The sequence below is a fragment of the Sarcophilus harrisii genome, chromosome 2, assembly GCF_902635505.1.
Source record: "Sarcophilus harrisii chromosome 2, mSarHar1.11, whole genome shotgun sequence".
Taxonomy (NCBI): Eukaryota; Metazoa; Chordata; class Mammalia; order Dasyuromorphia; family Dasyuridae; genus Sarcophilus; species Sarcophilus harrisii.
Window position 1 is genome coordinate 369,987,408 of NC_045427.1, and position 68,068 is coordinate 370,055,475.

Consider the following 68,068-nt stretch of genomic DNA (forward strand, 5'->3'; position numbering starts at 1 on the left):
GCTATTACATTTCTGAGTGTTTCAATTTGTTTGTTTTTTTCTTCTAGAGAAGACCAATGAATTCTCTCTATTTGTACTTCAGCATTAAGTTCTCATAGATCTAGGTCTTTGTCTTCTAAGAGTTCTTGAAAAATAGTGTTCAAGTTTTGATTTGCTCATTAATTTTAGGGAATCTGATTTATTAAATCTTCAACTTGTTTCCCAGTCAATCATTTTTGGCAGTAGATAACCTTTTTCTTCTCATCTTCCATAATTAGTATCTTTTTATAACATAATAGAAACTTTTGGGTTTTTTTATTTTTAAAGTGTTTTTCAAATATTTCTTGTCTCAAAAAGTCATTAGATTCTGTTTGTTCTACTCAAATTTTCAACCAATTTGCTAATTAGATATTTTTCATTTTTAAAAGTATTTATTCTTTTTTCCCATTCTTTCTTCCAGGCATATTATTTCCCTTATAATTTCAGTTTTTATCTCTTTATTCAACTCTTAAACTCATTTATTTGAATGTTGTTCTATCTCCCCTTCTAAAAACTTCCATAGTATGCTAACTATTTTTTCTGAAGTTCTGAAAAAGATGAAGGCATTTATTTCCATTTCTTTGGGGGGGGGGGTTCTTTATTGTCACTTTCTCTAGGTTCCATGTCAGATATGTCTTTTCTTTTAGAAGAACAGACAAATTCTACTACTTTTACACTGACATTTTACCCTCAAACTGTCAGGCATAATTCTTAGTAGATATCAAGAAATAATAGAGCTTGGAGGCTTTGAATCCAGAGGTCACATAGAACCAAAGGATAAAAGATGATGCCTACAAATATTTTAGTCTCTCAGTTATGCTAAACCAAGCATAAAGATATCAGGGTTGAATGGTTGACTATGTTTAAAGATTTGTTAGCTCAAAGATCAAAGCTGAATTAGATCACATTCAAAGCATTTAACATCTATATATGAGTAATATTCATATATACTTTTAGAAAAAATAGGAGACCAAAAAAGATTCAGAAAATAACTTAACAAATCTATATAATTAATAAAGTGTAGGGCTCAACTTTCTTGGATAGTTCATAAGATTAACACTTTCCTCCAGAAAAGGAAGAATAAGATTAACAAATATTCTAAACATGATACTCCACTAAGCAATAGTAAAGGATAATAACAAGTATGCGTTATTGGATTTGTCTATTGTAATCACAAGTGATAATTTCCAAATATGATTCAATGAAATTAAGTGACATGCATTAGGAGTTAGTTTTGGTAAGGCAAGATCATTTCTCCTTTGGAAACTAAAAGAAGATAATAAATACAAAAATCAATCCCTGATGATCAGTGGTATTTAAACATGACTTCGGGTTCTCTAAGGCTTTGAATATGATTCCAGTGAAGAACTATGTATCTATCACCTGAGCATCAACCTACAAAACTCTTGACATCCTAAATTGACTTTTAGTTGATTAGTTCTGTGGGTATGGTTAGTCATGAGAGGAATAGTAGAGTGGACTTGAGGCAATTATATATTAATCTCTTTCCATTATTTCAATAATATAAGAGACTGAGCCATTTTATTTCATATTCTAATTCACATTTTATTTAATCTGTGTCTATGACTTATTTCTTCCTATAAAATCAAAACTCCATGAGAATAACAAATAAGATATCTTCTTTTTTAACTCCAGCAGAACAATGACTTTATGTCATTGTACTCTTTATAAAACTTGAATGGGCATAATAAGATATTCTAAATTTTTTGGTAGAATGACTTAAGGCAGTTTGGAATAACACTGTATAGTATTTACATTGGAGTAATATAAATAAGCTTTGGTGTATACATTTTCAGAATATACTATGGTTCAACACCACGTTATAAATACTTCACAGAACATCAGTTTTTAAAGTGAATTCCTTCCCAGTTTCATCTTTGGGTTGCTAAAGTTCAGACAGAAGGTCACTTCTGAGTGATTGCATCTATATGGATCAGTTGCTGGGCTCTCATCCATAGATATTGACCTTTGCTTTCTTTAAAACACATTTTCTCCTCTTCAGTTTCTACTAGCCACTGAGGTACAGGGAGTGTCTTCCCCTTTTTGCTCAGAGACACGTTGGTGACAAAAATACTTATGCTGCAGTATGTCTCTTGGGAATGCAATATGACAGGATCAACAACCACCAAGACTTCAATCTCCATGGACTTATTGCTTATGAAGGACATAAATCCAGAAATGATGATCCATAAATGATGATACCTTATTGACAAATATCATACCTTGTTGACCTCTATAGTTTTACAGGTTATTGCCCATAGAACAGACTTCTCTAATACTTTAACTTTAAGCCTTTTAAATATCTGCCATATTCCAATATGGTAGACATCATCACTATATAAATCATAGTCCTATCAAGGCATAGTAAACAAGTTTCATGATGTAGTCAAAACATTTCTACATCTGGCAGCTAATCTTCTGGTAATTAGTCTCTTTGATCATAGCTAAACTGATCTTCCACTACCATATCTATATTATATCAATCACTGGGGCTTAACTTGGAGCTTTGTCATCTTGGAAAAACAGGTCAGAATTTGTGCTGCACTGCCATATCTTTCAAAAACTCAGATTCATTTTGACCTAAGCATGAGGCACAGGTATATTGCTTATTCTGTTTAAAGAAGGAATGCCAAAATTGAATAAGCCTACTAATATGACAACACAACTGCATGTACTCTAAGGGTATTCTATACTAGTCTTGACTAGGTATTCAATTGGGACAAATAATTCTTTTTTAACCACTTCAATTTCCTCCTTTTTCAGACTCAGGAAACAAGGAAACCCCAGATTATACAACAGGCAACAAAACTGAAAGTAAGTCTGTTTTATATAACCTTATAAATTTTCCTTTGGAAGCTCTTCTTGTTATTCACTTCCATTTCTCTGGGTTTTGGAAGCCATCATGGTCTTTTTTTCCTTTCTATATCTAATTTTTACTTTCACATAAGTTTGTTCACCAAACTAAACCATCCAAACAAAACAAGAAAAAACAGATTTCCAACTTAAGAAATGCTAGCAAATTAACCAATTGATGGGCATCCCTTCAATTTCCAATTTTCAATAAAAAGGGATGCTTATAAATATTTTATGCAGGTGGGTTTTTTCCTTTTTCTTTGATTTCCTTGGGCTATAGATTAATAATTATATTACTGGGTCAAAGGCCAGGGCACTCTTATTTTATTTAGATCCCCTAGTTTATTTTCTTTCATTATTATTATGTGTAATGATTAGATTTTCTATATTTGCCTACTAACATACATTTAGTTGGTATAATCAATCAATATTAATATTACTACATATTTTACATATTAATTAAGGCTGATAGGTTATTTCTTATATTAGGCCCTAGAACATCAAACTACAGAACTTTCAAATTACAAGTTATAAGTTTACTTGTTTGTTATGAAGTTCACTTGCCTAACTATAGGAAGCTAACTAGAGGACCTCCATTTTTTTGTGTGTAAATGACCAAGCACAGCAGAGAGATGACTCAATGATATGGAAAGTCCCCTAGTTAGTTTTGATTGTCTCATTACCCTTCTCATCCTCTTGTTGTGGAAACAGGCCTATGGCCACTATTTATAACTGTATTGCCCAACAAAGGGCCAGTAAATGATCATTAGTTCTGCCCATATTTGAAAATCTTCTACCAGTCACTGAGTGTAAACATGAACTGAAAATTCTCCTGAAAAGTCAAGGTACATTTCTGTCACCAATGGGACTCACTATTTTACTTTGCCTCTTTTATAACATCTGAATATCAACACCAAAGACAAGGGGTAGCTGAGATCTTGAGGAATATCTAATATTCCATTCATTAAAGTGGGCCATGTCCCTTTAATAAATAATCACTGGCCTGGATGTCCCAATTTATTATATTGTGGATCAGACATTTTGGGGCCCCACAAAGGACAGTTTAATTGCTCTCAGGGCATAGTTCCAAATTATTTTTCATAATTTTTGGACTCATTCATAGCTTCACCAATAATCTATTAGGAATTCACACATCCCCTCCAATATTTCTCATTTCCCTTTTTAAGTCATCTTATCCAATTTAATAAATAGTAGTTTAGAGTTATTTTAATTTACATTTCTTAGTGATTTTGAATATTTATCATATCAATATTGATAACTAAGATTTCTTTCTGTGAAAAATGCCTATTCATGTCCCTTTATCAATTGGGGAATGACTCTTATTATTGTAAAAACAACTCAGTTACCTATAACAACCTAGAACAAATTAAGAAGAGAAAACATAAGAATAAGCGAATTCCCTGAAGCTATGTTAATTACACTACATTAATTTACACTAATAAAATAAAAGAAATAAATAAATTGTCCTGGAGTGTTAGAACAAGAGGAGAAAGTAAAAAAAAAAAAAAAAAAAAAAAAAGGAAAGAAAAGAAAAGAAAATATCTACTGATCACCAACTAAAAAAGATCCTATGGGGAAAACCTACTATGTTATAAGCAAGTTCTAAAAACACCAGGCCAAGGAGAACATATTACTAGCAAGAAAAAGAATCAGATACAAGGAAGCCACAATTAAAATAATTCAAGACCTAGCAGAAGCTACATTAAAAGAGTGCAGATCTTAGCACATTATATCTCAAAGAGCAAAAAAATTAGGGTTGCAACCCAAAGTATCATACCCAGCAAAGTTAAGCTTGATCCTGAATGGAAGAAAAAAACATTCAATGAATTGTCAGACTTTCAATATTTTGCTGCAAAAAGACCTGAATTTAATAGAAAATTTGAAACATAAGATCCAAGAGAAATATAAGGTAAACATCAAAGACTAATTATAAGGGAAGCATCAAGAACAAACTCTTTATTTTTATATGTTATTTGTATGTCTAAGATTGTTTGTTATTAGTAATGAGCAGTTTGAAAGAAAGACAAGATAGAGTACAACGTGATTCTAAAAAGCAAAACCATGTAGGAAAATTGTCTTATACAAATGAAGTACAAGAGGAAGAACTGACATAGAGGAAACAGATTGTGGAGGAGGGCTGGTAGTTCTGAAACTCTATGCTATTACTCTACCTATCAGGAATAGAGTAGAGGGAACAATACATATCCATAATACACACATGCATGCATATATAGGTATACATGTGTGTGTGCACACATGTATGTGTATGTGTGTGTAAAAGCCTTCTAAATTCAGAAAGAAATAAGAGGATAAGGACATAGGGAAAGAAGAAAAGGTAAGGAAGAGATTTTTAGAGAAAATCCTACCCACATCAGATTTGAGTTAAAGAGAGAACAGCACATACATTTAGAAGGAAATAAAAATCTAAATTTATAAATAAACGAGTGAGAGAATAGAATAAGGGAGAATGTAGAATATAGAGTAATGGAAATGGGACAGAGAGAGAACAACATATATATTTGGAGGGCCATAATTTTTTTTCTAAATTCAGCTAGAAACAAGGGAGTAAGGAGAAAGGAATGCAAAAAGGATAAGGAAGGAATCCTTGAAGAATGGCAAAGGTTAAGTAATAGGAGGGCAAAGTAACAGGTAAACGTAAAGTGTAGTATTAAAAGGGATAGAAAATAAGAGATACATGAAAACATAAAATAAGGTCAGGAGAAGGATTTATTATGTAAAAAAAAAAAACAAGGGTGATAATCATGATCTCAAAATTAAGGCTAAAAGAGAAAAACAGGGAAACTACATATATTACACCAACAGTTAATCAATATTGTTAAGGCTATTTAAAATAAACAGACAGTATAAGGTTGTAATATTACTATGGTGCAGGAAATGATGAGTTGGTGGAGTTAGAAAAATATGGACAGACTTGGACATATGAAGGAAGATTTTATGTACCTTCAGAGAAACAGAGGACAAACAAACATAGTATGGTCTTACATAGATGGATATGAATGCATATATATATATATATATATATATATATATATATATATGTGTGTGTGTGTGTGTCTGTGTGTGTGTGTGTGTGTAAGGTTCTGGTTAGCTTTCTGGAACCAGCCTTCCTTTTAGCAGAGTAATCACCACAAGAATAGTCAGGGATAAAGTCCAAAATCTTTATTCTCTCCTTCACAGTCTGTCTCCTTCACCTGGGGCTCAATCTAGCTTTCTGGAAGGGCCTTCAGACAGGCCTTGGTCTCAGCAGAGAAATGCAGGAGGATAAGACAGTCATCAGGATGGTGGAAGATGGAATGTCTCTCTCCCTGTCCTTGTTAGCTCTTATATACTCTATTATTAAGTACATCATCATAGGTGTCAATTTTGTAGAACTATATTAAGTACTAAGTACATGTAAACTAGAGAATCATTAGTTAACACCTTGTTGTAGGATTAAATCAATCATACTGAACTAGAGAACTCACATACTAAACTAGATAACCATTGTTTTATCAGTTCCACTGAGTTAACATCTTGTTGTAGGATTAAATCAATCATACAGAGTTCCTGCCCTTTACATATGTGTGTGTATGTGTATCATTATAGATATATGTACAATTATAAATATCTTTGTACATTTATGTGCAGATATGTATGTTTGTATGTGCATGTATATATATATATATATATATATATGTGTGTGTGTGTGTGTGTGTATGTGTGTGTGCATATATGTATATGCATGTGTGTGTATCTGTGCTTAACTGTAACCTTCTTGGGGGGAAAGGAAGAGGGAAGAAATAAAGTAAAAAATGTACAGCAAATAACAAAAGAAAACCTACAAGGAAGCAAAAAAAAAAAAAAAAGATGGGCCCTTCTAAACACAATAATATATATATATAATCAAAATGCACATGTATTTATTGCTTTATATTTTGATTCTCCTCTTGTGTTGTACTGTACACATGCCAATTGTTTTTTTTCCTATTTTGTGTTAAGTTTAAAATAAAGTTTTTCTTCAACTATTGAAATAAGCATATGATTTTCGGAAAAAAGGAGGATATTGTTGTAGTAAAAGTGGTCAGTTTTGCTTATAGTTTTCCTAATAATGAACCAGTCCTGAATTCCTATTATACATCTGACTTGATCATAGTGTGTGTGACCTTTGTGATATATTGCTATAATCTAATTGTGTTTTCTTTAAAAAAAAATTTTGCACCAATATTCATTAGGAAAATTGGTCTATAGTTTTCTTTCTCTGTTTTGATTCTCCTTGTTTAGGTATAAAGACCATATTTATGTGTTAAAGGAATTTGAGAGAACTTTATGTTTTTCAAAAAGTTTATATAGTTTTAAATTTATTTGTTCTTTAAATGTCTAGCAGAATTTGATCATAAATTCATCTTGTTTTTTTTCTTATGGAGTTCATTTATGTCTTGTTCAATTTCTTTTTCTATCATATACCTCTTAAAATATTATGTTTCGTCTTCTATTAATCTGAGCAGTTCATATTTTTATAAATATTCATCCATGTCATTAAGATTATAAGTTTTTTCAAATATTTAGGCAAAATAGCTCCTAGTAATTTTTTTTCCATTTTCATTAGTTGTGAATTCACTTTTTTTCATTTTTATACTGCTAATATGGTTTTCTTCCTTTTAACTCAAACTAACCAAGTGTTTATCTATTTTTCCTAAAAAAGAAAAAAAATAGTCCCCAGTTGTCTTTATTGGTTCAATAATTTTCTTAAAACTTTCTATCTTGTTCATCTCTTCTTTGATTTTCAGGATTTCTATTTTGCTGTTTAATTGGATGGATTTAATTTGTTGATTTTTTTTTATTTCATTTGGTTGAATGTCCAATTCACTATCTACTTTTAAAAAAAGTAATGTGTGTGTTTAGAGATATAAACTTTGGGGGGGAAACTAGATAGTACAGTGGAGAGAGCACTGGCCCAGAAGTCAAGAGGATCTGAGTTCAAATCCAGCCTCAGACATTTAATACTTTCTAACTGTGTGACTCTGGGCAAAGTCATTTAACCTCAATTGCCTCAGGGAAAAAAAAAAAAGATATAAATTTCCCCCTAATAATGCTTTGACTGAATTCCAAAATTTTTGGTGTGCTTTCTCCTTGCTGTCATTATCTTTAATGAAATTATTTATTGTTTATATGATTTATTCTTTGACCTATGTATTCTTTGGGTTCAAATTATTCAATTTCCAAATTAATTTTAGGCTATATGTCAAGACTTTTTATTTAATTTTCATTGCACCATAGTCAGAAAATAATTCATTTAATATTTCTGCTTTTCTGCATTTTTTGTGAGTATCATATGCCATAATGTGAAGGTGTGATGCACAGTTACAAAACAAGTATACTTTTTCTAATTCAATGCACTATGTTCATGAGGTCTATCATGTAATATTTATAAAATTCTATTCAGCTCCTTAATTTATTTCTTGATATTTTGATTAGTTTTATTTGAGAGGGATAAATTGAGTTTTCCCAATAGTTTTATTGTATTTTCCTTTTGTAATTTGACATTTCCTCTAAGAATTGATGCCATTTATTTCAAAAAAAATTTAATAATATGCTATTTGGTGCATATATGTTATAAGTTCAGCATTATATTAATCTTTTGTCTATGGTATTTTTGAACAAAATATAGTTTCACAGTTTATTTCTTTCGATTAAGTCTATTTTTGTTTTTGCTTTTTCTGAGGTCATAAGTGCAGCCCCTGTGTTTTGTTTTGTTTTGTTTTGTTCTTAACTTCAGATGAAGTAACAGATTCTTCTCTAGTATATCTTTGCATTTCAAGAGTGTTTCTTGTAAACTACTTATTGTTAGATTTTTGTTTCTAATCCATTTTCTATCTTTTGTTTTATAGATCAATTCATCCCATTCATATTGTTATGATTTTCTATTATGTATTTCCCTCTATCATACTAATTCTGTTTTTTTTTTCAACTTTTACTTTTCCCCTTTAAGAATCTACTTAAATTCTGATCTCTGCTTTACTTCCTTTCATCTTTAACATACTCTTCCTCTTAAATCCTTCCTTTTCTCTAAATCTCTTTCCCTTCTACTTCCTTGTTAGTTAAGATGAATTTCTATATCCCAGTATTTCTGTATGTTTATTTTTTCATCCTTGAGCTAGATCAGATTAGAATGACAGACAAGTGTTATTTGCTCCCCTTCTGCCTCCTCTATTGTATATACCTTTCTTTGCATGCCCTTTGCATGTGAGATAATATTCTTCATTCTTCCATTCCCCATTTCTCAGTGAATATCTATTCTTCACTCTTCTGTCCTTCTTTTGAAATCATTCAAGCATAATAGAATCACATCTAAATAGATATCTGTTAGACTTTTTCTAAGATCTCTACTAATGATAAAGTTCTGAGGGAATAGATGTATCATTTTTCCATATAAAAATATAAACAGTTTAACTTTATTAAATCCCTTATGATTTCATACTCATGTTTACCTTTTCATGCTTCTCTTGGTTCCTGTGTTTAAATGTCAAATTTTCTATTCAGCTCTGGTCTTTTGATCAGGCGCACTTGAAAGATTTATCTTTTGTTAAATATCCAATTTTTCCCTGTAGAATTATATACAATTGTCACAGTATTTACATATGTAAATCATTCTTGTCTATATCCTAGATCCATTATTTTCTGGACTATGATATTTCAAGCCCTTTATTTTTTATAATGATGGCTCGTAAACTTTATGTGATCTGAATGTGACCTGATGGTACTTGAATTCTTTCCTTTTGGCTGCTTACAGTATTTTCTTCATGAATCGGAATCTCTAAATTTTGGCTACAATAATCCTAAAAGTTTTCATTTGTGAGTTTCTTTGAAAATTTGAATGGTGGTAGAATCTTTCAGTTTCTACTTTGCTATCTGATTCTATCTGATCTAGACAGTTTTTCTTTGTAACTGTTTGAAATGTGTTATCAAGGAAGGCCCTTTTTGCTGTTCATAGCTTTCATATAATCTAATGATAATCTCTTCTGAATCTCTTTTCTAGTCCATTTGTTTTTCCTATGAGAAATTTCATTTTTTCTTTTCTAGTTTTTTTTTAATATTTTGTCTTTAACTTATTTTAGTTGCTACTAAGAAAAAAAAGTATGCAGAAACCTGGCATACTATTGTTGAAAAGTAATCCACCTTGTTGCTCTCTTCAACAATGAGATGATTCCAAACAGTTCCAATTGTTCAGTAATGAAGAGAATCAGTTACACCCAGAGAGAAAACTATGGGAAATGAATGTGGACCACAAAATAGCATTTCCACTCTTTCTGTTATTGTTTGCTTGCATTTTTGTTTTCTTCTCAGGTTTTTTTTTCTTTATTTCTAGATCCGATTTTTCTTGTGTAGCAAGATAACTGTATAAATATGTTTACATATATTGGATTTAATATATGCTTTAACATATTTAACATGTATTGGACTACCTGCCATCTAGGGGAAGAGATGGGGGGAAGGAGGGGAAAAGTTGGAACAGAAGGTTTTGCAAGGGTCAATGTGGAAAAATTACCCATGCATATGTTTTATAAATAAAAAACTATAATAAAAAAAAGAAAAATAATCCACCTGTGGTGCACCATTTTCTTTTTCTTTTTTTTTTATTTTATTTAATAGTCTTTTATTTACAGGTTATATGCATGGGTAACTTTGCAGCATTAACAATTGTCAAACCTCTTGTTCCAATTTTTCACCTCTTATCCCCCACCCCCTCCCTCAGATGGCAGGATGACCAGTAAATGTTAAATATATTAAAATATAAATTAGATACACAATAAGTATACATGATCAAACTATTATTTTGCTGTACAAAAAAAATCAGACTCTGAAATATTGTACAATTAGCTTGTGAAGGAAATCAAAAATGCAGGTGGGCATAAATATAGGGATTGGGAGTTCAATGTAATGGTTTTTAGTCATCACCCAGAGTTCTTTCTCTGGGCGTAGCTGGTTCAGTTCATTACTGCTCCATTGGAAATGATTTGGTTGATCTCGTTGCTGAGGATGGCCAGGTCCATCAGAAATGGTCATCATATAGTATTGTTGTTGAAGTATATAATGATCTCCTGGTCCTGCTCATTTCACTCAGCATCAGTTCGTGTAAGTCTCTCCAGACCTTTCTGAAATCATCTTGTTGGTCATTTCTTACAGAACAATAATATTCCATAATATTCATATACCACAATTTATTCAGCCATTCTCCAACTGATGGGCATCCATTCAGTTTCCAGTTTCTAGCCACTACAAAGAGGGCTGCCACAAACATTCTTGCACATACAGGTCCCTTTCCCTTCTTTATGATCTCTTTGGGATATAAGCCCAGTAGTAACACTGCTGGATCAAAGGGTATGCACAGTTTGATAACTTTTTGAGCATAGTTCCAAACTACTCTCCAGAATGGTTGGATTCGTTCACAACTCCACCAACAATGCATCAATGTCCCAGTTTTCCCACATCCCCTCCAACAATCATCATTATTTTTTCCTATCATCTTAGCCAATCTGACAGGTGTGTAATGGTATCTTAGAGTTGTCTTAATTTGCATTTCTCTGATTAATAATGACTTGGAGCATCTTTTCATATGACTAGAAATAGTTTCAATTTCTTCATCTGAGAATTGTCTGTTCATATCCTTTGACCATTTTCAATTGGAGAATGGCTTGATTTCTTATAAATTAGAGTTAATTATCTATATATTTTGGAAATGAGGCCTTTATCAGAACCTTTGACTGTAAAAATATTTTCCCAGTTTATTGGTTCCCTTCTAATCTTGTCTGCATTAGTTTTGTTTGGTACACCATTTTCAATGGGGGGGGAGAGAGAGGGTATTTACTTTCACAGTCATTTTGCATATTCATACAATGACCTTTTGAGGGAAACAAAGCAAAGATTACAAACCATTATATTAAAGATTAGTGAGTTGCATACCATAAAAGTTGAGCAACCTACTGCAAGTCACATAAGAAATAAATGTAGAACAGAGATTGAAATCTCAAATAACCCAGATCTCCTAAATGCCTCTCTATCTGAAGGTAGATAGCATGTATTACCAAAAATCTTTTGGAATTATAGGTAGCCATTGAATTGATCAGTTACCAAGTCTTTTAGCATTATCTTTAAAATATTGTTGTTATTATATAAATTGTTCTCCTGGTGCTGCTCCCTTCACTTTGCATCAATTCATAAGGTCATCTCAGATTTTTCTTAAATTAACCTCTGCATTGCTCTTTACAATACCGTAATATCTAATTGCATTCATATACCATAACTTGATCAGTGGCTGTTGCTTTTTACTATTTTCTGAGTGCCAAGACATAGACTAATTTAGACTGATGTTATTTATCTTGAAGTTGATTCATTTATTTTTTATCTTGATTTATTTGGAATGGATGCATTGTTTCAATAAAGATATGTGGGTTATCTAAAATAAAATACACCTAGACCTTTCAAAAGAAAAACAAATAAAAGCTATCTGGACCAAATTATCATTGTTGTACACAGAACTGTAGCTGAATTAATTTCATAGGCCATATCCCTTCTATTCATTCCCGCCTCTCATCTTCATCACACACACACAAAAATAAACAATCTTTTATTGGGTTTTTTTGTTTTTATTGTTTTTATTTTGTGTGAGATAGGGGGCTTTCTTCCCTTCAGTTAACTAGACTGTGTACGTGGTTTTTTTTTTTTTTTAATATACAAATTTTGGGGTGGAGTGATGGGACTGACTCACCTTGTCATTAAGGGAGTGGTGTTGATTTTGGCCTCCCACCTAGTACCTAATAGTGAACCTGCTATTAAGAATGAATTCCCTTCAGCCTTGCCAGTTCTTCTCAGGATTTGTATGACTTTTCCCTTTACTGAGTACTGGGTTCTTTGTTTTCATTATTGCTATCATCAACATATTGTTATTTTTATTTTGAATGTTTCTGTCATCACCCTGAATCAGTCATCTTCAGAAACCTCTCATTCTGGACCTTACCAGTTTTTTTTTCACTAAGTACTCATTCTAGGTCTTTTGGCAACTGTCTGAGGGCATCCTTGATAAATCTTCCTTTCCAGTGAAAAAAGAAGGTAAGCAAGAGCTCAGAGGCTTGCAATATTTTGGCTTTGTATGTAATTAGGCCCTGGGAGCTTTTCCCCTGACCTTTTTCTTGTTGGTTGTGTTGGGATCCAAGGAAATATTTGCATGAGGTCTGGGGAGTAGCTCTCTCCACTTTTCAAGGGTTCTACAATTTGCCTTCACGTTTTAACAGAATTATTTTCAATCTCACTGGCAAATCATGGTGTCTAGGAAATAAAAAGAAATAAACTTTACCAAGCTTCTGTTATGGAATATTATTTAATAGTGGGAAAATGTGGTTGGTTTTCCGCTTAGGAAAAGCTCAGATATTGTAGAGAAATGCATTTAAAAGAATATGTATTTATATTATCTATGTATACATGTATATACACATCACTAGGTATGTATATACATATATATATATATATGTATATACACATATATACGTAAAGAGAAAGTGGGAGAAGATGAGGATAGAGGAAAATAGGGTAGCAGGAGAGAAAAAGAGAGACAGAGAAACAAAGAAATATGTAGTATACTCCAATTTCTATTCACTGTCCTTCTAAAGCCTCTTAGAGCAATAGATGTGAAAAGTCCCATTTTTTCATCAATTTAATCTCACTGTCTATAACTTTTTCTCAAATCTTTTTTGTTAGTTTTTTTTTTTTTGAAAGACAATTGAAGTTAAGTGATTTGCCATGGGTCATGCAGCTAGTAAGTCTGAAGCTGGATTTGAACTCAGGTTCTCCAGAAGGTGCTCTATTCACTGCATCACTTAGCTGCCATCTTATCTCAAATTGTTAAAGTGGTTTAAAGTTCTTTGAAATGTAATCCACATGAAGGTGGATTTCCATATTCACCTCACTGATTCAAACATAAGATTTTGACTCCAGCTTTCAATTTCAGTGGTCCCACATGTACTAGCATTTTATAGGAACTTTGAATACTGATTTTGACAACTTGGGAAATATTTTTAAAAAATGCTAATTTTTTTCACTAGAGAAATTATATTCAGGACCAGGCCAGATGAATTATGAACAAGATATACGCAACAATGGCCTAATCTAATCAGGAATGAGATGTCCCAAGAATGTATTTGGTCATTATTCTGTCTTCATCACATTTTGATTCTTAAAGATCAATGTGGTCTACTTGACTTTTACTGAAAAATATGTTATTTTTCCAAGACATTGTAGAGATATTATCCTTTCTTCATTGACTTTCTTTAGAGCTTGGCAAGAAAAGTGACTATGGCAGCCAAAAGAGTCATTCTGTTCAGTTTTCCAAAATATCCAGGACATTGAATTCAGTGTTGGCAAGAGAATCTAGGAAGGATATGGAAAGCTATGATTCCACCTGGGCAGTATGAAAAAGTATTCTTCCATCACCAAATCTTTAGGTGATTGAAGAAAAATAAGTATAGAATAAGAGCAGAAGAGCTGATTTATAGACTGTGGGAAGCAATGGCATGTTGAGTGAAAGTGGACTGCTATATAAATTACATTTTGGTTCCTTTCTGCCTGTTGAAGCAGGGGCAAAAAGACATAAGTTCATCGTATATTATTGACTAGGAATCAAAGCCAGATAATGTTTAAGCTATTGCTTCCTTATGTATCAACTTTTTTCATTCCTGTGCTATTCCAATTGTTTGATAAAATTGATAGACTATTAACCCCAGGTGGCACAGTTAATGATGAAAGTAGGGTATAGTTGGGAGATGGGGAAGTATTTTTTCCCTTAAAGAAATAGAAGAAAAATTTCCTTTAACAGAAACTGGAATGGAAAGGAAGGAAAATCTTGCAGAAGAAAGTAAACACAACTTTTAAATATCATATTAATTTTATATAAGACAAAAATCATAAAGATAATTTAAGACAGTTTAATAAATATTGCATAAGAACAGGGCAAATCAAAAAATCTGAGTATAATTAAAGGAATCATAGAAAATGAAACAATATTATCATTAAACATGTGTGTGTCAAATGGCATGACATCTAAATTCATAAAAAACATGTTAACTGAACTACCAAAAGATATAGACACACTGATAGTAGAGAGATTTTAAGGTTTTTCTTTCAAATGTAGAAAATCTAAAAGAAGTATAAGCAAATGGTAAAATAAAGAACTGAAAAAACTATTATTTAGAGCTGTAAGACTTAAGAAATGAAGTATTGAAGAATATACATATTTTTTAGTATTTATGGCACTTTTACTAAAATGGATTATGTACTAGGGCAAAGAAAAATTATAAATAAAATTTTTAAAGCAATGTAACAAACTTCCCTGGGAGGACTTCATCAAACTAGAAGGTCTAAAGGGACTGAAAAAACATTGAAATGTAAAGGGAAAAGTTTTAAGAAATAAAATAAACATTTATAAAAGATCTGAGGATTGATTAGCTCATTTGCATATCTGACCAAAAAGAACAATTAAATTGCCTCTATAAGATATCCATAGACATCTGAAAAGTATAAATGACTGATTTGTAACTGATCACCACAAATAAAAAAAAAGTCTTTCTAAGAAAATAGGCCTCAAACCAGGAAGAACTGGCAAACCAGAAAGACTGAACCTCTTATGCCTCCTGCACAGAGGTTCTGGGGGAATCAAAAAGGAGAGGCAATCCAAGGCTAACTGCTATTTCCATAACTAAAAGTGAAAAGTAACACTATAGTTGAAAAGAGAACTAGAACATTTCAGTCAAGAAAAGTAGTATTTCTAGCTGAGCCAATGGTTAAAACTGATGAAAGACTGTAGCATCAAAGTCAACTCCAGAAGTTGAACAGATCAACCCATCTGACACAAATACTATGCTCTGAGAAGAGCCTACTGCTTAAAAGGCCTATCTGGTCTAGTCCTGCTTAATAAAAGAACAATCTTACTGGTCTAATCCAACAGCAGCTCAGAGCAGAGTAGTCTACTTACATCTTTAAAGGGAAACACTTTCCTTCTAGCCCCTCAGGCTCTTAAAACTAGTTGTTATCCTCTAATCCTCACTATTTTTTATCATACCATTTCCAATTTGTTGCCAAGATTTGTTGATTTCACCTTTGCAATATCTCTCAAATATATCCCCTAGACTTCCCTGACACTTCCAACACACTAGTATGTAGCCTTATCATTTCATATTTAGAATATTACAATAACCTGCTGGTGGGTCTTCCTCTCTCAAGTCTTTATTATAATCTATTCTTTCAATTGCCAGTGATTTTCCTAAAGCACAGGTCTAACTATGCCATCTCCCCTTCTCAATGAACCCCGGTGGTTCTGTATCACCTCCAAAATCAAATACAAAATCCTCTTTAATATTCGAAGCCTTTGATAACCTACTTCTTTCTACTTTTCCAGTCTTCTACTTATTTTCTATCACCAATTCTTTAATTTAGTGACACCCATCTCCTTGCTTTTCCATGTACAAGATACTCCATCTCTCAATTTGGGGAATTTTTCTCTGTTCCCCAAACCTGGGATACTTTCCCTCCTCATTTTATCAACTTATACTTGAACTTCTGCAGTAGCCTATTGGTTGGTCTTTCCATTTTGATTTTTTTCTCACTTAACTTATTGACTTCCCTAGTTTTCTTTAAGTCCCAACAAAAATCTTATTTTCTACAGGGAGTCATTCCTAACCTCATTTTATTCTAGTGTCTTCCTTCTATTAATTATGTCCTTTTTATGACCTGTTTTTCACTTGTTGTCTCCTGTTAGATTATGAACTCCTTAAGGGCAATTACTGTCTTTTGTCTCTTTTTGATTCACCAAAGCATAGCATAATGCCTAGAACATAGTAGGCACTTAATGTTTATTGATTGACTAGCTCAATATATCTGAAGACTCAGCCTGCCAAGGTAAATTGGGGAAATGAGCTTAGAGATAGAGGAAGGAGGACATTACAGGAAAAATATTAAGCATATAATTTACTGAAAATAAAGTAAACAAATTATGATCAGAACAGTGGACTCAAACAAAAGACAGAACTAAATAGAAACTTGTCCATAGAAACAACTAATAATCACATGAAAGGCACTGATAATAATGAGATATCCCAAAATTTCTGAAATGCAGCTATAGCATCCATAAAGCATAAATTAACAAAAGATGAAAAGTAGATTGATGAATTAAATATGCAAGTTAATTTAAAACTTTAAAAGTATCAGTTAATACCAAGTAAGCACAAATGAAGAAATCTTCAAAATTAGTGAAGACATAACTGAACTCAAAACCCTAAATACTATGGAACTGATAAAAGCTAAATACCAGGTTTTAAAAAGACTAAAAAGATCAATGAACCTTTAACTACAAAAAAATTGTTGAAGTTGAAGGAAAACAAATTAACAAAATAAAAAAGGAATAAAGTAAAATTACAGCAAAGAAGAAATAAGAATTAGCATGACATACATTACTATTTCATGACAACTAAACTGAGAATTCAAAAGAAATGGAAGGTTATATATAAAAACATAAAATTTTCAAATATTCAAATTCAACAAATAATACTTAAATAATTCATTATTAGAAAAGCAACTTTAAATAGCTAAAAATAATAGCCAAAGGAAAAACCCTCAATACAAATGGATTTACATGGATTTAAAAACATTTTTAAATAACAATCTTGATATACAAATTACTTTTAAAAATTGAGAAACTGAACTTTTTTGGAGAAAAATCAATACCAAGTGAAAAAAGAATAAATCAAATAAAGAGAACCACAGGCTAGTATTAATAAATATTTTCCTAATCTGATGGACATGAGGTAGAACATTAGAATTGATTTAATTTTCATTTCTGTAATTATTAGATTCTTGCATTTTAAAAAATGCCCATTACTAGCTTGGGTTTCTTCTGTTAAAAACTGCCTGTTCATATTATTTTTAACCATTTATTTATTTATTTTGTGGACTTAGGATTCTTTGCTTATATATCTAATTCATAAAATTTATAAAAAAAAAAAAAAACCTTGCTACAAAAATTGTTTTTCTCAGTTAATTGTTTTTCTTCCATAAAAAAGATATGTTTTTTACCATATTAAAATTTTTAAGGACATACTATTGCCATGTTTTAGGTGGATAATTAAGGAGTTCTGTATTATAGTAATATAAATAGGAGTCAGTTAATAGAACTTAATAGCTATTTGGATATTAAATCATTCTCCCATTCTTTCTTCCTTTTCTCAATCAGTCAATAAGCACCTATTAGTTTCTAGACATTGTGTTAGGCACTGGGCATACAAATAAAAAGAACATAGCAACTCCTACCCTCAAAGATCATACATTTTAATGGGGAGACAAACATACATACATATATACACACATACATGTTTTTATATAGATACATATTTGTGTACATATGTAACAAATACAAAATGAATAGATATTAATTTAAGTATAAATTAACAAAATTTCTTATAAATTTTATATAAAATGTTTATATGTAAATTATGTATCTTAATAAATATAAATACATAAAAAATAGTTAAATAAAAGCTACTGGTGGGGCGCTAGAAGTTGAGGAGTCTTTGAAATGGTATTTGAGTTACCTCTTAAAGGAAGAAAGAGACTCTGAAGAACAGATGAAAAAGGAATGCATTCCAGACAAATGGATCAGCCTTTGTCAAGACATATGAACTGAGATATAGTGTGTGAGGAAAAGAGAGGAGTAGATCACAAACTGAAAGAGGAAGTTATGTACAATAAGTCTGGAAAAATGTATAGAAGCCAGGGTATAGAGGAACATTTTTTAAAATAGTTTTTATTTTGTTTTATTTTATTTAGCTAGCCTACTAAATATTTCCCAAATTAAATGTAAAAAAAATCATTTTTAAGCTTTTGAATTCCAAATTGTCTCCCACTTTTCCTCCTCTCTCCCCTTATGAGAAGGCTAGCACTTTGATTTCAACTACACATATGAGGATATGCAAAACAAATTTCCATATTGATGAGGTTCCAAAAGAAAACACAAGCAAAATAAAATAATAAAAACAAAAATATTTTTTAAAATATGTTTCAATCTGCCTTCATAATCCATTAGTTCTCTTTTTGGAGGTGCATAGCATTTTCCATTATGTGTCCTTTGGAAATGTCTTGGATTATTATCTTAATCATAGTAGCTAAATCTTTCACAGCTGATTATCTTTGCAATATCAGTACTTCTGTGTGCAATGTTCTCTTGGTTCTGCTCATTTCACTTTACATGAGTTCATATGAATCTTTTCAGGTTTTTTGAAACTATCCTGCTCATCATTCTAAATAATATTCCATCAAAATCATATACCACAATGTACTTATACTTTCCCAATTGATAGGCATCTTCTTGATTTCCAATTCTTTCCTACTACAAAAAAGCTGTTATAAATATTTTTGTACAAATAGGTCCTTTTCTTTTTTCTTTGATTTTGGGATACAAACCTAGTAATGGTATTTATTGTTGGTTCAAAATATATGCAGAGTTTTGTAGTCCTTTGAGCACAGTTCCAAACTTTTTTCCAAAATGATTAGATTAGCACAATTTCACCATCAGTGCATTAGTGTCACAATTTTTCCATATCCTCTCCAGCACTTATTCTCCTTTTGTATAATGTTAGCCAATATTATAGATGTGAGGTAATAAATCAGATTTGATTTAATTTGCATTTCTTTAATCAGTGGTAATCTAAAGCACTTTTTCATATAAGTGTTGATAGTCTGATTTCTTTTTCTGAAAACTTTCCATATCCTTTCATGATTTATCAACTGGGAAATGACTCTTTATAAATTTGGCTTAGTTCCCTATATATTTGAGAAATAAGACCTTTATCAGAGGAATTCATTGAAAAAAATCCCACTTTCCTATTTTCCTTATAATTTCAGCTGCTTTCATTTTGTTTATGCAAAAGCTTTTTCATTTCCTTTGATCAAAATTATCTGTTTTACTATCTGTACTCTCATCTCTTGTTTGTTCATAAACTTTTTCCCTTATCCATAGATTTCACAGGTATATTTTTCCATACTCCCCTAAGTTACTTTTGCTATCACCCTTTATGTTTAAACATTTATCCATTTAAACTTTTTAGACAGTACAAGATATTGAAGTATGCCTGGTTTCTGTCAAACTGCTTTCTAGTTTTCCCAGCAATTTCTACCAAATTTAAATTCTTAACCTGAAATGCTTGTATCTTTGATTTTTATCAAACACTAGATTACTAGAGTAATATACTACAATGTATTATTTAATTTACTTCACTGATCTACCACTATATTTCTTAATTAATCCTAGATTGTTTTTGATGATCATTCTCTATTAAAGCTTGAAATCCTTCCTTAGAATTTTTTTCATTAATTCCCTTGATACTTTTAACAAAGGCCTATGTGAAAGGCTTTAAGAGATTAACAAAAGAGTTCCTATTTTGTCCTTTCATTTTATTTTTCAATTTTACATTTTATCCTTCACGCAAAAAGAAGTCAATAAAGTTTATTGAATAAGAAAATAATCTGGTTGGGACAATGAAGAGTATGGAATGTTGCTGTTGGCTGAGCCTTTGACACCTCTGATCTAGTCTGACTCCCTCATTTTAATTACAAGAAAACTGAGGACCAGAGAAATTAGGTGATTTGCCCAAAGTCATATAAGTAATATTGAAATGAAGAGGATTTCAGCCTAGTTTTTCTTAATATAAATCCAGTACTCTCCTCACTGCACTTTCCTTCTCCCAATTATACACAAATAACCATGTTGTTGTTTCTCCTTTCTTGAAGAGGACCATGATATCAGGGAGATGATGCTATAACATGCAAATGAGTTGGATTTAAATGAGAGTGGGCCATGCAAGGTCACCTTCCTCCTCTTTCCCTCCAAAGCTATCTGGGATCATTGGCAAGATAGAGATCAAGATGACTGAAGATGACCCTGGATGCAATGAAAGACCTTGACCTTTTCAAATCAAGGTCTTCAACACATCTCAGTTTGACTGAGGCCACACCATCCAGTGATTAAGGCTAGGTAACATTTGAGGCAAAGAATGGCATATGCTTAACCTGTGTTCCTATTTTTGGAAAACGATTAAAGCCTAGAAGAGGTCAAATAGAGCAGTCAGAGAGGTTAAAGGGGGAAGGAATCATTTGCAACTGAATGAATCAGGGAAAAGATTTTTAGCAAACTCTTAGAAAGAAAGGCCTATTTTCATTTATTCTTTGTATCAGTCTCACCCTTAGCATAGTAGACACTTGCTAATGTGAAATTAATTCAGAGAAACTCAGAAAGGAAAAGATTCAGGTGTGAAATTCTGAGAGTCATCTAAATAATCTGGTAATAATAATAATAAAGAATAATAACCTATAGATGGCAAAATGATTCATTGAATGGCATGCTGGACCCGGAGCTGGGAAAAGATGAATTTAAATCCCTCTTAGATACTTGCTAGTTGTGTAATCTTAAGCAATATGCTTCACTTCTATTTCAATTCATATATCTGAAAAATGGGAATAATAACAATTTGGTTCCTGGGATTATTTAAGGACCAAATGAGAAAAGTTTTGTAAAGTGTTTTGTGTATAATTGTATGCATAAATTATGTATAAATGCTATTAGTAATAATAATATTGAATAGTCTATAAAAATAATAAAGAATAGATGTCCTTAGCAGAGAAAAAATGGACAACTAAGAATTATCATTAATTCATTTGCATGACTTAAATAAGCTAATTTTAAGAGGAAAACCTTCTAGATTGGTCCTTTTGATTTTTTTCAGGTCTTTTGAGATTAAGTTTTAGCTTTGCTAGATCTTCATATGGATAACATGGAACAACTCCCTCCCTTAACCTAGATATACCTTAGTTGTCTAATAAAGAAAAGCAAATTGACATCTTTCTGGAAGGATGTTGCAGGGGATTTGTTCTTTCACTCTTTGGTCACTTAGCAAGATGAACAGCTAGATAGGGCTAACCCCTGAAGTAAGTACTTTAGTTAATGATCTATTTGTCCTACTGCTGGTATGGTGCTTATATACTGATTCCCACTTTAAAAAAAAAGTAGATAAAAAGAATCTCATTCTCTCCTTTTTTATTTTTTCACTGTTTTATTTTTTTGAAGTCTAGAGGATTATAGGGAAAGACTGTGGCTTTGTATTCTTATATCCTACCTGAGCAATTGCTACACAGTAGAAACTTAATAAATGTTTGGAAAATTAAGTTGAACATTGTATAAATATGTTATTATTATTATGATGATGATGATGATGTCTTGGGACTTATTTTCCTAGGATCTTGAGGACCATAGAGCTCACCAATCAAAGGCTTTATCAGCAAGACTTTATCAAACACCTACTAAAATAATAATTTTCTCTAGAAAAATTCAATCTCTATTCAAAATCCTTTGGACCTCTTCACTAATGCAAATTTATTTTTATCTATGAGGTCAAATGAGATACTTTTTCACATAATCAATGACCCAAATATTCCTTTCATCTTATTAAGTGCACTTGGCTCTCCTAATCATTTTCATTTGATCTTAATAGCAGTACAAGGAGGTAGGCAAAGAAAATATAACACCAATGAACTCCAATTTCTTTGGGGGGGCACATTATTATAATTTTTCTAAAATTACATGTACAGATATTTGTATTACTCTAGTTCTATACATAGGGCAACTAAGTGGTGCAGTGGATAAAGTACTGAGTCTAGAGTCAGTAAAACATATCTTTCTGATTTCAAATCTGCCCTCAACACTTATTAAATATGTGACCCTAAGCAAGTCACTTCACCCTGTTTGCTTCAGTTTCCTCACCTGTAAAATGAACTGGAGAAAGAATGGCAAAATACTACAACATCTTTATCAAGAAAGAAAGAATTTTGCTGCCCAACTGATAGTTCGAGTCAGCAGTGGGATTTCTCTATTCACAAAGTGTTGTTGGGGAGACCTGAATTCAAAGGTCTTTTTGGTTTTTCCTATTGTTTCATTGCTTTAAACGCTAGAAGATTATGGAGAGAGAGGCTATGTTGTTTTGTATCCTGTTGACATTTACTAGCTATTTGGGCATGTCATATAACATCTGTTTGCTTCATTTTCCTCATCTTCAAAATGGAATCATTAATAATCCCCCACTCCTCCAGAATTGTTAAAAGGATCAAATAAGATAATAATTATAAAGCATGTACAATGGCACCTGGCACATAGCAAGTACTATATAAATGTTAGTTATTTTAAATAATAACCATATTTCAATAAAATTTGTTTCCTTTGTAATCCTATTATTTCATTTTATTTATTTAAATTTTTTTTGAAAAGGGGTTTATAGATTTCACTAGACTGCCTTTAAGAGGTCCATGTTCTATATGGTTTCTCAGGTCTCTTCCAGCAAACAATCCAATGCAATATTTCCCCTGCTAATTTTTTTATCTGTTTTTCAACAGAATAATTCTCAATAATAATGAAAACCACCCTCATTCTGGATTTGCTTTTTGCTGGATATTTTTTAGCTATAAATGGTCTTCAGCAGCAGAAATCTCCTGCCAAAAATCATCAGGCCATACACCCTCTCCAGGAGTCAGAGGAGAGAAGAGCAAGAAACCAAGTTGTCAGTCGAAACAATGAATTTGCATGCAAGATGTACCAAGAATTGTCCCAAAAAAGTAAAAATGAGAACATCTTCTTCTCCCCTCTCAGTATTTCCACTGGTTTCTCCATGTTGACTTTGGGAGCAAAAGATTACACTCTATCTCAACTAAGTGAAAATCTCAACCTAAAAGATATGCCCATGAAGCGTATCTATCAAGGCTTCCATTACATCATTCAGAGTCTCAACCAACCCAATAGGGATCTCAAGCTCCACTTAGGCAATACTCTATTCATTGAGAATCAGCTGAAAGTCCAGAAAAGATTTCTGAATGATGTCAAGAACATTTATGAAGCAGAAGTTATCCCAATGGAATTCAAGAACCCTAAGAAAGCCATTACAGAAATCAACAATTATGTTAGTCAGAAAACCCATGGGAAAATTAATAAATTGATAAAGACTCTAGATCAGAACACGATGTTACTTCTGATTAGCCATATTTACTTTCAAGGTAAGCCCTGCCATATAAAGACATTCATATAAGGCTACATAGTATAATAATGTTTTGCCCACATTGTTTTTAGAGCTTCACTGCAATCCTAAAATATTTGGTGTGATGATCCCCTTTTAACAATGAGGAAATATATTGATACATGAGATAAAACTATATGTAGCAGGTGCCATAGTGGATAGAGCACTAGGCCTGAACTCAGGAAAATCTGAGTTCAGAATGTAACCTCAGACACTTACTAGTTGGGTGACACTGGGCAAGTAACAATTGCTATATGCCTTGGTGTTGTTTTTTTGGATTGTAAATAGCATTTATCCCCCAGGGTTATTGTACGGATCAAATGAGGTAATATTTAGAAATTGCCCAGCACAGTGCCTGGTGCATAATAGGTACTGGATAAATTCTTGTTTCCTTCATTACATGAGATGACAACTCCAAGGTTGTTCATCTTTCATCTGTCAGATCAAGTCTTGACTGCAGTTGAAAAGATATTCAGTAACAAACACCATCACATGTAATCAAAGACATGATAATATTAGATCTAATAAATTCTCCAAACCTGATATACAACTGAAAAGATGAAACAATAACTCCAATTCAAACACTTTAGAGTGTCATTTTGTATTTTATTTGTTTTTGTTATAGCACTGATATAAATCAAATATCAAAGATGAGGTGAACTAAATGAGAGGTATGTGATACATTGAAAAGAATGCTGATTTGCAATCCAGAAGATATGAATTCAAATCCTATCCCCTGGTTCTTCCAGCCTGTATGACCTTAGTTAAGACATTTAATCCTTTAGTGTCCTCAATTGGAAAATTAAGGCAGTTGAAGTAGATGGCCTCTAATATCCCTTCCCCATTTTAAATCTATAATTATAGATTCTTTAACATTTCTTCCAACTCTATAACTTAAATAGCATGGCTAGTTCTTCCACCATCACAGAGATTTAATATCATTCATTCTTCCCTTTTGGGGTCTTGGACATCATTTGGTCCTGAATTTTCAATTTATCAATGAAGAAATTGAAGTCTCTTTTAGTTCCAACTCAACGACTCTGTGATTTGTGAAAGGGCCTCTAAGTTATGTCATTTGAGGATCAGTTCAAAGAAATGCTGGTATTTAGCCTGAAGAAGAATAACTTTCATGGAGATATTAGAGCTATGCTTAAGTATTTACATGACTGCCATAATTAACAGCAATTATATTTTCTGTTATTAGTCCTAAAAAGAAACACTAGGAGTAAAAATAGCAGTAAAACAGATCTGAGCTTAATGTAAGAAATTTTTCCTCATAATTAAGATTTGTTCAAAAAGTTCTTAGAAGGTAGTGAGTTCCCCTCCTTAGAGATCTTTACTCAGAAGATGAATGATGGATGAAAATCTGTCAGGGAAAAGAATGACCTTGACTATTGCTTCAACTTTAACAATCAGTGTTTTACTTATGCCAGACCTGTTATCTTAAATTTTCAAATCAGTTTTTCTAGAAAATGAAATAAAAGAGGAAATTCAAAATTGAGCAAAAAAGAAAGGTGGGAAGAAGGAAGGAAGCAATAGAATAAACGATCATTATCTATCCAAATAGATAACTACTCCAAAAATTTACCATCTCATTTCTTCCCCACAATAATCAAAATGTGGCAGGAAGATTAATGAGGTCTTATTGACCAATCTAGGGGATCCATACTATTCTGCCTCTGTGCTTCTTTGCTGTGTTTCCAGATAATGAAAGTACTTTGAAATAATACAAAACATGACTTTGGCATTAGAAGCCTTCTAAAAGTTATATACCAAAGGTGTTGCTCTTCTGAAGTGACAAAAAATTGTTTCAGTAGCTGGAAATTTTTAGCTTTCCAGAGGATATGAATATCATATTTTCTTATATTTATAACATAATATAAGACAGAGACAGAAAAAAAGACAGACAGACAGACAGACGAGGGAGATGGAGGAAGGAAGAGGGAAAGCATATATAGGTGATTGTATGCTAGTCTATTAACAGATGCCCCTGATCTTATGATTCCCTCAGATGTCTCACTGAAGGGAGATGACCCTGGATTCTTGAAGCCTATACCAATTTACTAAAATTCCTCTTAATCTCAAAAGACTTTGAATACAGGCCCAGCAACAAATTGTAAATCTGTCAGCTGAAAAGCAGCCTAGCTAAGTGCAGAGATGTTATCATGAGAAGGTTCAACACTAGATGATTAATTCTCTGGCCAGAAAAACTCAGGAGACTATGTACTAAGACATTCAGAGGCTATAAAATGCATTGGTAGAGAGAGGAATGTTACCTAACAAATCAAAAGCACTAAATATATTGAAGTTGATAAATGCAAGGTTTGTTACTCTCACTAGGGCATCTGTTACATTCTTTGAAATATCCTCCATCTGCAACCCATTCCCAATTCCGATGAGTCTTGTTGTGATTTAAAATTCATTGCCTCTTCCCCTCAAATCTGTGTATCCTGTAACTAAAAGTTCATCATTTTCATTAACCTCTGTTTTCTTAGAATTATCAGTAATTATTTTTTTCTGGTTTCATTCCCTAAGCTGAATGGGAAAAGAAGTTTAACTCAAAGGATACCAAAGAAGATGATTTCTTTCTGATCAATGGGAAGTCAGTCAAAGTCCCCATGATGTACCGAGGTGGCAAGTACAAAACTGCTTATGATAAGCAGCTCTCCTGTACAATTCTAGAAATACCTTTTAAGGGAAATGTCACAGGCCTTTTCATGATCCCAGACCAAGGGGAACTGAAGAAAATGGAAGAAGGGCTCTCTAAGGACAAGTTGATGCAATTGAGGCAATCATTACAGTACAGGTAATAAAACTTGCTGGGTTCTTCTCTCCCCATTGGTTCAAGTTTCCATTCTAACTATGATGTGATATGACCTTTAGAATCATGAGACTTGGGACTGAAAATCAATCAATCAACATGTATTAAGTACCTCCTATGTTCGAGTACTTCTGCTAAGCATAGTGTATATATAAGAGGCAAAAAACAGTTCCTATGCTCAAGGAACTTACAATCTATTGATGTGACAAATCCTTTAATTCAAACTCCTCATTTTATTACAAAGAAAACTCATTCTCAGAGAAAGGAAGTGACTTGCTCATATAGCAGTGCTAGGATTCAGAGATCATCTAAAACCATATTTAGTCTAATTTCCAAAGTATTAAATGTCAGTTACATGGGGCAGCTAACTGGCATAGTGGATAGAGTGCTAGACTTGGAGTCAGGAAGACTAATTTTGAGTTCAAATATGCTTCACTAGTTGTATGACCGTGGGCAAGTCACTTAACCCTGTTTGCCTCTGTTATATTATGAATGAAAAGCCCACCAAAAAGAATTTCTGGGTAACTAATAATCAATTTATTAATTATCCTGGCAAGTAACCAATAAATTGATGGCCAGTGGTCTCTTGGTAGCAAAAGATAAAACCACAGAGATTATTGAATGCTTCAATATCTTTAGGGGAAAAAGGTGCTCCTGACATGCAAAAATCAACCTTCACTGGTGAACATTTAATGAGAGGGTAAACATATTAATAAGGAGGTGGACTAAAACTCTTCAGCCTTTCAAGTTGAGTATATGACTTCACCATGAGACTCAGTTGCCTCCAATAATCTAGACAAAGGAATCCATCTCTACCCAGAATATTCTAGTTGTTTTTTTTCCTTCATAAACTGAATTACTCTAAATGCTAATGGAAGTATACAATGAAATGAACTAATTTTCTAAAAGCAAGAATTCACATAGATTAGGTTCTGTTCATAAGGTCTTCTAGTTGGATGGCATCCCACCCAAGATTGTTGAACATGTACCCAAAGGATTTGAGCAATCATTTATCAGCAGTATTCTTCAGAGACTGACTGGTCTACTGGATCTGATTTCTGAATGAGGAAATAGAAAGGAAAAGCCTTGCTCCTAATTTAATAAATAATTATTAATATAATAGCATCTGTAAAATGAATTAAAGAAGGAAAAGGCAAGCTACTCTAGTATCTTTGATTTAAAAAAAGTCCAAATGAGGTCTAAAGAGTTGTACACAACTGAAAAAGACTGAAGAACAACAACATATTCTAATCACTAGAAACTTGTGATTTCATTGGTATAGAAGTCCCTGAGAAAACAGGGAGAAAACAGGGACTTCTATTGATTCTAAACTGCAACTATCTTACAACATATGGTCTTCAAGCATTATCTGGGGCACTGAGAGATCAAGGGACCTATCCAGAATAATACAATCTGTATATATCAGATTTGAGAAGCAAAGCCAGATCTTCCTGATGTCAAGGCCAGCTCTTTATACCCTCTTTGGTAGGTCCTACCTTCTACTTTGAGAATCCTGATTTTGTTCATGTGAAATAGTAGTTATTTTCCATGGTTATTCCCCTTGTCTCTACATGCAATAGGTGAGACAGAATCCCACAAATTTCTTCTGTGTCCTGAAGGGCTTCTCATAAAGTTGAGCAGAGAAGACATAGGCATGTGAAAAATCCAATAAGGTAGAAGTTAAATGACACTATAAGACAATATTCCTTAAAAATGGAGGTCTCATAGAAGTGTCAAATAAATAATATAGGCAAAGAAAATAATCAGAATCTTGGCCTATTCCTGATACCCTCCTTCCTTGTCTGATAACGTCTTTAGTCATGGGCAGTACATTTTAGGAGAGATATTACTAAGTTGAAACTTGTCCAAAGAAAAGTAATCAAGATAAAAAAAGGGATTCAAAACCAAATAATATGAAGAAAGACTGAATGACTAAAGGATATTTAATGTGGAAAAAAGAATTGAGCGGGTGTGGAGTTGGAAAAGCTGTTGTTGGAAGGTCAGTTTATAGTAGCAACTTTCAAATATTAGAAGACTGATAATATGGAAAAGAGACTAGATATATTATAACTCTTTCCCAATAATAGATTTCGGTTTGCTTAAGCAGGACTGAATCTTTAGAGTGGTCTGTTTTCTTCTCTGATTATGGTCAAAACCCCACTGGGTTTTATCTGGAGACATGGATATTTTCAATTGTGGTCATGACTTAATGAGTTCTATAGGTTTCTATAGAACCCTATAGAAGAGTTTCTAATTCAGGAGTGCTGGCAAACCAAGAGAAGGTGATTTCAAAATATCACTGCTTCTTGGAGGAAAGGGGAACTATTGCCAAGGTATTCTACAAGAAAAGGACTAAAACAAAAGCTTAAAACTTGCCCTAAACATCTAGATTTTTTCAGACATTGAGTTGCTTAAAAAGTACAATAGATCTAAGGTGAATGTTAATAGAAGATTAAAAAAAAACAGCTTAATATAATGGTAGAAGTGATTTTTTAGACTCAGGTTTGTACTGTCCAAGCAATTCTCAAGGTCCAGATATTCTAATCAACTAGATCATGCCTTGGACTTTTTGCTGCTGCTGAATCCTTTTGACAGAGGAGTTTTTTTTCCTTGGAGAAACATTTTTATTGCCAGCACCTAATAGGAGAAAATTTCTGTCTTCTGTAACTGATGATGTTACTACCAGACTGGTAAAGATCCACTTCTCAGGATCACTGTTTGCTAGCCAATGCCTGAGGAAAACAGGAAAATGACAGAAATAAACAGACACTCAAGTCATTCATGTCTGACTCTTCATGAGCTCATTTCTTGACAAAGATACTGTAGTTACATTTCCTTCTTTGGTTCATTTGACAGATAAGGAAAATGAGGCAAACAAGGTAAGTGACTTATTCAGGATCACATAGCTAGTAAGCATTTGAGGCTGGACTTGAACACAAGAAGTTGAATCTTCCTGACTCCAGTTCTGGCATGCTATCATCCACTGCACCAACTAACGCTGCCTAAGTTGATTTTTATTGCCATATGTGTTTGAGTTGCAGACCACCACTAATGCAGGGGCAGGGGAAGGTGAAGAAAGAGACAATAGGGAAAATTATAAAAATATTCTTCCTCCCTTTACCAAAAGTCAATGGGAAGAAAAAATTCCCAAAGGAAAGAGCTAGTTATCTCTCTTTTGTTCTTCTTCCAACTCATTGATTGGGGAGTTCCTCCTGATTCTTTGACCAGTCATCTCCCACGTAACCCTTTAGTTGTAGAATGGACTGATAAGGAACTGCTTTATCTTTTTAGCAAAGGATGATGTTCACTCAGCAAAAGAATCAGACTATATGTCCACTCCAGGGATGACCCCTGTAATTATTTATATTTTTGGTAGTAATTGCAGTTCCTCCTCCCCTCCTTATTCTGCTTACTTCTTTTTGCAGCAGTTCATATAAGTCTTCTCAAACTACCCTGAATTCTTTATACATGTTGAACATCTCTAAAGCATTTCCCAATAACAATTCTGTGACATGGGAAGTATAAGCATTATTCTCTCTCTCTGTCTCTCTGTGTCTCTCTCTATCTGTCTGTCTCTCTCTCTTTCTCTGTCTCTCTCTCTGTGTATCTTTCTCTCTCTGTATCTTTCTCTCTGTCTCTCTCTGTCTCTGTGAGTGTCTCTCTTTATGTGTGTGTTTGTCTATCTGTCTCTGTCTCTCTCTCTTTAGATCATGGTTACACAGTACACAATAGGAACAGGACTTACAAGCACATTTTCCTGACTCTCAGGCCAGTTCTCTATCCATTACAGACATAACCTCTTAACATGCCTGTTTCATAGATCTGGGAAATCAAGAATCAAAGAATAGCTTGTTCAGGGGTCTCCAAGTGTTAAAGATTCATTCCACTAATTACACACCACTTTTTTCTTTAGATCACAGAATGATAGGATACAGGATATTAGGCCTGGAAGAAACCTTACACTAAATAAACAGATGAATATTTACTCCAATGATATCAAATTCAAATAGAAACAAATCCCTGAGAGCTGCCTATTGACTTAGAAAACCATAAATTAACATTATCTATGTTGTATTATACATACTTTATTTTGTTAAAATTTTCCTAAGTAGATTTGAATTTGGTTTCAGGGCACTGGAGAGTTTTGTGACTTACATACTCCCTGCTGGATATGTTTGACATATCCAATAGTCCATCTTATTTCCCAGATGAGAAAGCTAAAACCCAGAGAAGGGAAATTATTTACACATAAATCACAGCACATAATTAGTCAAAAAGTAGAATTAAAAGAAGAACCCAGATATAATGACTCCCAAACCAATGCTCCTAATTCTGTGACATGATGTGATGCTATAAAGGAAAAATACACAGGCAGCTGTGCCCAGATATTTGGTCTTTAATGCTGGTTCAGTCCTACCCACTCAGGATCTATAAAAGGAGACCTGACATCTCTAGTTGGGCGTAGTCTTTGTCTTGTGGGGAAAATATGTTCCTAACTGCTGCAGATGTTCTAAGATAAAATCACAATTATATGAAAAATATGTAATACACCCAAAGGATAGGCCACCTCACTCACAAAGGCAACCCAACAGGTTTGCATTCAGGTCACCAGAAAACAGCACAGAGCCAAGTTTCTAAATGGGCCTATTCCCCAACCTCATGCTAGAATCAGGTAAGGGCAATAAAAATGCCAAGTCCTCTCTTTTGGAAAGTTTAAAATTTAAAAAAAGTTATTGACTCTTGTTTTTCAAATCACCATTATTTCCAAATATATCTACCCTCTTCCTCTTTATACCAACTGAACCTCAATCAATTTTTGAAAGAAAGAGTAAAAACATTTTTTAAAATATTTTAGGTTCAACAAAATCAATAGATTAGCCAATCCAATAACATATGCAATGTTTCATATTCAGAGTCTTCCATTTTTACCAAAAAAAAAAAAGATAAATAAAATTTAAAAGGAAGAAGAAGCTCTTCTACAGATCCAAGCTTGATCTACAATGAAGTCTTATAGTTGTTATTACTGCTGCTTCTGCTGCTCCTTATTTTTCTCCCTTAAGAATGAAGTACCCACTTCATTCTGCTCTTTATTTTTCTCCCTTTTGGGTACTTCATTACTATGGATATCCTAGTAAGAAGATCACCCTTCAGGGTTTTTAGACTAGACAGGATTTTTAAAGTAATTTCAAACTCTGACATTCTATCATTCTTTGACTCTAGGCTCTAAAAGTTCACCCTATGCTTTTCTTTTCAGAATCCTTTTTATGGCTACAACTACATTTCATCCTGACCTTTTGTCAGTTCTGAAATCCCAGGGAAAAATGGCCAGGTCATATTATCTGAAGAGTTTCTACATTTCTAAAGAATTTCAATTCACCAGTACAATTGTTGAAGATCCTATTCAGGTTCTACCTAGTTGAGTTGATCGCAGTTTACGCAATCAAACTGGGGAGAAATAGATAAATTTCTGATTTGACCTCCTTATTGTATATCTCAAATTATCATGTGATATTTGTTATATGTCACTTTGCCATGTCCTTCCTCTCTTCCAAAAATTGATGAAAATTCCCACAAAGGAAGAGACTTCTGATGGCAGGTTCTTCCCTCTCTCCAAATTCAAGATCTTTTCTATTGTGAACATGCTTTGTTCTGGGACTATTTTGTTTCTCTCACTACACTTTTTCACTCAGTGACTAAACAGTTCCTATAAGTTTAAAGATCATTTTTATGTAAAAGACTCCCAGGACCTATCTATCTCTATATTTAGATATGCAGATATAGATATACTTAACTATTGTCTGTCTCCTGATCTCTAGCACTATAGATAGATAGATAGATAGATATTACCATTTACTATTAGCTAAGTGGTGTAGTGGATAGCATGCACACATTTCACTTTTCAATCATTGTAAAGACATAGCTTTTGAGCTGTGGGAATGAAAAATTAGGAGAGTCTCTATCTTCTTAGAAAAGTAAGAGAAATTTTTATCTGCTGTAACAAAACAGGGTATGGTTGGTATTAGAGGCTTGAGGAAAATGGAAAAGCCAATATGAGGAGTATAATAGGAGTTAGGCAGAGATGAAGATGAAAAGGACTGATGGTTTGATGGACAGTGGGGACACAGTCAAGATCAGATACCATGAATGGATAGGAGGTATAGTCAATATGGTTTATTGATACATTCTGGTAGTATTTTTTTGGCTCATGAATAGAAACTAAAAAAGATTTGGAGAGAGAACTGAAAGAGAGTATGATCAGAGAGAAATTTCTGAGTTTAGGAATTTAAACAGAATGTAGATGGTCATATCTGTCTTTCTGCCTCTGTCTCTCTCCACTCTTTGTCTCTTTCTTTCTCTCTCTTCTTTTCTCTCTCTCTGTCACATACATGAATGTGTGCACATACACAGAGACACACATATCTTGCAATAAATGAGTGATGTAGAGAAAAACTATTAGCCTTTACTTAGCTTTAGGTTTTGGTCATTGTTAAATGAACAGCTCTTTAAAAGAGGAAAATCATGAAGCTGTTCTCAAGGTGAAATGAATGAATTAAATTCAAGGTGAATAAATGTTCATCATGAAATATAAATATTATTCTGAAAGAAATCTTAAGAGAAGCTCAAACCCCATGCCCTAATGTTACCAATTAAGAAAATGAGGCCCAGATAATTAAATCACTTATCCAAGGATATAGATTTTTTTTTTAAAGGCAGAACCAGGATTTTGATGGTAGTTTTTTTTAATAAAGGGAAAAAAAGATTTCTAAGCAAATGACCACCAAAGGACAAAAGTTTGTAAATTGGAAATTAAGGATGCTAAAGACAAATCCTGCCTATTTCATAACATGAGAGGCTGGCTTTGCTCCCAAGATTCTCTAAACTTGGGTTTACTATAGAATATGCATGTTTTAAAATACTTACTAGAACTTTTCTTTGATGATTGTATTCCCTAGTTCTGTTGATGTGTGTTTACCCAAGTTTTCCATCTCTGGTACCTATAACGTGAAAAAGTATCTCTCTGGGCTTGGCGTCACAAGAATTTTTGATGGAAGTGCTGATCTCACCAGAATCAGTCCCCAGAAGACCCTGAAAGTTAGCCAGGTAAGACTATAAACTTTAACTTGAATTGTTCTTATCTTTCCTTTGCAGCCTCTGATGTGGCAAAAATGGCAGCCATTTCTCAAACATCACATTGCGCCTCACTTGGGTTTTTGTATAAGGCAGTTGGAGATTAAATTCGTTTATCAGGAATTCTCTTCTCTAGGAGCCAAGGTACAATATAAACCATTGTCACCACAGAGAATCACATGCTTCTTTGCATACAGTAAGGATGTTATAAATTTTGCTGTAATGAATGAATGATAAATTAAACTTGACATGAGAAATATATTTAATTGCTTTCAAAGTCTCAGTTGTGCAAGCTTCCCTATATGCTGCAGGATTTGGGAAAATATGGAATATCTATTACAGAAAATGGGTAATATCTTGGCTATTATCTCAAGACGCTTCTGCAAAGTATAATCTAGTAGAAATAGCACCAAGATGAGTCAGAAAATCCCAGTTATCACTCACCATGGTGAAGAAAATGTCAGAAAACGCTAGGTATTGAAAAAATGTCATGAAAATAAAATCAATAGGATTTGGCAATAGACCAGAGAGGGAGTTAAGAGAGACTGAGAAGTCAATAATGACACCTAGGTTGTGAGCCTGGGGAACTTAGAAGATAGTGATATCCTTGGTAATGATAGGGAAAAGGGGGAGATGTGGAAGGAAAGATAAAATTTTATTTTTATTCTTGAAATTGGGGGTGGAGGGGAGAGAAACAATGACCAATACTAAAACTATCTATCTCTTGCCCTGTGTTCTATAACTTCTGTTTACTGAGGTTATGAATGAGTAAGGAAGCCACTGACTAGCTTTATCTATGCCAGATCAAAATGATACATTTTCTCAAGAAGAGAGATTCTGGGGATGTCATGGAGATAAGTCATGATGTCTTCTACCCTGTCATTTTCAATTGACATCTTGGTCTCAAAAAATTGTCACTTTTCAATCCTATCTGACTCTCTGTGACTCCATTAGGGGTTTTCTTTGCAGAGCTATTGGAGCAGTTTGATTTCCTTCTCCAGCTCATTTTACAGATGAGAAAACTGAGACAAACATGGTTAAGTGACTTGTCACAGCTAGTTAAGGGTCTCAGAATTTGAAGTTAGAATGAGTCTTCCTAATGCTAGACCCAGCACTCTATCAATTGTATTGCTTAGCTGTTCCTGGTCTCAAAATTGGCCTAATACCAATGGATGGAATTAGTCCTCAAATAAGTACTTATTAACCACCTACCAGCTACTAAAACCTAATGGGAGGCTCTTAGCCAAAATATAGCAGCATTGGCTACTCTGTCCTGGGTCAGAAGCAAGTGGATCAGTGAAGGCAAATAGTGAGCCCCTGAATCATGGCATAACCATGACATAATAATGTCAGGCACTGTGTTAGGTACTGAGAATACAAATATAATAGATGGAACAATTCCTACAACAATTAGCTTACATTCTAACAGGGGAGACAACAAAGATATACATACATACATATGTGTGTGTGTATGTGTGTGTGTGTGTGTAATACATACAATAAAAAATAAATACAAATTAAGTAAATATAAACTAGTTTGAGAGGAAATGCGCTAGCAGTTGAGATTTGAGGCTCAGGAGAAAATATGGAAAGAAGTGAGGGATCATATAATCTGAGGTGAGGAGTGCATTTCAAGCATGGAGAAGAATGAGTATAAATCTATGGGGACAAAAGATAGAATGCTATGTGTGGAAAACAAAGAGAAAGCCAGTTTGACTGTATTATACAGTATAAGAGAAGGAACAATGTATGATGAGGAGACTGAAGAGTTTTAAAAAGTAAAATAAGGAGTTTTATATTTTAACCTAGAGACAGTAGGAAGTCACTGTAGCTAAGTAGGAAAGTGATATAATTAGATATGCATGTAAAAATATCACTTTGGCCAAACTATGAATGATAGAATGAAGTGGGGACAGATTTGAAGCAGGGATCAATTAGAAGATCATCAGAATAACCTAGTTTAGAAATGATAAGTTTGAATTAGAACGTAAAAGAGGATATATGTGAGAATTATTATGGGCCAATCTGTATAGAACTAAAATACAGGGAGAAAAGGGGCAGAGCCAATGGTGAAAAGTAGATAGGTCTTTGCCTGTGCTCTTCCTGGCTTCCCTCAAAATCAACACCAGATCAAGCCTCTAAATGGATTTTGGAATGACAAAACCCACAAATATTTGGACTGTAACAAATTTCCAGCAGAAGGTATCTTAGAAGAACTGCAAGAAAGATCTGTCTCAGACAGGCAGAGAGTGACACACAGGCACAGCACAGAGAGACCCAGGGCAGAGAGTCCCCCATGTACTGGGAATCTAATGGGAGGCTCTTAGCCAAAATATAACAGCATTGGCTACTCTGTCCTGAGTCAAAAGCCAGTGGATCAGCGAAATAGGTGTGAGATCTCCAATACAACTATAGAAGGCAAATAGTGAATCCCTGAACCATGGCATAACACATGGAACTTGGCCACATCCACTCAGCACAGAAAAGAAACCAATGGCCCAATAACATTGTAAAACCCCTGTGCCTGGGAAGGAAGCTCAGGACAATCTTTCCTTTGCTCTATGAGCAGACCTTAACCTTCAAAAATGGGCAAAAAAACAAAATGAGGGGGTGGAGCCAAGATGGCAGAGAAGGCATACATAACTTTCTAAGTTCCTCTCATACCCTCATGACCAATTATTAAATTCAGTCTCAAAAATAGTGCCTGACTAGGAAAATTCACCAAGATTAGAAGTACAACACCTTACCAGCCAAAGATAATCTGGAAGATCACCAGAAAAGGTTTGTCCTGAGCAGCAGGAACAGACCAGTGTTGGCAGGGATAGAACTAGAGGCTAGCACACTGAGCAGACCCAGCAGGGGTGGCCTCTGTGGTTAGAAAATTTACAGAGATGACTCTGCCATAGGTTGACTGCTCTGCCTTGGTTGAAAAGCAGTAGAACAGCATAGAAATTAAAGCCAAAGGTAGAAGATACTCTAAAAAATACCACAACCTAACAAGATCTGGCTATGCCCACCCAAAACCAGAAGTAACTCAGCACAGACTACAACACAACTGTGCAGCGGCATTCTGCAGCACATGGCTATAACAAGGCAGTCACAAATCTGCACGGCAGGGAGAGCTCAGCCTGTAGCAGCCTCAAATTGCACAGTGTGAGGCTTGGCCTGAGGCAAGAGAACTTCCACAACACGACTGTGCTTCCCTGGGCAGAGACACTTCCGGTCCATGCGGGGCTATTCGCTGGTCAACTGCTAATACACACAGCCCCACAACAGGCTTTGACTTGGGCTCACTGCTCAGCCTCTAGCCCCAGGGCTGTCACTAAACCGCACAGTGGGGTTCTTCACTGGGTACTTCCACAGTTCGGCCCTCCCCCCCCCCCAAGCCTGAATCAATTCTGGTGAGGAACTTTTTCCAAGAGCACTCCCATAACTCACTGCTCTTTGCAGCCACTGTCCATACACCTGTCTCTGCTCTGCAGAAGAATCTGGTAACCTCCTTGCCCTGAAAGCAGACCCTACAGGCTTGGAAAAAAAATGAGTAAAACAATCAAAAGGACGATCAATAGCTTCTATACAGAAAGAGAGCAGGTTTTTAATCCCAAGGAAACTAATAACAAACAGTCTCCAGACAATATCCCAAAGGGGGATCTAACCTTGGGCCCATCACACAAATCTGTTCTAGAAGATACCATTAAAAAATCTTAAAAGAGAGCTAGAAGAAAAATGGGGAAATGAAAGAGAAGCTATGCAAAAGAGTAACAACTTCCTGAAATGTGAATTGGAAAAGGTAAAGAACTCCCATGAAATTCAGGGAAAGAGAATTTGTAAATTGGAAAAGGTAAAGAACTCCCAAGAAAGTAGGATTTGTGAATTGGGAAAAGAAAATAACTCACTAAAAAAGAATTAGTGAAATAAAAATTCCATAGAGCAAAACAACTCATTTAAAAACTCAATTGGACATATACAAAAAGAAGTATATAAAAAAAGCTATTGAAGAAAATAACTCACTAAAATCAGAACTGAACAAATAGAAATGAATGATTCATTGAGACATCAAGAATCAGTCAAGCAAAACCAAAAAAAAAGGAAAATTAGAAAAAAAAGTTAAATATCTACTTGGAAAAACAACAGACCTGGAAAATAGATCTAGGAGAGATAATCTGAGGATTATTGAACTTCCCAAAAATTATGATGAAAAAAAGAGCCTAGATACTATTTTATAGGAAATCATCAAACAGAACTGCCCAGATATAATAGAATCTGAAGGTAAAATAGGCATTGAAAGAATTCATCAAATACCTTCTGAAAAAAGACCCCTAAAATAAAAACTCCAAGGAATATTGTGGCTAAATTTCAGAACTATCAGACTAAGTACAAGCAGACAGAAAAAAACAATTTAAATACCAAGGTGCCACAATAAGGATCACTCAAGACCTGTTGCCTCCACATTAAAGGATCAAAGGGCCTGGAATCTGATATTCTGAAAGGCAAAAGAATTGGAATGCAGCCAAGAATAAACTACCCAGCTAAGCTGAGCATTTTCTTCCATTTAAAGAAGATGGACATTTAATGAAACAGATGAATTCTATTTGTTTTTAAGAAAAAACCAGATCTAAACAAAATATTTGATCTCCAACCACAGGACTCAAGAGAAGCAGAAAAAGGTAAAAGGAACTCTTGAGAACTATATTTCTGTTGTGGATATACATAAAGAATACATATATAATTTGATTTTACTGATATAACATAAAAAGGGGAAGTAGAAATAGAAAGGGAATAGTGTCAGAAAAAGGGAAAAGGGGAGATAAAAAAAAGGGAAACTACATCCCACAAAGAGGCAAAGGAAACCTATCATATCTGAGGGAATTTAGAGAGGGGGAAGAACATTGTGTGAATTTTACTCTCATCAGAGTTGACTCAAAGAGAAAATAATTGACATATTTGTTTTACATAGAATCTTCTCTCACCTCATTAAAAAGTGGGAGAGGAAAAGGGAAAATGAAAAGAGTAATAAGGGAAGAATACAAGAAAGAGGAAGGGATTCAAAGGGGGGAGGGAGGATCCTAAAGAGGGAGAGCTGTGTGACACAACTGGGGCTCATAAGTTTAATACTGGGAAAGGGGGTAAAGGGAGGCAAGCAAAAGAAAATCCTAATCTGGGGATAATAAGATGGTAGGAAATACAGAATTAGTAATTTTAACCGTAAATGGGAATGGGATGAACTCTTCCATAAAGCGGAGGTGGATAGCAGACCAAATCAAAAGTCAGAACCCCACGATATGTCATTTACAAGAAACACATTTAAAGCAGGGAGATATATACAGAGTAAAGGTAAAAGGCTGGAGCAGAATCTATTATGCTTCGGGTGAAGTAAAAAAAGCATGGGTAGCCATCCTTATCTCAGATCAAGCAAAAGCAAAAATTGATCTAACTAAAAGAGATAAGGCAGGAAACTATATCTTCCTAAAAGGTAGTGTAGACAATGAAGCAATATCAATACTAAACATATATGCAACAAGTGGTATAGCATCTAACTTCCTAAAGGAGAAGTTAAGAGTTGCAAGAAGAAATAGACAGCAAAACTATAATAGTGGGAGATCTCAACCTTGCACTCTCAGAATTAGATAAATCAAACCACAAAACAAATAAGAAAGAAATTAAAGAGGCAAATAGAATATTAGAAAAATTAGATATGATAGATCTTTGGAGAAAACTGAATGGTGACAGAAAGGAGTAAACTTTCTTCTCAGCAGTTCATGGAACCTATACAAAAATTGACCATATATTAGGACATAAAGACCTCCAAATTAAATGCAGGAAGGCAGAAATAGTAAATGCTTTCTTTTCAGATCACAATGCAAGAAAAACTCTATTCAAATTAAAAAGTTAGGGATAAATAGACCAAAAAGTAATTGGAAACTAAATAATCTCATCTTAAATAATGATTGGGTGAAACAGCAAGTTATAGACACAATTAATAATTTCACTCAAGATAATGACAACTATGAGAAATCATACCAAAATTTGTGGGATGCAGCCAAAGTGGTAATAAGGAGAAATTTTGTATCTCTAGAGGCTTACTTGAATAAAATAGAGAAAGAGAAGATCAATGAATTGGGCTTGCAACTTAAAAAGCTAGAAAAAAGACCAAATTAAAAACCCCCAATCAAATACTAAACATGAAATTCTAAAATTAAAAGGAGAAATTAATAATACTGAAAGTAAAAAAAACTATTGAATTAATAAATAAAACTAAGGGTTGGTTTTATAAAAAAGCAATAAAATAGATAAACCTTTAGTAAATCTGATTAGAAAAAGGAAAGAGGAAAATCAAGTTGTTAGTCTTAAAAATGAAAAGGGAGAATTTTCCACCAATGAAGAGGAAATTAGAGCAATAATAAGGAGTTACTTTGCCTAACTTTATGCCAATAAATTTAATAACCTAAGTGAAATGGATGGCTACCTCCAAAAATATAGACTTTCTAGATTAACAGAGGAAGAAGTAAATTGCTTAAATAGTCCCATTTCAGAAAAAAATAGAACAAGCTATTAATCAATGCCTTAAGAAAAAATCACCAGGACCAGATGAACTTACATGTGAATTCTACCAAACATTTAAAGAACAATTAGCTCCAATGCTATATAAACTATTTGAAAAAATAGGGAATAAAGAAGTCCTACCAAATTCCTTTTATGACACAAACATGGTACTGATACCTAAACCAGGTAGGTTGAAAACAGAGAAAGAAAATTATAGACCAATCTCTCTAATGAATATTGATGCTAAAATCTTAAATAAGATATTAGCAAAAAGACTACAGAAAATCATCCCCAGGATAATACACCATGATCAAGTAGGATTTATACCAGGAATGAAGGGCTGGTTCAATATTAGAAAAACTATCAGGATAATTGGCCATATTAATAACCAAATTAACAAAAACCATATGATCATCTCAATAGATGCAGAAAAAGCATTTGATTAAATCCAACATCCATTCCTATTAAAAAAACACTTGAGAGTATGGGAATAAATGGACTTTTCCTTGAAATAATCTGTAGCATCTATTTAAAACCATCAGTAAGCATCATATGTAATGGGTATAAACTGCAACCATTCCCAATAAGATCAGGAGTGAATTATTGGAAGGAACCAATTATTGGAAGAAGAGGGAAAAGGATGTAAAATGGGGTAAATTACATCACATGAAGAGACAAAAAGACCTATTACAATTGAGGGGGAAAGGGAGGGGGATGAACATTGTTTGAATTTTAATCTCATCAGATGTGACTCAAAGAGGGAACATTAGATATATTTAGTTTAATATAAAAATTTGTCTCAATTCACAAGGAAGAAGTTAGGGGAAGGGAAAAATGAAAAGGGGAGGCTAATGGAAGGGAGGGGAGAAGTAGAAGGAAAAATACATGAGAAAGGTGAGGGTAGATTGAGGGAGATGGTGGTCAGAAGCAAAACAATGGTAAAGATGGAAAAGAGGAAAGAAAGAAAAAATATAACTTGGGGAAAATAGAATGGCAGGAAATAGAGTTAGCAATTTTAACTGTGAATGTGAGTGAGATGAATTCTCCCATGAAATGGAAGTGTATAGCAAACTGGATTAAAAGCCAGAATCTTACAATATATTGTTTACAAGAAATACATTTGAAGGAGAGAGAAACATACAGAATAAAGGTAAAAGACTGGAGTAGAATCTATTATGCTTCAGCTGAAATTAAAAAAAAAAGGAGGGATAGCAATTCTGAGATCAGATGAAGCAAAAGCAAAAACAGATATAATTAAAAGGGATAGGGAAGGAAGCTATATTTTGCTAATAGGTACCATAGATAATGAAATATTAAACATGTATGCACTAAGTGATATACCATTTAAATTCCTGGAGAAGTTAAGGGAGTCGCAAGAAGAAAATTATACTAGTGAGGGATCTCAATCTTACTCTAGCAGAACTAGATGAATTGAATCACAAAATAATCAAATAAGTCAAGGAGGCAAATAGAATTTTAGAAAAGTTAGGTTTGACAGATCTTTGGAGAAAATTGAATGGGGACAGAAAAGAATATTTTTTTTTCCAGTGGTACATGGAATCTACACAAAAATTGACATTAGGTCATAAACCGCAAAATCAAATGTAGAAAGACAGAAACAGTAAGTGCATCTTTTTCACATCATGATGCAAAAAAAATTATGTGTTACAAAGAGTCAGGAAAAATAAACCAAAAATTAATTGGAAACTAAATAATCTAATTCCAAATGATGAGTGGGTGAAACAACAAATCGTAGAGGCAATCAATGATTTCATCCAAAATCCAGCAGCAAGAGATACAAAAAGAAATTCCATTTAAAATAACTGTAGATAATATAAGATATTTGGGAGCCTACCTGCCAAGACAAAGTCAAGAACTATATGAACACAATTACAAAACTCTTTCCACACAAATAAAGTTAGAGCCAAACAATTTGGAATAATATCAAGTGTTCACAGGGAAGCTGAGCTAATATAATAAAAATGACAATTTTACTTAAATTAATCTACTTATTCAATGCCATGCCAATCAAATTGCCAAGAAATTAATTTACAAATATAGAAAAAATAATAAAAAATTAATCTGAAAGAATAAAAGATCAAGAATTTCAAGGGAATTTTTTAAAAAAAGCAAATGAAAATGGCCTAGATGTACCACACTTAAATTGTATTATAAAGCAGCAGTCATCAAAACCATTTGGCTAAGAACTATAGTAATTGATCAGTGGAATTAGTAAGGTTCTCAAGGCATGATAGTCAATGACTAAAGTAATCTAATGTTTAAAAAACCCAAAGACTCCAGCTTCTAGGATAAGAACTCACTATGGACAAAAATTTCTGGGAACATTAAAAAAAAACATTCTCAATTGGCAGAAACAAGCATTGACTGATACCTAACACCTATACTAAGGTAAGATTAAAATGGGTTTTATGAATTTATGGCCAAAGAAGAACTAAAAAACATCATGAAATGCAAAACTGATCATTTTGATTATGTTAAATTTAAAATGTTTTATACAAACAAAAACAGTGCAGCAAAGATTAAAAAGGAAGCAGAAAACTGGGGGGAAATTTTGCATCCAAATGTTCTGATAAAGGCCTCTTTCTTAAATATATAGAAAACTAACTCAAGTTTATAATAATACGAACCATTCCCCAATTGATAAATGGTCAAAGGATATATATGGACAATTTTTAAACAAAGAAATCAAAGCCATTTCTAGTCATATGATAAAATGTTCTAAATCACTATTTATTACAGAAATACAAAATAAGAAAATTCTGAGGTACCACTACATACCTCTCAGACTGCCTAAGATGACAGGAAAAGATAATGATAAATGTTGGTGGGGATTTGAGAAAACTGAGACACTAATACATTGCTGGTAATGTTGTGAACTGATCTGACCATTTTGGAGAGCAATTTGGAACTACATCAAGAGGGCTATCAAACTACATGTACCCCTTGATCCACCAGTGATCCAGAGTGTATCTCAAAAAGGTCATAAAAAAGAACCTTTATATGCAAAAAATGTTTGTAGCAGTTCTTTTTGTAGTGGCAAAGAACTGGAAACTGAGTGGATGCCCGTCAATTGGAGAATGGCTGAATAAGGTATGGTGTGTGAATGTTATGGAATGTTATTGTTCTATAAGAAATGATCAGCAGGATGGATTCAGAAGTCTGGAGAGACTTATATGAATTGATGCTAAGTGAACTGAACATTTTATATAGCAACAACAAGATTATGTGATCAGCTCTAATGCATATGGCACTTTTCAACAATGAGCTGATTCAGGCCAATTCCCATAGTCTTGTGATAGTAAGAGTCATCTTCATCCAAAAAGAGGACTATAGAAACTGAATGTAGATTAAGACATAGAATTTTCACCTTTTTTTGTTCTTATTTGCTTCCTTTTTTTCTTTTTATCTGATTTTTTGTGCAGCATGAGAAATGTGAAAATATGTATAGAAGAATTGCAAATTTTTAAGTTATATTGGATTACTTTCTGTCTAGGGAAAGAGTAGGTGAGGAGAAGAGAAGAAACATTTGGAACATAAAGTTTTGCAAGGATAAGTGTTGAAAACTATCTTTGCATGTATTTTGAAAATAAAAAGTTATTATTAAAAACATTTTTTAAATAAAATTGGAAAAAACCTCTAGATAGATTAGGGCTAGAGATAAAAATCTGGAAATCATCAACATATAATTGATAATCAAAATGAGGTCACCAAGAGACACCACAAATGGAAAAAGATGGGGGTATAATAGTGGTAGAAATGACATCAGGTAATTAGAAGGAATAAATTCTTTAAAACTATAACCACATGACAGTACAGCAGGATATCACAAGGTCATGATTTCTCTATTACTGAAAGCATTCATATATATATATACTATGTATATAGACAATTCAGGGCTCAGATAATAGGTTCTAAGCTCTCTTGAAGAATCACAGAACGAACACCTGAACAAAAATTTCATCTAGAATATTCTTTATAAGGATAATGAATATAAAGCACAGGAATAATTGGAAGATTTGAAAGACTAAGTTCCGTTCAACTAGTGGAATTCTATAGTTGTGAATTGAGGTGATAGGACACTTTGGTAATGATGAGATCATGGCATAAAATCAATAGCTGTGGGAAATTGGATTAGAATAAAGTCTTTGGAGTTGAAGAGGCTGATGAAATGGGAAGCAGGGAACATTGACATGTATATTGAAATTCACAAGAGTAGAGGCATGGAGAGGAGTAGAGAGGAAAACAAGGAAATACTACTGAGAAAGAAGTGAGAACGAGAACCAGAAAATAAGTATTACCAGAAACTGAAAAAAGGATACCTCTCTGAATCAGCAAACCACAAAGATCTCTGAGTGTTAGTATCAAGGAATAACTCTAAAAGTGGAAGGTAGGAAGAAGAATGCCTAAAGTTCTTGCATTTCGATCTTGTGATCTTATGTAGTTTCCATAATCATTCTGATCAATTGCATTCTGTGTTACAAGTTTATCAGAAATAATGCTAAAATTCAAAACCCATGAAAATAATGCAGTGTCAACCATAGAACCTATATAAGAAAAAAGATTTCCAAGTCCTAGCCCCTGGCGCATTTCTTCTGATCAACATTTGATATGTCAAAATTCCAAGACAACAAAAGAATTTGGAAATATCCTTAGAGTTGGGGAAACTGGGATTTGGCCCTTCTCTATAATCTTATTTATTCAACATCTCTATCATAAAGGTAACAATCTATAGCCAAAAGTGGCATACATAGTCCCATATGGCAGAAAGTGGAAAAAAAAAACATTGGTAGATGTTTAGGTCAGGTGACCATGAAGACAACTAATTAGTTACTTTCTTCAAACCCTCCTCTCAAGGGAAAGACTGGACTTTTTATTTCATTAGTCATATGGATCTTCTGGGCAAGGAAATTGCTTAAATCAATGCCAATAGCTTCCCTAAAATAATATGAAAGAAAGGGAAAATACAAGCCTAACTCATAACTTCAAGTATTAATAAATTAAATGATTCAATCAAATAAAAGTAGCACAATAAATAAGAAAGCAAAATTCTACACAGATGGTGTAATCAGTATTCAAAGCCAGGTCCTCTGACTCAAAATCCCATCTTTCTGTCACTATAACACCATGTTGAATCCCTAGCTGAAACCAATTGTTCCTTGATCAAGGATACCTTCATCAGGTTTCATAATAATTTTTATTTCTCATAAATTTATTTGAATACATGACATGATTTTAAACTCCTAAAGGGGAAGGAAGAGAGTTCTAGCAATCTATATATCTCACTCTTCTGAGCATAGACCCATGCATATTTATTTGTTTGGTTCTTTGGGGAAGAAGAGGGTTGAGAATCCTGTGTTAATTCCTTAACACATAGGTTGTCAGTTCCTCTATAACTTCTTAGAGTTAACTAGTTAATAGATTAAGTCAAGGCAAAGTTTCTATCCCTAACCTAATGCCTTGATTTTATAGATAAATATATGTACATGCATACAGTAGATGCTTAATAAAAGATTGTTGACTAACTAGATGAATAAAATCCATTCAAATGTGATGGTTCCATCTTAGATTGAATTGTTGTACCTGGAGGAATAGTGTGCCTTTTAAAGAATTTGACTAGCTGACCCTTTGTTGTCTGCTCTTCTAGGCTATTCATAAAGCTGTGTTGAAGATGGATGAAGAAGGAGCAGAAGCTTCTGGAGCAACTAGCATTGAGACCCTACCAATGACTGTTCCCCCACTCATTAAATTTAACCACCCCTTCATGATGTCGATGATAGATAGCAATTCCAATTCTATTCTTTTCATGGCAAAAATAATGAACCCAAAATGAAATTCAAATAGCAAGCACCTCAAGCTTCCTAAGATTTCTTCCTGCTGTCACTGAATAAACATTGTGACTTGCAATGGTTGAACTGATTTGTCACTGGAAATAATCATAGTAATAGCTCAAATTTGTGGTTCTTCCTAACAACCCAATTAGGTTGGGAGTATAATTCTTTTTTCCCATTTTATAGGGAAATTGAAAAAATTGAAGCTCAGAGTTTTCTGGGAAACAAAACTGTGATGACTGTGTATTTTAAAATCAGCCAGAGTCAGGAATTCAGGTTAGGGGAAAATCGTCAATCTTTATTCTCAGTGAAGAAAGATCAGAGGTGGAAGAGAATGGGCAATAGCAATGTGTGCGGCTAAGTCAAGAAGCTAGCTAGACTAGCAGCCACACAACCAGCAGCTACAAGCATAGAACCCAGGCCAATCTCCCCCAGCCTCTCTTCCTGTCTCTCTGCCTCCACCCACCAAAATCGTCATTTCCTATACAACACATCAGGACTTGCACAGAGAGTGGGCGGGGGCCATTCTTTATCCAAGCATATATATTAATAGAGTATAGTCCAATTACTATTTAGCCTCACGTGCTTCGGACCTCAGTGCATCAACTCAAGCCTCAGCCCATTACATCTCCTGCTTTCTTTTGTTTTAGAACACAGGTAGTCATGCCATCCCTGACTCCTCAGGGAGGTCAGAGCCCCCAAGGGGAGGTGATCACACCCTCCCTGACTTCTCAGGGAAGGAGGTGAAAGCACTGAAAAGGAGGTGATCACAGCCTCCCTGACTTCTCAGGAAGGGAGATGAAAAGCACCAAAGGGAGGTGGGGGCTGCTAGTGGGTTTCTGGGCTGAAGGGTCTTATCATGCACAAACCCATCAGCATGGGAGGTATTACACAAACACATAGCAATAACGCAGAGGCTATTAGGGATGACCCTCCCCTCAGTCAGTGCAGGCTCGATGTGGTGTAACAAACATGAATTGCACACTCAAGTAGCAGAATAACAAGCAATATAAATCAACATGGTGTTGGAAAGGATCACCAGTAGTCCTAGAAGGAGGGTATATAAACAACAGTCACACATACACCTTCTTCAGCAGCCAAGAGATAGTCCAAAACCAATCTATTGTCCATTGCTTCACATGTCAGGGAATCCAATGATCCCCCTGAGTTTTTGAAGTCCTGCAAAAGTCTTTTTTATGTGTTAGGGAATCCAATGATTCCAGGAGATTTTAAAGTCCTGTAACAGTCTTATCATTTCTCAAAGAATCCAATGATTCCTGAGAGTTTTCAAGTCCTATGTCTCAGAGAATCCAATGATTCCTGAGGGTTTTCAAGTCCTACAACAATCTTATCATGTCTCAGAGAATCCAATGATTACTGAGGGTTTTCAAGTCCTACAACAATCTTATCATGTCTCAGAGAATCCAGTGATTCCTGAGGGTTTTGAAGTCCAACAATCTTTGATGTCCATGAGTCAAACGCCATAATTGCCACACTCTTTCAATGGTGAGCACAATCAGCAACAGAACCACCCGATATTTCTTGGGTCTTCTCCTTTGTTTCAAGGGTCTCTCTGCAATGGACAAGGTAAATACAATTCCTTCTCCACCTATAGAGATACAAGCATTTCTGCATAGAGAGTGGGCGGGGGTCATTCTTTATCCAAGCATGTATATTAATAGAGTATAGTCCAATTACTATTTAGCCTCACATGCTTGGGACCTCAGTGCATCAACTCAAGCCTCAGCCCATTACACAAAACTAGCTACTTTTTTATTGGCTGATGGGTGATTGAGAATGAATCAATAAAAGGCTATTAAATAAAAAAAAAAAAGAGAATGAATCAAAGCATGAAACAACAGAATGTATGTTGGATTTGAAGTCAAAGGGCCTGAGTTCATAAGATCATAAATTTACAACTGGAAGGGATCTTAAAAACCATCTGGCCCAACACCCTCAATCTAAAGATGAGGAAACAGGTCGAGACATGTTAAATAGTTTATATGTCCAATGTCACCCAAGTAATAAGGCCAGGAATCAAACATAATTCCTTTCACTGGAGTTCCAGGGGGATGCCAAAATTGTTGATTTTCTGGACTAGTGTCGTGAGGTGTCTCAAAAGAATTTACAGGTTCAGACCCATCTTCAAGTCAATGGACAAAGTTTATTATAATTGTAATGTCACTTAAAGTAGGTTAAATTCTAAAAGAAGTTAGCAAAGAGCCAAGAACAAGAAGGTAAATTTCTAGGAAAAACTAAGAGAAACGAGGTATTTCATGTTAGTAATATATTAATTTTATGGCTTAGAAGTAGAACTGAGGAGTGGTCTGGTTCTGACTTGTGCAAGTGAAGTATTCATAACTTTCTGGTAAGAGCTCACAGTGTCTATGGGGGAAAGGGGAATTGTGGGGCAGGAATCTTAGAGGTATGTATTTAGACCTGAAATGTCACTGTCAAGTAGCAGGCACCCAATTTTGCTTTGTGTTTGTGTTAACTTTAAGCACTTCATTATTGTTGCTCATTAGTCTCAGAAACCTCATTTTCTTGACCAACAGGCTATTATCTGACAGCTAACAATATTTGGGGGCTCAGCATTCTGGTCATAGAGAATAAACTGGGGCCAGGATACATCATTTCCAACCACATCACTGGCAACACCAGATGGCCTTGGGGTTGTTGATACATCCTTTCTAAAAACTTTCCCACATCATTTTGATTCTTACTCTGGCAAGCTTTCCACTGAACTGTCCTGACTCTTCCAGGGTTTTGCGTGAATTTTGTACTTAATTTCATCTTTTATAAAATGAGAAAATGAAATGGATGACCTGGAAGGTCCCCCTCAGTAACACATCTTGCATTCCTAAGCTGCACAATGAATTTCCCTGCTGTGTTCCTATCAATAAGAAGCCATATACACAAAAACTCATCATGTCTCTTTTAGCTAATGTGGTTATTTTTGTGAGAAGGAACAATGAATATCTGCCTCTTCAAATGGATTTCAGAAATATTTTCCTTTCATCAGCAATTCAAAACCCAAGGAACTTCATTCCTTGGAGTGAAAAAAAAAATCTGTTCACTGAAACAATAGAAATTTCTGGGAGATAAAATATAGTAAGCTTTGTTGGTCTTTTCAGAAAATATGGGCTTATTGGGACCTTTTCTAAAAGCCAGTTTGAATGAAGGAGGAGGCCAGTGGAGAAAAAATAAGGATGGGAGAAAGGTGATGCAGGGAAGGGAAAGAGCATAGAAAAGATAGATTGGGATAACCAAAAACAAAATTCTGACTTACTAAACGTGACCCTTGCAGTTACCATTAAAGTAGTTTTACAACAGCCAGTATCTCCCCAGGTACAATCCAAAATGTAACAATGGCACCTTATTTCCACCAGAGGGTACATTGTAGGCAGCCTACAAACCCTTCCAGGCTCCTGAACTCCAAGTTTCTGGAATCTCTTCCTTTTACTGACTTTAAAACTATTGCTGCCTTGGAGATATAGCTATTACATCTTCCATACATAAGTAAGAAGAAATTGAACCAGCCTCTTCAGATGCAGTTTTTTTAAACTCTGAAAAGAGTATGGTACAGTTGAGAAAGCCTTGCCAAGGTATCAGCATAATAGAGTTTAGAGGAAATATAGGAATCATTTAGTTTGGTCCAACTCTCTCATTTTCTTAAAGGTGATCACGATAGTGAGTAGAAGTACTAGAAGACAATATTAAGTCTACAATTCCAAAACTAGTGTCCTTTTAACTTCATCTTGCTTCCACTCACACATTCATGGGGTTATGTTAGTCATTTCTTCTTTCTGGTCTTTAATTTCTTCACTAGAATAATGGGACTTTACTAGTTTTTGTATGCCCTCAGGCCCCTTCTTCCAGTGTTAACTATTCTAAGACATTTCTTAGTTCTGGATTTTAGGGCATGTTCAAGGAAGATATGTACCTCTGAGTGAGGGCTGCTGAGCCCTTTACAAAGTGCTTTCTACCTTTGATATTTACCTAATTCACCTAACTCTCACCTGTGGTTCCAAGAAGCTATAGCATGCCACACTCTGGTAAACTGTTTCAACAAATGGGCTAAACCAGTATGAAGGTACCCAAGGATCTCAAACCCTATATTTAGTTAAAAGGGTGTCTACCACAAGCATGTGAAGACTTCTCCTGGCAGAAGGGGTGGGTAAGAACAATTTGTTTCAATGACCATGCGGGCAGATGAAGTGGGTGCTGTGGAATTCTTAGAACTTGGTTAGACATCAAAGACACTAAGATCACCCTCTGCATCTCAAGTCATCACAAGTCATCTTGACTCTGTCCTGCCACTACACAATGATGACTGTGGAAGAGAGAGTGATGTTGAAGACTGCTTGTAACCCTGCTCAGCTAAATCCAATTTACTCACAAATTAAAAGACATTACCATACCATTTTATCATTTCTACCTATCTTAAAGTCCTGTGATGATAGGTGAGTGATGAAGCAGCAGATATGGATACAATGGAAGCTGTAGTCACAATCGTGCACACAGAAGGCCCAGGCTATAGGTTTAGCCTGGGTTATCTTCTTACTGGAAGCAGTAGTGGTATTTGGCAGCTTCCTGTTTGTCTAACTGGACCTTTAAGAATAACACTGCTCACTTCCAGGTATAAGGAAAGGGCTAGAAAAGATTCCTTAAACACTGTCTGCTTACCCAGTCCTGATAGCAGGCAGAGATTCCACTCTATGGTCAAAACACTAAAAATGAACAAAAACATGTGCAAAATTGATTCTGCTGGGGAGGAGGAAAAAGGGGAAAGGAAAGAGAAGAGTATATAACTTGGGGAAAATAAGATGGTGGTAAATACAGAGTTAGTCATTTTAACTGTGAATGTGAATGGGATGAATTCTCCCATAAATAAGAAGTAGAAAGCAAACTGAATTAAATGCCAGAATCCTACAATATGTTGTTTACAAGAAACACATTTGAAGCAGAATGATACATACAGAGTAAAGGTAAAAGGCTAGAGCAGAATTTATTCTGCTTCAGCTGAAGTTAAAAAAAAAAAAAAAGCAGGGGTAGTGATCCTAATCTCAGACCAAGCAAAAGCAAAAATATATCTAATTAGAAGAGATAAGGAAGGAAACTGCATTTTGCTAAAGATTACCATAGATAATGTAGTATTATCAACACTAAACATAAATGAGTTCTGAAGATGAAGCCACAATGATGGAGTAAAACCAGGAAGCTGCTTAAGCTCTCCCACTTTTCCTTTAAAACCACATGAAACCAAGAGTTCTGAATAGATTCTGGGAGTGAAACTACTCTCTAGCTCAAGATAGATGGGGAAAACTTCAAAAAACATGAATCTCAATGGGGTGAAAAGGATGTTCAGCTCCGTTCAAAAAAACTCTGGGAAAGCAAACAACAGGGTCTTAATCATAGCAAATCAGAAATTAAAACACTCAGTCCTGACTCAGTAAAGGAGCAGATCAGTGAGGCAACCAGTCCCAGTTCAGAAGGCTGCCAGAGCAAAGTAGCTCACACTGTGGTAAAGTTCTCCTAGCAAATTTTCCTGAGACCACACCCCTCCCCTCTCTGATCTACTTGGCATAAGCTTGCCTTCCTTCCTCTCATTGCCAACTTCCCTGAGGCTGTGCCTAGCCTAACTGTCCCTGCCTGCAAGCAAAAACAGACCTTTTCTGGAAAATTTCAAGAATATCTCCTGTTGGTAATGTGTTATATTCCCAATATTCATGGGTTTTGACAGTCAAACACTAATTCTGAGGCCTTTCATAAAAGAAGTAGTCTAAGGGTTAAAAAAAAAAAAAAAAAAAAAAAAAAAAAAGCTTAGATAAACGCACTGTCCTCTCCACCATCTTGGTTTCGACCCCCTTGCTGATCATTTCTTACAGAACAATAATATTCTATAACATTCATAAAACTTTCACTCAGTGAATGCTCACTCAGTTTCTAGTTCCTTGTCACTCAGTATAAAAAGGGCCACTACAGACATTTTTGCAAATGTGGGTCTTTTTCCCTTTTTTTATGATATCTTTGGGATACAGACTCAGTAGGATCAAAGAGTATGCACAGTTTGATTACGCTTTGGACATAGTTCTAAATTGCTCTCTAGAATGGTTGGATTAGTTCACAATTCCACCAACAATGTATCAGTGTCCCAGTTTTCCCATATCCCCTCCAACATTCATCATTATCTTTTTCTATCATCTTAGCCAATCTGACACATGTGTAGTGATAACTCAGAGTTGTCTTAATTTGCATTTCTTTGACCAATAATGATTTAGAGCATTTTTTCATATACCTATAAATGGTTTTAATTTCTTCATCTGAAAATTGTTCGTTAAAATTTGACCATTTGTCAATTGGAGAATGGCTTGAATTCTTATAAATTTGAGTCAATTGTCTTTATATTTTAGAAATGAGGCTTTTATTAGAATCATTGGATGTAAATTTTTTTCTCAGTTTACTGCTTTCCTTCTATCTTATCTGCATTGGTTTTATTCATACAAAAACTTTCTAACTTAGTATCATAAAAATTATCCATTTTGCATTCCATAATGTAGAACTATGGATTATGTAATCTTCTTTAGCCACAAATTCCTTCCTTCTCCACAAATCTGAAAGATAGACTATCTTTTGTTCTTCTAATTTGCTTATAATATCTTCCTTTATGTCTAAATCATGAACCCATTTTGACCTTATCTTGGTATAGAGTGCTAGGTGTTGGTCATTGCTTAATTTCTGTCATATTAATTTTCATTTTCCCAATAATTTTTGTCAAATAATTCTTATCCCAAAAGCTAAAGTTTTGGGATTTATCAAACACTATATGATTGTAATCATTGACTATTGTGTCTTGTGAACCTAGACTATTCCACAGATCAACTACTCTATTTTTTAGCCAATACTACATGGTTTTGATGACTGCTGCTTTATAATAGAGTTTTAGGTTTGTTACAGCTAGACCATCTTCATTTGCATCTTTCATTAATTTCCTTGATATTCCTGACCTTTTGTTCTTTAAGATGAACTTTGTTATTATTTTTTTCTAGCTCTGTAAAATAATTTCTTGGGAGTTTGATTGGTATGGTGCTGAATAAGTAGATTAATTTAGGTAGTCTTACCATTTTTAGTATATTAACTCAGTCTACCCATTAACACTCACTATTTTCCCAATCAATTAGATCTGACTTTATTTGTGTCAAAAGTGTCTTGTAATTATGTTCAGATAGTTCATGATTTTGTCTTGGCAGGTGGACTCCCAAATATTTTATATTATTTACAGTTATTTTAAATGGAATTTCTTTTTGTGCCACTTGTTGTTGGACTTTGTTGGTAGGAATTAAAGTGAAATGAGTAGAACCAGGAGATCATTATACATGGCAGTAATAAGATTATATGATGATCAATTCTGATGGATGTGGCTCTCTTCAAAAATGGTATGATTCAAACCAGTTCCAATTGTTCAGTGATGAAGAGACCCATTTACACCCACCCAGAGAGAGGACCATGAGAACTGAATATGTGGTCCACAATATAGCATTTTCACTCTTTTCATTGTTCCTTGCTTGAATTTTTTTCTGCTGCTTTTTTTTTTACTGGTTTGATTTGATTTTTCTTGTGCAGCCCAATATTGTATTAATATGAATGCATATATTAGAATTAACATATATTGCTACTATATTTAACATATATTGGACTACTTGCAAACTAGGGGAGGGTGTAGAGGAAAGGAAGGAAAACTGGAAGGAGTCCATCTTTCCCTGTCCTTTCAAATAGTTTGCTTAGTGTTTGAGTTAATTGATTTTTAAATGTTTGGTAAAATTCACATATAAATCCATCTAGTCCTGGAGATTTTTTCTTAGGGAGTTGATTAATAGCTTGTTCTATTTCTTTTTCTAAATTGGGACTATTTAAATAATTTATTTCCTCTTCCATTAACCTGGGCAATCTATATTTTTATAGGTATTCCTCCATATCATTTATATTATCAAATTTATTGACATATAGTTGAGCAAAATAACTCTTACTTATTATTCTAATTTCCTCTTTGTTGGAGGAAAGTTCTCCCTTTTCATTTTTAAGACTAACAATTTGATTTTCTTCTTTCCTTTTCTAATCAAATTAACTAAAGGTTTATCTATTTTGTTGGGGGGGGGGGTTTCCCCACAAAACCAACTCTTAGTTTTAGTTATTAATTCAATCGTTTTCTTTCTTTCAATTTTATTAATCTTCCTATTTATTTTAAGAATTTCAAATTTTGTATTTAATTGGGTATTTTAAATTTGTTAAAATTGTTATGGTTTTGTTTCTTTTTCTAGCTTTTTAGTTATAAGCCCAATTCACTGATCTTCTCTTTCTCTATTTTATGCAAGTAAGCATCTAGAGATATAAAATTTTCCCTAATAACCACTTTGGCTGCATCCCACAAATTCTAGTATCTTGTCTCATTATTGTTATTCTCTTGTATGAAATTATTAATTGTGTCTATGATTTGTTGTTTCACTCATTCATTCTTTAGAATTAGACTATATAATTTCCGATTAATTTTTGGTCTATTTCCCCCAGTCTTTTATTGCTTGTGATTTTTTATTACATCATGATCTGAAAAAAATGCATTTACTATTTCTACCTTTCTTCATTTGATTTTGATGCTTTTATGCCTTAATACATGGTCAATTTTTGTATGGATTCTATGAACCGCTGAGAAAAAAGTAAACCCCTTTCTGTCTCCATTCAGTTTTCTCCAGAAATCTATCACACCTAACTCTTCTAAAATACTATTTACCTCATTAACTCCTTTCTCATTTATTTTGTGGTTTGATTTATCTAGTTCTGAGAGAGTAAGGTTGAGATCCCCTACCAGTCTATTTCTTCTTGCAGCTCTCTTAACTTCTCCTCTAGGAATTTTGATATTATACCACTTGGTGCATATATGTTTAGTATTGATATTGTTTCATTATCTATGGTACTCTTTAGCAAGATATAGTTTCCTTTCTTATCTCTTTTAATTAGATCTATTTTTTGCTTTTGCTAGATGTGTGATCAGGATTATTACCTGTGCTTTTTTTTTTTCACTTCAGCTGAAGCATAATAGATTCTGCTCCAGCCTTATACCTTTACTCTATATGTATCACTCTGCTTTAAATGTGTTTCTTGTAAACAATGTATTGTAGGATTCTGGTTTTTAATCTAGCCTGCTATCTGCTTTTGTTTTATGGGAAAGTTCATCTCATTCACATTCACAGTTAAAATGATTAATTATGTATTTTACATCATTTTATTTACCCCAAGTTATGTTTTTCTCTTTCCTTTGTTCCTTTCTTTCCTTCCCACTACTTTGCTTCTGACCACCACTTCCCTCAAACAGCCCACCTCCTTTACAGCCCCTTCCCCTTTCTTATACTTTTCCCCCTACTTTTCTTTTCCATTATATTAGTCTCCCCTTTACTTTCCCCTTTCCTCTTTCACTTCCCTATAAGGTGAGAGAAGTTTCTCTAAGAAACCAAATATGTCAGATATTCTCTCTTTGAGCCAAATCTTATAAAAGTAACATTCACAATATGTTCATTCTCCTCCTTTCTTTCCCTTACTTATAATAGGTCTTCTTTGCCTTTTCATGAGATGTAATTTTCCTCATTTTACTTCAATTTTCCTCTTTTTCCAGTACATGTATTTCATCAACATATGAAATAGGAGATGAGTAAATTAAGTAAAATAAAGCAGGAGTACTGAGGAAAGGGAGTGTAAATTGGGGGAGGTAGCAGATAGAACCAAAACACTGTTGAGGAATAAAAAAGTGAAAAGGAAAAAAAAAAAACACAAACAGCAGGGAAAATAGGCTGGAGGTAAATCATAATTGTGAATATGAATGGGATGAACTCTCCCATAAAACATAAGTGGGTACTAGCTTGGATCAAAAACCAGAATCCTACAATATGCTGTTTACAAGAAACACACTTGAAGCAGAGAAACACACAGAATAAAGATAAAAGGTTGGAGAAGAATTTGTTATGTGTCAGCTGAAGTAAAAAAAAAAAGTAGGGACAGCAATCCTGAACTCAGATAAAACAAAAGTAAAATAGATCTAGTTAAAAGATATGAGAGAAAAAACTATGTCTTGCTAAAAGATACAATAGACAATGAAGTAATATCAATATTAAGCATGTATACACCAAGTGGTATAGCATTCAAATTCTTTATTTATTTATTTATTTTGCTGAAGCAGTTGGGGTTAAGTGACTTGCCCGGGATTACATAGCTAGAAAGGGTTAAGTGTCTGAGACCAGATTTGAATTTAGGACCTCCTAACTTTAGCGTTGGTGCTTTATCCACTGCTCCATCTAGCTGCCCCATCATCCAAATTCTTAAAGAAGAAATTAAGCAAATTCCAGAAAGAAATATATAGCTAGACAGCAAAACTATACGAGTGAACTACCTCAAGTGTCTCCTCTCAGAACTTGATAAATCCATCAAAAAATAAGCAAGAAAAAAATTAAAGAAATCAATGGAATCTTAGAAAAGTTAGATATGGAGAAAACCTTTAGAGAAAATTGAATGGAAATAGGAAAGAATTTATTTTTCTCTCAGGAGTACATGAAACATACAAAAATTGACCATATATCAGGAAATTTTTTTAAAACCTCAAAAATCAAATCTAGAAATGCAGAAATATTTAATGTATCCTTTTGGATCATGATGCAATAAAAATCAAATTCAACAAAGGGCAGTGGAAAGATAGATTAGAAACTGATTAGAAACTAAATAATCTAATCCTAAAGAATGACCGGGTTAAACAACAAATCATAGAAATAATAATTTCATTAAAGAGAATGACAACAATTAGACAATATACAAAGATTTATGGGACGCAGCCTGGCAATACTAGGAATTTTTATTCCTCTAAATTACTACAACAACAAAATGGAGAAAGAACAGAGCAAAAAGCTAATTAAAAAATGAACAAATTAAAAATCCTCAATTGAACACCAAATTAGAAATCCTGAAAACTAAATGTGAGATTAATAAAATAGAATGTAAGAAATCTATCAAGCTAACAATTGAAACTAGGAGTTGGTGTTATGAAAAGCAAACAAGATAGATAAACTATCGTTTAAAAAGAGAAAGAAAAAAAAACAAATACTTAAAAAGAGAGAGCAAAAATAAATATTCAATATCAAAAATGAAAAGGGTGAAATAACTACCAATGAACAAGAAATTAAAGCAATCATTAGGAAATGTTTTGCCCAATTATATGCCAATAAATTTGACACTGAGCAAGATTAATGAATATTTATCAAAAATATAATTATCCAGATTAACAGATGAGGAAATATAATACCTAAATAACAGCACCGTAGGGGGGAAAATGAACAAGCCATTAATGAATCCTAAGAAGAAAATCCACAGGGCCAAATGAATTCACAAGTGAATTCTACCAAATATTTAAAGAATTCTAATACTATATACTTTACTGGGGAAAATAAGCAAAAGAGTCCTTCCAAATTCTTTTTATAAACAAATGTGGTGCTGATACCTAAAAGAGGAAGAGCTAAAATACAAAGAAAGCTACAAATAAATTTCCCTAATGAGTATCAATGCAAATTTTAAAAATAAAATATTAATGTGGCAAAAGCAAAATGGCAGAGTAAAAGCAGGGCTTTCAAGACTCAAGGCTTTCCTTCAAATTTTTACAAATATCTTTAAATAATGACTCTAAACATATTTTAGAGTGCCAGAACCAATTAAAAGATGAAGTGAAACAATTTTTCAGCTGAAGACAATTTAGGTCAGCAGGAAATCTCTATTGTACCAGGAGGTAATGCAGTGTAGGCCACCCTACCAGAGCCCTGGCCCCAGTAAATCAGAATCAGGTCTTGAGGTCTGTGAATCAGTGACATACTGGCATTTTCTAAACCTCTCAGCCTACAGAGACTAAGGACAACTTGGAAGGTCTGCAGAAAAGATTTTTTTGCACTGGATTAAGAGGGGAGTTCCACCAGAAAACCTTGGAAGCCACTGAATCAACAGAAGAAGAAGCAGCTTCCAGAGCTCTCAAACTACAGGTAGTAAGGGGGGTGAATAGTTGGTCAGTGCTTTTGCTGGCATTGAAGCAGGACTCTGTTGTTTTGCCCATACTCAGATCTAGAACACAGTTCTGGATCACAATACTAGCATTTTAAGGAGCACTAGTACATTAGAACTTACAGTCGCAGTGAAGAGGTAACTTCCCCACATTTCCAGGGCAGAGAAGAATGCTTGTGATAAGTTACAGACCAGAGAACAAGGCAGGAAAGAAATAAATATACTTATCCTTGTATCATACCACTTTAGAAGAATTGAAAACTTATAGGCCTCACAGGAATACCTCTGAAAATAGCTACACAAAATCCTTGAAATTTGGGTGACTGCACTCATCACCCTGGAAACAAGACCTACTTTAACAAAGAATTAAAAACTGATAATAGGCTGGGAAAATGAACAAAAAACAGAAAAAGATTCTGACCGCAAAAAATTACTATGGTGACAAAGAATACATATTAAGAAGATAATAAAATGAAAGGTCCTACATCCAAAGCCTCCAATAACAATTAGTCCTGGGCCAGGCAAGAACTCAAAAACATTTTGAAAATCAAGTAAGACAGAGGAAAAAATTGGAAGAGAAATGAGAGTGATGCAAAAGGAAGTACAAAAACAATAAGAAGAAAACTTCCTTAAAACCAAAACCAATCAAATGGTAAAGAAGGTACAAAAGTTCACTGAAGAAAATAATTTTCTATAAATTATAAATGAGAAATTATTTTGAGAGCAAAATACAATAAAGCAAAACCAAGAAATAGAAAAATGTGAAATATCTCATTGGAAAAATAACTGACTTGGAAAATAGATCCAAAGGAACTAATTTAAAAATTATTGGTCTTACTGAAAGCCATTATCAGAAAAAGAGCTTAGACATCATTTTTCAAGTAATTATCAAGAAAAACCTCACAGATATTCTAAAACTAGAGAATAAAATAGAAAATGAAACAATCTATTAATCATCTCTTGAAAGAGATTCCAAGATGAAAACTTTCAAGATTATATCCAAATTCCAGAACTCCCAAGTCAAGGAGAAAATATTGCAAGCATCCAGAAAGAAACAATTCAAATATGGTGGAGTCATAGTCAAAATAACACAACAGTTAGCAACTTCTACATTAAAGGATCAGAGAATCAGAGAACTTGGGATAAAATATAATATTAGCATTAAGATTATAGTAATACATCACAAGGATAACATATACAATGACCATGTAGGATATACACTAGTAATGGAGGGCTGGTTCAATATCAGGAAAATAATCGGCATAATTGACAATATTAATAGTACACATAACAGAAATAATGAATGTCTCAATAGATACAGAAAAAGCTTTTGACAAAATACAGCACTCATTTCTATTAAAAAATACTAGAGAGCATAGAAATAAATGAAGCATTCTTTTTAAAATGATAAGTAGCATTTGATCTAAAACTATCTAGATACATTATCTATAATAGTGATAAACTAGTAGAAATCTTCCCAATAAGAGCAGGGATGAAACAAGAATGTCCATTATCACTACTATTATTCAATATTGTACTAGAAATTTTAGCTATAGCAATAAGAGAAGAAAAAGAAATTGAAGGAATTAGAATGTCATGAGGAAACAAAGTTATAACTCATTATAACTATGATGGTATACTGAGATAATCCTAGAATCAACTTAAAAGTATTTAAAATAATTAAAAATTTTAGCAAAGTTGTAGGATATAAAATAAGCCCACATAAATCATCAGCAGTTCTATATATTACCAACAAAGCTCACCAGCAATAGATAGAAAGGGAAATTCCATTTGAAATATTTGCAAACAATATAAATTACTTGGAACTTTACTTGCCAAGACAAACACACGTACTATATGAACACAATTATAAAACAATTTTCACACAAATAAAGTTAGATCTAAATAACTGGGAAAATATCACTTGTTCATGGATAGACCAAATATAAAAATGACAATTCCCTCTAAACTAATTTTATTCAGTTTCTTATGAATCAAACTACTAAAAAAATTATAGAGCTAGAAAAAATAATAATGAAATTCATCTAGAACGAAAGATCAAGACTATCAAGGGAATTAATATATAAAAAATATAAAGGAAGGTGGCCTACCAATGTGAGATCTCAAATTATATTACAAAATAGTAATCATCAAAACTATCTGGTACTGGATAAGAAATAGAGTGGTGGATCAGTGGAATAGATTAGATGCACAAGACAGAGTAATAAATGAGAATGGTAATATAGTGTTTGATAAACTCAAAGATCATAGCCTGTGGGATAAGAACTCACTATTTACCAAAAATTTCTGGGAATACAGGAAAACAATATGACACAAGCTAGGCATAGACCAAAATCCTACAGCATATAATAAGATAAGGTCAAAATGAGTAAGCAAGTTAGACATAAAGGAGATACCTTAAGAAAATTAAAAAAACAAGGATTGATCTATAGACATCAAAATTAAATTCAAAACCTTTCACAGAAACAAAATCAATACAACCAAGATTTACCAGAAATCTGGTAAATAATCTTTATAATTAGTGTCTCTGCTAAAGGTCTCATTTCTCAAATACTAAGAGAACTAAGACAAATATATAAGTTTACAAGACACTCCCCAAATGATAAATGATCAAGGGATATGAACAGGCAGTTTTGAGATGAAGAAATCAAAATTATCTATAGGCATAGAAAGAATTACTTTAAATAACTTTTGATTAGAGAAATACATGAGGGAGGGAGATGGAAAATTTTGAAACTCCCAAATCTTATAAAAATGAATGCTAAAAATAGTTTGTACATATAATTTGAAACATACTATTTAAAAATAAACCAATAAAAGAATTTTTAGAAATTTATATTAGTGGGATTCCTTGCAACCTGATTTTTTTTCCAGAATTATTAATCAAATTTTGGTGAAGGTGACATGGCTTAGCATGACCCTATTTTCTTCATCATTAACAAGAATTTCCACTTTCCTATGTTACAAAGACTCCCAGTCAGGAATAATATATGTCAAAACCACTGCCAACTGTTTCTGACATGATTTCTGGGTCAATAGGTACATGCTGACTAATTAGGATTTCCAAGGGTTATCATGATGCTGAGTAGAGTAAGACCCAATGGGTCTTCTTCATGACTTGCTTTTTTTATTATAATAACTTTTTATTGACAGAACCCATGCCAGGATAATTTTTTACAACATTATCCCTTGCACCCACTTCTGTTCCGATTTTTCCCCTCTCTCCCTCCACCCCCTTCCCTAGATGGCACGCAGTCCTATATATGTTGAATATATCCTAAATACTATATATGTGTGCAGAACCAAACAGTTCTCTTGTTGCGCAGGAAGAATTGGATTCAGAAGGTAAAAATAACCCGGGAAGAAAAACAAAAATGCAAATAGTTTACATTCATTTCCCAGTGTTCTTTCTTTGGGTGTAGCTGCTTCTGTCCATCATTGATCAATTGAAATTGAATTAGGTCTCTTTGTCAAAGAAATCCACTTCCATTAGAATACATCTTCATACAGTATTATTGCTGAAGTATATAATGATCTCCTGGTTCTGCTCATTTCACTTAGCATCAGTTCATGTAAGTCTCTCCAAGCCTCTCTGTATTCATCCTGCTGGTCATTTCTTACAGAACAATAATATTCCATAACATTCATATACCACAATTTACCCAACCATTCTCCAATTGAAGGGCATCCATTCATTTTCCAGTTTCTAGCCACTACCAACAGGGCTGCCACAAATATTTTGGCACATACAGGTCCCTTTCCCTTCTTTAGTATCTCCTTGGGGTATAAGCCCAGTAGTAGCACTGTTGGGTCAAAGGGTATGCACAGTTTGATAACTTTTTGGGCATAATTCCAGATTGCTCTCCAGAATGGTTGGATTCGTTCACAACTCCACCAACAATGCATCAGTGTCCCACATTTCCCTGCATCCCCTCCAACATTCGTTGTTATTTTTTCCTGTCATCTTAGCCAATCTGACAGGTGTGTAGTGGTATCTCAGAGTTGTCTTAATTTGCATTTCTCTGATTAATAATGACTTGGAGCATATTTTCATATGAGTGGTAATAATTTCAATTTCATCATCTGAAAATTGTCTATTCATATCCTTTGACCATTTATCAATTGGAGAATGGCTTGGTTTCTTATAAATTAGAGTCAATTCTCTATATATTTTGGAAATGAGGCCTTTATCAGAACCTTTAACTGTGATGATGTTTTCCCAGTTTGTTGCTTCCCTTCTAATCTTGTTTGCATTAGTTTTGTTTGTACAAAAGCTTTTTAATTTGATGTAATCAAAATTTTCTATTTTGTGATCAATAATGGTCTCTAGTTTGTCTTTGGTCACAAATTTCTTCCTCCTCAACAAGTCTGAGAGATAAACTATCCTATGTTCTTCTAATTTATTTATAATCTAGTTCTTTATGCCTAAATCATGGGCCCATTTTGATCTTATCTTGGTATATGGTATTAAGTGTGGGTCCGTGCCTAATTTCTGCCATACTAGTTTCCAGTTATCCCAGAAGTTTTTGTCAAATAATGAATTTTTATCCCAAAAGTTAGGATCTTTGGGTTTGTCAAACACTAGATTGCTATAGTTGACTATTCTGTCTTGTGAACCTAACCTATTCCTAACCTGTTCCACTGATCAACTAATCTATTTCTTAGCCAATACCAAATGGTTTTGGTGACTGCTGCTTTATAATATAGTTTTAGATCAGATACAGCTAGGCCACCTTCATTTGATTTTTTTTCATTAATTCCCTTGAGATTCTCGACCTTTTATTATTCCATATGAATTTTGTTGTTATTTTTTCTAGATCATTAAAATATTTTCTTGGAAGTATGATTGGTATAGCACTAAATAAATACATTAGTTTAGGGAGTATTGTCATCTTTATTATATTTGCTCGGCCTATCCAAGAGCACTTAATATTTTTCCTATTATTTAAGTCTGACTTTATTCGTGTGGAAAGTTTTTTGTAATTTTGCTCATGTAATTCCTGACTTTGCTTTGGTAGATAGATTCCCAAATATTTTATGCTGTCAACAGTTATTTTGAATGGAATTTCTCTTTGTATCTCTTGCTGTTGGATTTTGTTGGTGATGTATAAAAATGCTGAGGATTTATGGGGATTTATTTTATAACCTGCAACTTTGCTAAAAGTTATGAATTATTTCTAATAGCTTTTTAGTAGAATCTCTGGGCTTCTCTAAGTATACCATCATATCATCTGCAAAGAGTGATAGTTTGATTTCCTCATTGCCTACTTTAATTCCTTTAATCTCTTTCTCAACTCTTATTGCTGAGGCTAATGTTTCTAATACAATATTGAATAATAATGGTGATAGTGGGCACCTTGCTTCACTCCAGATCTTACTGGGAAAGGTTCCAATTTTTCCCCATTGCATATGATGCTTACTGAAAGTTTTAAATATAGGCTCCTGACTATTTTAAGAAAAAGTCCATTTATTCCTATACTCTCAAGTGTTTTTATTAGGAATGGATGTTGGATTTTATCAAATGCTTTTTCTGCATCTATTGAGATGATCATATGGTTTTTGTTAGTTTGCTTATTGATATAGCATGACTTGCTTTAATATCCTACTTCACCCAAGTCATTGGCAGATAGGCATACTGTTTTGATGCTGAATCTCTTCAGATTTGGTAAGACTGATCTTCATGCAAGAGGAATGTCATTTATTCCTTTATGAGTATTCAATATTTTCCTAGCTTGATAGGCCCTGACAAAAATTATGCTATGCTATCATTGTTGTCATTGTGTTTTAGAGTCAAGAGTTAACTCTGCATCATAATGAAACATCAGCAAAAATTTTAGGGGAGGAGTTAATAATTAACAGAACTTAAACTTAATGATAGTGCCAAAATCCACTCCAAACCAAATATGTAATGAAATTCCTAATATTGAAAGATCACTGGATCTGAAGTCAAAAGAATTGAATTCTAGTCCTGAGGCTGCAATTTACTTGGAATGACCTTGGACAAATAAATCCATTTCCCTCACTGAAGTTCTATGTACTCAAGTGAGAAAAAATGCTCAAGCAGGTGGAGCAAAAAGTCATTCCCAACTCTTAACATTCTATGAGACTGTGTAAGAATAAATCATCACTGGTTATTAAGCATGTTTCATTTACCTGTTTTGTTTCTGTCACTATGAAAGTTTCTTGTAACTGATGGTGTCATTTGATTTGCCTTTTTCTTGATTCATTATCATACATGACCCCCATGATGCAAAGTACTCTAAAACTCTGAGTTCATATAGACTATGTCTGAACTTAGGGTTTTGCTCCCAAATGTCAGTTTCCTTCTTTGGGTTTTGCCCCATTTCAGACTTTTATCATTGAAAAATGTCCTGATTAAAGTTAAATGTGCCTGATGTCCCCTAAAGTGGGTAAAAGATTCCAAAATTTCATTTATATGCTCAATGTATATAACATGTGCATTAGAACAGCCCTAAATCCATCTGTCATTAAATACATAGAAGGCAAAGGACTCACAGGAAACCAAAGACAAATGCAGAAAGATAAAATTCTCAAGTAGGCCATTAAAACTCTTATACTCCTAGACTGTAAACACATTTTGTGAGACTGATGAAAAAACATCAGACAGGGAAAGTCTGCCTGTCTGAACAACTCCAAGCAATTGCAGAGTTGCTAAGGTCCAAATTGCTTGACACCACACTCCCTTGGCATCATTTCAGTATCTCAACTCCAGGAAACTTTTTAGTTAATGATCCTCTTCTTTCTTCAAATAACATAATGTTGAAAAAATATCTCTTTTGGTGTCTAGGGACCATACAATTGAATACAATAACTCTGGAACTATCAAGAAATTCAAACTTATGAAGTAAATTCCAAAGTTTAAAAAAAAAAGTCTATTCTGGATATCCCTGGTCTCTACATTATTTTCAAAAAGAGGAAACAGAAAGGCAGAAGAAAAATGCCAGAAATTCAGGAAATTCTTTCATTATCCTTTCAAGCTTAAAATATGCTTCTTCTGAAAATGTCTATTGTTGGAATCCTAGTGTCAACTCAACTTGAAACAAGGTGAATACTCAAGGGTGATGTCAGAATCCTGGTGTTAACTCAATAGAATTGATACAGTGCTTATTGGTTCACACCTTAGAGTGAATCCTTACAAGGTGATAAGTTGCTAATACTGATGGAAACAATGCTTCTGTTCATACCTTTAGAGAGCTCATAAGTATCTAAGTACTCAATGGAGTTGACACATTTGGGAGAATTCAGGGCTTAGTATGAGATCCGAATTCACATCTCCCTTAGGGCCAGAGAGCACTCTGGGAGATGACCCATAATCCCTCTCTCTCAGAAGAGATCCTATATGAGAAACAGACAGAGGCTCTCTCGGGGAGTTGAGCTGAAAACACTGAGAGAAGAGTTCAGATGAATTAGATTGAAGAAGGGAGCGTCGGTCAGTTCAGCAGAAGTCCACTCTTGGAGGCACAACCAGATTGGGAGATACCTGGGCCTATTCGCCTCAGTTGGAGATTGAGAAGCCATGAGTCAGCGTTGAGCTGGAGGCTGAAGAAAGCAGAGGCAGGAGCCAAGGACAAAGTTGTAAGATCTCTTGGAACCAAGTAGAGAGTTAGGCCTCAACTAACCAGGCTATTTTGGAAGGAGAAATAAACGTTTGCATTTTTACCAGCTGGCTGCATTTTGGAGTGATTATTGATTGTAACTGAAACTAAGGCTGCCTCCAGAAAACCTTCACAGTCATTGTAGAGAGTAGAGGAGAAAAAGAAGGAACAAGTACCCTAATGTATCTTCCCACCCTTAGGATCACATATCTTGAATGGTAAAAGACCTGAGAGGTCATCAAGTCCAACTTTCTTTTTGCACAGATGAAAAGCAAAGGTCAAGGAAATTAAGTAACAAGTGAAGTTATAGAAATAGTAAATATGAGAGGACAGATTTGAACTCATAGCTTTTGAGTATAAAATCAGTGCTTTTTTTTCCCTTGTAGCACATAATAATCTGAAAGTCCAAGGAACAAAAAAAAATGTGGAGGAAGGAAAAAAAAAACCCAACACTGATGACTCAGAAAGGTTGACTCTTCCAACTTCACTCCATTATTTTTAGGGACTTAACATTTTTGTTAGTAGCCCTGGTCATTGAGATCAAATCAGTGAGGTAGCCTGTGTAATCCTGGCAAAGAGCCCTTCTAATTAATTGGTTGGAAAACCCCTTGAATTGATCAGCATCCCCACCCCATCATCCTCCCTAATTATATCTGCTTGCTTTAATTGTTAATAGATTTGATTTCTGAGAAAGACTATTTTTCTGTATAAAGTATGTTTTGCTTTTGTGCTTAGTTTTGCTTAGTTTGTCTTAGTACTTAGCTCAGTAAATTGTGCCTTGTGAGTACTTAATCAATGTTTGTTGAATGCCTGACAATTCCATTTCATTGGGGACAAAAAGTCCCCATCCTCTTTCTCTGTACACTTTCATTGATGATTCAAAGCAGCCATGTTGTCAACTTATCATGACAAGGAAAATATTCTTCTAGGTACAAATGTTTCATGTGGGAATATTGTCCTCATAAAGAAGTAGGGGGATTGGAAATAGATGGGAGCAAGCCACAACAGAATCTACAGAGCAATAGATGTGGAGTACAATACAAAAATTTAAAATCAAAGGACTTAAAATTTAATGCTGCTCTGTTACTACTTATTAACATAAGCAAGTCAACTCCCCATCTTGATTTTAGTTTTTTAATTAAATGATTATCTATCAGATAATCTCCACAGACCCTTCTCATTTCATATCCTATGATCCTGTCCCTAGAACACTTATTTCATTAAATCTTTATCCTGGTGAAAAATGTTCTATGACCTCTAAAGGAAAAAGTCCTCCTGACCTTGTCTAAATTCTCCTTCTTTACTCCACATTTTATTTCTCCAATCATATTTCCATATGACATCAACATGAGATATCTAATCCTGCTATTGAACCCCAAAGTGTATTATGAATATCCTTACCTCCTCTCTTTTACCAAACAATTCTCCATCCTTAAAGGTATTTCCCTCCACTAATACAAATCACCTTGATCCACCAACTCTAAGTTTATTTGTGCCAGATTTTAATTTTAACTTTGAGTAGTTCACCCAAAATGCCTATAAAATGAAAATGAAATTCATTAGGCAGGATGACATTCAAGACTTTCCACAACTGGACTCCACTCCATCTTTTCTAACCCATTATATAGTTCTTGTTTGCAAACTCTATGAGCTACTCAGAATTCCACAAACATACTTTTAACTTCTTTGCCTTTGTTTTGTCTGATTTTTCTTTTCTTATTTATCTGATCCTCTAACTTCCCCTACCACCATCATCACCTATTGAAATATCCTTCAGTCCATGTGTGATCATCTACAGATGTAATCTCTGCTATAGAACAAGCTAAGGCTGGTATCTCGTTTGAGCTGGGGAGTTCTGAGCTGCATGCAATAGGCTAGGATAATCAAATTTCCCCACTAAGTGCAGTATCAATATAGTAAGCCACCAGGAGCAAAAGGCCACCA

General features: G+C 33.9%; 1 protein-coding gene across 1 annotated transcript; it reads left to right on the forward strand.

The window, feature by feature from the left end:
- The first annotated feature begins 12,731 nt into the window (after nt 1-12,731).
- On the forward strand, nt 12,732-46,482 carry SERPINA12 (serpin family A member 12). Its single transcript, XM_003756587.2, has 5 exons — nt 12,732-13,020; nt 23,392-24,045; nt 26,601-26,871; nt 33,840-33,987; nt 46,223-46,482. The coding sequence occupies exons 2-5, from the start codon at nt 23,409-23,411 to the stop codon at nt 46,406-46,408; spliced, it is 1,242 nt and encodes a 413-aa protein (XP_003756635.1). The 5' UTR covers nt 12,732-13,020; nt 23,392-23,408; the 3' UTR covers nt 46,409-46,482.
- The last annotated feature ends 21,586 nt before the right edge of the window (nt 46,483-68,068 follow it).

Bases quoted from the DNA above. Each gene is read 5' to 3' on its own strand.
- SERPINA12 (XM_003756587.2), top strand. From the start codon at position 23,409: ATGAAAACCACCCTCATTCTGGATTTGCTTTTTGCTGGATATTTTTTA. The intron at 24,046-26,600 runs GTAAGCCCTGCC...TCATTCCCTAAG, and splicing joins TAGCCATATTTACTTTCAAG to CTGAATGGGAAAAGAAGTTT. The intron at 33,988-46,222 runs GTAAGACTATAA...CTGCTCTTCTAG, and splicing joins AGACCCTGAAAGTTAGCCAG to GCTATTCATAAAGCTGTGTT.